At 43.1% G+C, this 72089-nt stretch overlaps 1 long non-coding RNA gene across 1 annotated transcript; it reads right to left on the minus strand.

The window, feature by feature from the left end:
• Positions 1-29169: 29169 nt before the first annotated feature.
• Positions 29170-58593, minus strand: LOC134352375 (uncharacterized). Its single transcript, XR_010019386.1, has 3 exons — positions 58499-58593; positions 36620-36663; positions 29170-29233 (listed from the first exon to the last, which is right to left on the minus strand). It is a non-coding gene; the product is annotated as an uncharacterized LOC134352375 (long non-coding RNA).
• Positions 58594-72089: the final 13496 nt, after the last annotated feature.

A 72089-nucleotide genomic window follows, 5' to 3' on the forward strand; every position in this document is an offset into this window, starting at 1 on the left:
ATCCTCCCTTTATACACCCAACTATTACTGAGTCATCAGAGAATTTCTGCAGACGACATCACTCAGTGTTATATCTAAAGTCTGAGGTATACAGGGTAAACAGGAAGGGAGCCAATACAGTCCTCTGTGTTGACATAGTAATGATGACAATGAATCTTTTAAGAGCATTAATGGTGACTCAACCATCTTATCAACAAGGTTTTCTGATGAAATGTAGAAGGAAAAAAATAGAGTTGGGAAGTTTGGGAGGGACATATTGGTTAAAGAAACTCAGCTGTGAGGAGCGTCAACCGAATGAAACTGAATGTGCTGATAAAGTATAAAAATGATCAGTCATGATACTGGGGACAGGAGTTCCTCATTAACATGAATTCCTTGATCTTTCAAAGATCTAATTACTTTGTTTTTAGATGTTTCCTATGATCTAGATTCCAAAATTCCACAACTCTTCAGTGTAGAGAATTCCAAAGATTCTCCACCTCATCATGAAATCCCAAAGTTTTTAGTGACCAACTCCCAATCCTGCAATTATGGCCCCTCAGTCAAGTTTCTTCAAATAGTGGAAACACCTCAAAGAGTGCAGAAAAGATTGAGAAGGATATTGCCAGGTCTCAAAGGACTGAGTTGTAAAGAGAAGGGGAACAGGCTAGGCCTTTATTCCTTGGTGACTGAGGGGTCAGCTTATGGAGCTGTGTAAAATTATGAGAGACATTGATAGACTGAATGCACTTTGTTGTTTTTCTAGGGTTGGTGGGGATCAGTTACTAGAGGGCATAGGCATAAGGTGAGGGGGAGAGATTTAATAGGAACTAGAGGGGTAACTAGAGTGGTTAAGGCATGTACAATAAAAACAGTAGGATAGGTCGTTGGAATTGGAAAGTTTAGAAGATTATGAACTAATTACTGGCAAATGGGATTATCTTGGGTGGGACACCATGCACCAATTAGGCCATGATTCTGTACCATGTCACCTTTAGTTATGATATATGATCTGTCATGATCCTTCTAAAACTTACATGTTCCATAAGTTCACCCTTCATTCTTCTAAATGTCAAAGAAAATGCATATAATTTACTTTGCACAGAATAGTCTTTTCATCCCAGAAATTTAACCCATTGAATCTCTTTTGTACTATCTATGACTGCTGTATATCTTTTCTTAAATGAGGGGATCAAGACTGTGCACAATTTTGGTTCAGTCATCAGATGGTCTTCAGTTGGTGTGGAAACACCAATGTCCTTGAATAGAAAAGCCTACAAAAAGTAGTGGAGACAGCCCCATCCATCACTGGCAAAGCCCTCCCACCATTGAGCACATCTACAAAGAGCGCTATCGCAGGAAAGCAGCATCCATCATCGGGATCCCTGCCACTCAGACCATGCTCTCTTTTTGCTGCTGTTATCAGGAAGGAGGTACAGGAGCCTCAGGACTCACACCACCATTTCAGGAACAGTTATTATCCCTCAAACATCTTGAATCAGAAGGGATAACTTCACTCACTCCAGCTGCTCTCGCAACCTTTGAACTTTCACAGACATTACATCCCATGCTATCGATATTTATTGCTTATTTGTTTAATATTATTAGTTTGTTTATTTCTTTTTATTTTTGTATTTGTACAGTTTGTTGTCTTTTGAACATTGGTTGTTTATCTTGTGTATGGCCTTTCCTTGATTCTATTGCGTTTCTTTGTATTCACCTGTATGCCGCATTGTCGGGTGAATGATTAGTTTTTGTTGTGCTGCAGAGGTAATTGGGGGTGGGGGAGGGTTGTTGATTTGCTGCTGCTTGTGCGTGAGAGGGGGGAGTAGGGGAGCTTTGGGGTTCTAACATTTTTACTGTCACTCATGCTTTGGGGCACTCTTTTCTTTTTGTGGATGTCTGCGAAGAACAAGAATTTCAGGATGTATTTTGCACACATTTCTCTGATATTAAATGGAATTATTGAAACTATTGAATGTCTGTAAGAAAATAAATCTCAGGGTTGTAGATGGTGATGTATATGTATTTTGATAATAAATTTACTTTGAACTTTGAGATTGGGATGAAGGTTTAATGCTGTTTATCAGGGAGTTATTATGGAATTGAGCTAACATTCTTACCTTTATAAGCACTGCTATTTGGTTCATTGGCTCCCGGTGTGAAGTTTCTGGTTGTTAGCAGGTGGTGATAGGCAAGGTTGAGAGGAACTATTTTTCCTTGTCAAGGACTAGGGGGAGAGATCCCAAAAACTGAAGCCAGGTATTTCAGGAGTGAAGTTAAGAAAAACCTCTGCAAATGGATAGCAGGAATACAGCACTCCCTCACAAAAGCAGTAACTAATGGTGGGCCATTGTTAAATTTAGATCTTATGTTAATGAATTATTTTAACTAAGGTTATAAAGTAATAAAGGAGAAAGTCCAGTCTTGAATCCCACTGAATGTGAAACAGGTTTGCAAGGTTAACCGGTTGATGCCTGTTTCTACATTTAGTATTTTGAAATATATTCTTGGGAATATTATACTGTATTAGTGTCTCATTACATGTGCATGGTTGCACATTATGTACAGTACTGTGAAAAAGTCTTAGGTGCGCGCGCGGGCACACACATACACACACACACACACACACACACACACACACACACACACACACACACACACACACACACACACACACACACACACACACACACACACACACACACACACACACATATATATCTCTACGAGGGGTGTTTGCTAAGTTTGTGGCCTAAGGTAGAAGGAGTCAATTTTAAAATCCTTGCTCATTTATTTTTTCAACATAGTCCCCTCCTACATTTACACACTTAGTCCAGCGGTCGTGGAGCATACGGATATTGGATCTCCAGAAAGAGTCTGCAGCAGGGGTGATTGATAAGTTCGTGGCCTAAGGTAGAAGGAGATGAGTTATACAGCTCTCCTTACACACACATGCAGTTCAACTCTTTGAGTGATTATGTAGAAAGTTTGAAGTTAATAACGCATCTCCTTCTACCTTAGGCCACAAACTTATCAATCAACCATCCGTGGACGCTTTCTGGAGGTCCAAGATCCGTATGCTCCATGAAACGCTGGACTAAGCGTGTAAATGTAGGAGGGGAATATGTTGAAAAATAAATGTGCTAGGTTTTCTAAAATTGATTCCTTCTACCTTAGGCCACGAACATATCAATCACCCCTCGTATATATAGTAGGTAGGGTGCCTAAGTCATTTGAACGGTACTGTACAATATTAGCAACACACTAAACACAGGAGCTCAGTCTGAGAACTGCCCACATTATTTCAGTCTAACTGGGAGATTCCCTTCTCTGCTGCTAGGCTAACCTGTTCCTTTCATTCTGATTTTTGATGAACGGTCGCAGATCTGTTTCTGCGGAATCATTCTCTGCTCAGACTGCCTTCTAAAGTGATTGACTGCAGAGTGCGGTGTAACATGTTGAGAGGGGTTCTACTTACATGGCCCAGCCTCTGTTTAACTCTCAGGTGTCTGATGTGGAAATAGCTCAACTAATTTCTACAGATGTCCTGTGGAGAGCATGCTAACTGGTCGCATCACCAACTGGTATGGAGGGGCCACTGCACGGGACTGGAAAACTGGCAGAGGGTTGCCAGCTCAGCCAGCTCCATCAAGGACACTAGTGAGGACATCTTCAAAAAGGTGTCATCCATGAGTAAAGACCCCATTACCTGGGACATGCTCTTTTCTTATTACTACCATACAACTTCTTCACCTGCCAGCAGATTTTTGAAGGGTATAGCAATTTCTTAATGTAATTTTTTAGTTTTTTTTGTATTGTACTGTAAAGCTGGCACAAAACAACAAATTTCACGACATGTGTGAGCGATATTAAACCTGTTTCTGATTCTCATTCAGATTCAATTGAGACAGAATTGCTTTGCATGATTGCCAAATGGAGTTGTCTGTCAAAAACTTTAAAATAAAAATTGCGCCTATCTGCTTTCCCTCCTTTCCAGTTTTGGTGAAAGCTCTTAGGTGTGAAATGTTGACTCTGTTTCTCTTTCCACATGTCCCGTCTGACCTGCGGAACTTTCCCGGAATTTTCTGTTTTTATTTGGAACAGAATAAGAATCCTGCTGTTGTGTGGTGTGAGGTGGTTATTTTTAAGCATTTTGCTTCTGCATCTGAGACAATATAATACTAACTTAAACCAAGTACAGTAATGGCTGCCTGTCAACAGTACTCTGTTTAGTTTAGAAGTAAATTGTTTTATTGTTTCCAGTTCAGCCATATGTTAGCCCAGATGGCTTGTTACTGGTGTAACCATGGAACATTGTGGACCACACATAAATGACTTGATCAGTCAGTGACTTAATTAGCCCAACTGGTTCTTTCATCAAACAGCTTTGCTGTCTTTTTCTAAAACAGCTGAGGTAATATTATGTGGGGTATCAAGCTACCTCTGTTTTTATTGTCCCGGCAAATGTACTTTCTAAGGTAGGAGATGCTCAGCTATTCGCTTTTGGATTAGATATAATTAAATTAAATGCAAACGAAAGATTTTCAAGTAAAATCAGCACTCCTTGGCTTCCCCAGCTAAGACTGGGGTGTTTGCAACACTTCCCTATCCAGAAATCCTATGGTTTAATGGGGGGATTGCTACTAATTTGAAGAGACTTGAAAGCAGTTGCCTGGCATGGATCAATGCTCAAAAGAAACCGAGAGTTAGGCTGTTTGAAAGTCTCCACCTGGCAGCCATAGATAAATATTTTCCAATTAGTGGGAGTGATCGGGGGATGAATCCTGGTTCACTGAGGGAGGGGAAGATGGATTCTCTGCAGTAGTAGATGCAACTGAGGACTAACTACCCACTGGAACAGCGCAGTGACATGATGCTCTCCTGACCTCTGCTGCTGCCTTTGTGGAGTCTGCATGTTCTTCCTGTGACCTAATGGCTTCTAGCAGATGCTCCAGTTTCCTCCTACATCCCAAAGTAAGTAGATAATTGGACATTATGAATTTCCCCTTGTGAGTATGAGGTTAGTAACATCAAGTTCAAATTCATGTTCAAGTGCATTCAACATGTGTATATATATATATATATAACTCATGCACATAGGACATAAGGTAATATTACCACAAATATGTTTATAGATAATAAAATATTTTCCAGAAAATTGACATTTAGCATAAGATGTATTCATGACATAAGTTGAAAAGTAGAGTGGAACGCCACTGGTACTTCATTTGTGATGAGAGCTGATGGTGGCTGCGATTTCAGTAGCGTCATGGCCTGAGGGAAGAAGCTGTTTCCTATCCTAACGTATGGGGGTGGAGGTGATGAAAATAGCTTCCGCGGAAAATTAGTGTGGGAATGGATTAGCTCTGTCAATCCAGCACATACTCAATGGGGTGAATGGCCTATTGTTATGTCACAAGGCGTTATGTTTTAATTGAACCAGACCTCTTGTCCTGGAGCATGCCACCCAATAATACTGCCCTCAATGTGGCACATTGGTTTAAGTTGGTCAATCTTCAAATTCTAGGGTCTTCTAAATCTATATTCTGGGACCTTGGAGAAAGTGTTTGAGTTGTTTACGTCAGAACTGGAGCATAAGTTAAATATGCCGAAATTAATTTAAGTAACATTTAAAAGAAGTTCGGGCAGGTATGCGGATCAGAGGGGTATGGAGGGCTATGCCCTGGGTGCAGGGAGATGGGACTAGGCAGAAAATCAGGCTGGCACAGACTAGACAGGCCGAATGGCCTGTTTCTGTGCTGTAGAGTTCTATGACTCAGTGACTTGTTGTGGTAAGAGAAGAGTACTGATATTCAGCTTTGCCTCAAGTATGCCTGTTTGGAGCTCATATGTAATTTGACAACTGACATATTGAAGATGAAGCATAATACTTTGCATTTCCTCTGTGTGTCATTTGTGGCTGTGTGATAATGAAAAAGTTCTGTCTCGCACCAGGGACGATAACACAAAAATCTAAGCTGCTCTTTCAGGTCTGTATTGAGGGAATGCTGTACTGCTGGAGGTAGTCTTTCTGGGGGTTTATTAAAACAAGATCTCTCCTGCTCTCTCCAGTGTTTCAGAAGATCATATGCAATTATTTGAAGCAGATAGCTCTCCCTGCCCCAGCAAATGGAGTACTAAAACTTAACCCAGATGTTATTATCAATACATATTTTTTAAAAAAATTCTCCACAGCACCTCTGGTCTGTGGATTTTGAAGAAAGCCAATCAAGTTTAAAGCTTGTACAGGTGGAGTACAACCAAGTCCCATTCATGGCAGCTAAAGCCGTGATTATTTACATGCATTCAGTGGCCACCTTATTAGGTACCTCCCATACCTAATAAAATGGGTGCTGAATGTATGGTGATGGTCTTCTGATGCTGAAGGTTTGACAGGTTGTGCATTCAGAGTTGCTCTTCCATACACCACTGTTGTAACACCTGGTTATTTCAGCTATTGTTGCCTTCCTGTCAGTTCGATCCAGCCTGGTCGTTCTCTTCCAACCTCCCTCACCAACGGGCATTTTCACCCACAAAACTGCCGTTCACTGGATGTTTTTGTTTGTTTTTCTCATCATTCTCTGTAATCCCTAGAAAGTGTTGAGCATGCAAATCCCAGGAGATCAGCAGTTTCTGAGATACTCAAATCACCCCATCTGACACCAACAATCATTCCACTGTCAAAGTCACTTAGATCTCATTTCTCCCCCCATTCTAATATTTGGTCTGAATGACAACTGAACTTCTTGACGACGCCTGCATGCTTTTAATGATTCAGTTGCTGTCACATGATTGGCTGATTAGGTATTTGCATTAACAAGCAGGTATACAGGTGTACCTGATAAACCGCCGCTGAGTGTATTTAAAGAAATATTCTTTACAGTCTGTGGAATTAGAAAACCAAGCAAGATTCATATTTGTAAAGGTGTAATACAATCAAGTCCCACTCGTGATAGGTGAAGCTGTGATTATTTACATTGTGCTGAGATGGGAAACACCTCTGGCAAGAAGCATACGGCAATATTGGAAAAAACAAGAGGAAAAAGCAGAGATGGCTTCAGGTTTGCAGTCTAGGCTGATACACATGAGAGATGAGGGAACGCTGCAACATTTGTGTGAGACATTAAACAGCTTTTCCTGTCAGGAGTGCATAATAGATCCCCGATGATATTGGAAAAGGAACAGGAATGCGCCTTCTTACTTTGGCCATCAAGTATTTCTCAAGACCACCCAACACAGTTTAGACTAGTTTTTTCCAGTGTTTGTCATGGAATCCTTTATACTGTTTATGACCTTATTGGATACAAACTGCTGATTTTTTTTTGTAGAAAGTAAGACGACTTCAGAACATTATTCTGTGGATACAAAGTATTTTGCGACACAGTAAGGAACTGAAGGAAGTATATCAATTAAAGTTCTTGATTATGATGAAATGGTAACTTTTTGCATGCTGTTTGGATGAACTCACGGTGTACAAATTGCGAAGAACATTACAGAAGTTATTACCAATAAGGTAGCGTAGCAGTTAGTGTAATGCTATCACCACACCACCGACGCAGGTTCAATTCCCGTCACTGTCTGTAAGGACCGCGGGATCTCCCAGTGGCCACCCATTTTAATTCCACTTCCCATTCTCATTCCGATATGTCCATTCATGGCCTCCTCCACTGTTGTGATGAGGCCACGCTTAGGGTGGAGAAGACCTTATATTCCATCTGGATAGCCTCCAACCCGATGACATAAACAGATAATGCCCCCCCCCACCCCTTTACCGTTCCCCATCTTCTCCCTCTGTCATCTTATCTCCTTGCCTGCCCATCGCCTCCCTCTGGTGTCCCCACACCCCCAACTTTTCTTTCTTCCATAACCATCTGTCCTCTTCTATCAGACTCCCCCTTCTCCAGCCTTGTATCTCTTTCACCAATCAACTTCCCAGCTCTTTACTTCATCCCCTCCCCATTCAGTTTTCACCTATCACCTTTTATTTGTCTCTCCCCTTTCCCCACATTTTAAATCTACCCCTCAGCACTTTACCTCCAGTGCTGCTGCAGGGGCTCGGCCTGAAATGTCGACTGTACTCTTTTCCATTGATGCTGCCTGGCCTGCTGAGTTCCTCCAGCATTTTGTGTGTGTTGCTCAAATTTCCAGCATCTGCTTGTTTGTCACTGTCTCTAAGGAGTTTGTATGTACAATCACCCAATGACCAATCTCCGGGTGGTTTCCTTCCACCTTTCCAAGATGTACTGGTTAATAGGTTAATTGGTCTCATCTATGTAATGGATGGCGTAGACTCATTGGGCCAGATGGGCCTGTTACTGTGTTGTATCCTTAAATAAATTAAAATATATTAAAACAATGTCTTCATTGACTGTAAAGCAGTTAGCACATCTATCATGCTGATTTTTCAGTAAATATTGTTTCAATGTCAATATTTGGCTATATAAACATAGTTGATTAAGAGCATGATAGGTGACTCCACCCCTCTCCCCATCATACTAACCATAGCTACCCACTGTAACCTTTCATCTACAGGCAAAAATCTGTCCACCTCTGCCATAAAATATTTAAAGACTCTACCTGGGCAGCTCTTTGAGGAAGAGAGTTCTAGACTCACAACAACCTGAGAGAAACCATTTTCCTCACCTCTGTATTGAACCAGTAAGTCTGTATTTTTCCTCAGTGATCACTTCAGATTCTGCCTTCCTGTGGAGGGAAGATACCCATCTGTCAAGACTCCCCGTGATCTCATACATTTCAATCAAGTACTTCCTCACCTTCTAAACTCCACCTGACACAAGCCTGCCCGGTGCTTTTTCTCAATACTGTATATACAAAAGGAAAAACCCGTGCAGAAGACTCAGGGTCATTTGGTTAATGCAGAATAAGAATCAGGTTGAATATCACTGACCATGTTGTAAAATTTGTTGTTTTGCAGCAGCAGTACGTTACAACACATTTAAAAACTATAATTTACAATGTCAACGACACTGGTGCCAAGCTGTATGGGTCCTAATGCCCTTCCCTTAGACAACATTGGTGTCGTGGAGAGGGGAGACGCAGCATGGGCAACTGCTGGTCTTCCATACAACCTTGCCCAGGCCTGCGCCCTGGAGAATGAAGACTTTCCAGGCACAGTTCCATGGTCTCGCAAGACTAATGGATGCCTTTAATAAATGATATAAAGTTAGAGCTCGCCGACGTCAGTCACAAACATCCCACCCTGCAAAAACTCATTTCAGGGAGGTAGCACCCCTGTCCCTCTGCAACCCCATATCACCACCTCCGTCGACTTCCAAGGGTGTATGTAATACTTTGTTTAGTGATTTTGTCTAACCTGTAAACTAAGTTGGATATATGCAGCAAATGTGACATTAAAATATGTACTTACATTATATTATATTATCATGTTTATTTTATTACAACTTTAAGCAAGTCTACAGGGAGTTTGGCCTCATCATGTAGGATATCAATAGCATAACTCCTTGGCAGCTAGCCAGCTAGCCAGCTAGTTTAAATCAGGGGTCCCCAACGTTTTTGGCACTGCTGACTGGTTTAATATTGACAATATTCTTGCGGACCGGCCAACCCGGGGGGTGGGGAGGGGGTGTTAAACGCAACCGGGATATAGGTGATAAGTCAACTATAAGTCACTTGTAAGTGGCTAATACATTCAATCACTCAATTTCATTTCTAAAGGGTTTTATCTAATGAATTTAATATTAAACACACAGCACATATTTTCCTCGCATGAATGTAGTGATAAGTCAATTATAACAGTGGTCCCAAACCTCCAGGCTGCGAAGAATGCAACGGTACAGCGGTAGCCAGAATACACCCAGCACATCTTTAAGAAAAAAGCTGAAATAAACAAGCTAATTGATTAGGTGCCGCTCGGCACATAATTAATTAGCTTGCTTATTTCGGCTTTTTTCTTAAAGATGTGCAGGGTGCGTTCCGGCCACCGCTGTATTCTTCGCAGCCCAGAAGTTGGGGACCACTGAATTATAAGTCACTTATAAGTCAATAGCATCATAACATTTTAAGTAATGTTTGGATATTAAACACACAGCACATATTTTCCTGGTATGAACATATAAAGTCATTGCAACACACCTATATCACTGAATCAGTGGGAGCCCTGGGCTTGTTTTCCTGCAACAAGACGGTCCCATCGAGGGGTGATGGGAGACAGTGATATTCGAAGGGGATTCCTTATGTCCAGTCTATTCCGCAATGTAGTTTTTGTTGCATTCATTGCAGAAAACTCCGCTTCGCAGAAATATGTTGGAAATGGAAGCAACGTTTTCAGTGGTTTCGTGGCTATCTCAGGATATTCAGCCTTGACTTTGATCCAGAATGCTGGCAGAGATGTTATGTCAAACATACTTTTCAGCCCACCGTCATTTGCAAGCTCAAGGAGTTGATCTTTTTCCCGCGCTAACACGGATGATTCACCGGGGACATTCACAAATGGGTCACGGACCCATTCCTTTGCACGTCTTGAGTCACTGATGACCTCGCGTGCATTAAAATTCAACAGTGTGTGACAGGGAATGAGGAAAGGTGCAGCTGACTCATATCGTTTCATGTTGCCAAATCATATTGTTTCCTCGCGGCCCAGTGGCTGGGGACCACTCTTAGCATGAGAGAGACCAATCAGGATGCTCGTTCTCCCTCTCCCTCTCCCTCTCAAAAAAATCTATTTCCGGGATATTGTATATAATTTCCGGGCGTCAGTGAGCTACGATCAATATGCGGGAGACTCCCAGAACTTCAAGGAGAGGTGGGATGATTGCAATCAGAAAACACTGGTGGCAGAGACTCAAATTGAGAAGGTGGAAGATCACATGCAAAACGTGGAACAGATACTAGGTTAGACGATAAAAATATTAAATCATCAGGAAAGTAAATTGCTTGACCAGGAGGGAAGATCGTGACAGAAAAATATCAGGATTTATAATGTTCCTGAAGGAGCAGAGGGATTGTCGATGACGGAATTTGTAGACAAGCTGCTGCGGGAAGCGCTGGAGATTCTTCCGACTATGGAGATTGAAATTGAGAGGACACATCGTGCGCTCGTCCCGCGGCCCTCCGGAGACAGATTAAGTAAGCCGTGCTCAATAGTACTTAGATTCCTTCGATTTAAGAGCAAGGTGGAGATTCTATGAAGGGCCTGGGGTAAGAAGAGGGTGTTTTGGAACCGGAAGTTAATGTACTTCGATCAAGATCAAGAAGGAATATTCCAAAGTGAAATGAATATTAGAGCAAGAAAAGATTTAATTCCAAACCCGGTACCCTGCTAAACTGAGGGTATTTTACCAAGAAGGGGTACAGCTATATCAGATGGTGAAAGAGGCGACTACAGACATGAGGAACAGAGGGCTGCCCGTTAGCGTGGTCAAACCAAGGGAAAGCCTGACTGAGCAGTTATCCCAATCTGCTTGGGAAATAGTAAGAGAATCGAGTAAGCAGGGGACAGGAGCAGGACAAGAGAAAGATATTAGGAAGAGACTATAAGTTCTCCAAGGACAGCCCTCACCTCCTCCAGAAGAGCTATAAGGTTTGGCTAACTTTAAAAGTACTATAAACTAAACGGAAGCAAAAATGGACCGTGATACACCTATCTCGAGAAAAACGTATTGTAATGTGGATTTCATATTACTCAATTTTTAAAAAATTCATTCATTCACTCCTCTTTCCCCACCTAAATGAGAATATATACATGGGTGGAATGCACAGGGAAATCATTTCTGTGTAATGGACATAGATTTTTTCACGTACTTTTACAGGTACTGCAGCGGGGCCCCTCAACTCACAGGTAGGAGGGGCTATCCCCCACGGCTAGACGTTTCTTCTAGCTCAACCCAGGGTCATCTAGAGACCCCAGCCTTGGAATCACACCTTTGTTACCTTTATTTTTATTATTTGTGTTTCTTGGCTCTTATTTGTTCAGGGAGTAAATCAATTAAGTTATATTCTGCAAATTTCAATGATATACTAACAGATAAATACACATGGCTAAGGACAAAGTAAAATTCATTTCTTTTAATGTCAATGGGCTGTTGAATCCAGTCAAGCGCAGTAAGATTCTATCAAAAATGAAAGAAGAACAAACCCATGTAGTATATTTACAGGAAACTCACGTAAGTGATAATGAGCATAGAAAATTAAAGAGAATGGGCTTCACTAATTTGTTTCTCTCCTCATATAAATCAGGACATAGAAGAGGAGTTGTTATTCTCATCTCAAGCAAGCTAAATTTTGAAAAAGTATTCGAAATAGGAGATAAGGAGGGCAGATATATTCTGGTAAAAGGGAATATAGACTGAAATCCAGTTACTTTATTTAATATATATGCACCCCCAGGAAGTGATATTAGTTTCTTCCAGAAACTTACTAATATTATGGTAACCGAAATAGAAGGACTCTTGATATGTAGGGGAGACTTAAATTTACAATTACAACCAAAGTTAGACTCTTCCAATAGAAAAACTTATGAAACAAAGTCCTTACATAAGAAAGTTAACACTCTTTAAGGATGTTGGGCTAATTGATATATGGAGGGACCTTTTCCCCGACAGAAGGGATTACACTCATTATTCTGCCCCCCATTCTGTATATACAAGAATAGACTATTTCATAACATTTGGAAAAGATAGAGACAAAATAACCTCGGGTGGAATTGGGACAATAGATGTAAATGACCATGCACCTATATATTTATCTGTTGATTTTGACCTACAGCCAAAGAATACTATTTGGAAACTAAATTCAAGTCTACTGAATGATCCCTATTTTAAGGAACAAATTAAAAAAGAAATTGGTCTTTACTTAGAATTCAATGCTAATGGAGAGGTTTCACCTCGCATTCTATGGGATACTCTGAAGGCTGTCTTAAGAGGGAAAATTATAGCGATATCTTCATATAAGAAAAAAATAAGGAACAAAACATTGGAGGAATCACAAAATAAGCTGAAGGAACTAGAAACAAACACAAATTGAGCTTGGCACAGGATACACTAGAGGAAATTTTAAAAATTAGGAATTAAATTAATAGTTTGGCTACACAAGAAATAAGAAAAAAATTTATGTTTCTGAAACAGAGACATTATGAAAGTAGATCTAAATCAATGAAAATACTGGCGTGGAAAATGAGAAAAAAGATAGCAGAAAATGCAATTCATAGAATTAGGGATCCAAGAACAAAAGTGATAAAAAAATAAACTACGTGAAATTCAAGAAGCTTTTGAAATGTTTTACAAAACTCTATATTCCAAAGCTCCAGGGCATAACCCAAATTGACTCCTTCCTGAATTCTTTTGAATTACCCACATTAAGCAAAGAACAAAATAGAACAATGACTGCTGACATAACTAAAGCTGAACTAAAAACTGCAATTAGTAGGCTTAAATTAAGCAAGTCACCAGGATCAGATGGATACGGCAGAGTGGTATAAAGAGTTTCGAAGTGAGTTAATTCATGTTTTACTCCCCACACTGAACTGGGCTCTAAGGAAGGCGTAAATACCACCCAGCTGGAAGGAGGCAATAATCTCAGCTATACCGAAAGAAGGCAAGGATAAAATGGAATGTAGGTCATTTAGACAAATATCTGTTCTTAATGTGGATTATAGAATATTTACCTCCATCATGGCCAAACGATTAGAAGAGTTTCTACCCACTCTGATACATAATGATCAGACAGGTTTTATACAACAACGCCAAACACAAGACAATATATGAAGGACACTTCACATTATGGATCATATATAAAAAATGAAATTGAGGCATTAGTGATAAACGTGGACACTGAAAAGGCATTTGATTCGGTTAATTGGAATTTTTCTATACAGAGTTTTGCATAGATTTGTTCTACATGACACAATTATTAAAACTATACAGGCACTATACGACAATCCTACTGCCAGGATTAAAATCAATGGATATTTATCTAATAGTTTTACCCTAGAAAGGGGCACAAGAGAGGGTTGTGCATGGTCACTGCTACTCTTCGCATTATATCTGGAACCATTAGCTCAATACATCAGACAAAATGAAGATGTCAGGGGAATTACTATTAAAGGGACAGAGCATAAATTGGCCAGTTACGCGAATGACATTTTGCTCTATCTAGGGCAACCAACATACTCTTTACCTAAATTGATGCAGTCCTTTGAACAATATGGCCAATTATCAGGATTCATGATCAACATAGATAAAACCCAACTACTTTCATATAACTATAGCCCACCAAGAGAAATTGAAAGTAGATATCCTTGGGCTTGGCAAACAGAGTCTGTCAAATATTATATCAAAAGATTTGGCAAAATTATCAGAATGCAATTATCAGCCTATATATAAATCTCTTTAATTTTCTATGCTCATTATCACTTACGTGAGTTTCCTGTAAATATACTACATGGGTTTGTTCTTCTTTCATTTTTGATAGAATCTTACTGCGCTTGACTGGATTCAACAGCCCATTGACATTAAAAGAAATGAATTTTACTTTGTCCTTAGCCATGTGTATTTATCTGTTAGTATATCATTGAAATTTGCAGAATATAACTTAATTGATTTACTCCCTGAACAAATAAGAGCCAAGAAACACAAATAATAAAAATAAAGGTAACAAAGGTGTGATTCCAAGGCTGGGGTCTCTAGATGACCCTGGGTTGAGCTAGAAGAAACGTCTAGCCGTGGGGGATAGCCCCTCCTACCTGTGAGTTGAGGGGCCCCGCTGCAGTACCTGTAAAAGTACGTGAAAAAATCTATGTCCATAACAAGATGGAGCCTCACACATAAAAGTTGCTGGTGAACGCAGCAGGCCAGGCAGCATCTCTAGGAAGAGGTGCAGAGGTGCAGGAGCCTAATTCCTTTTCTTGTTCTTAGCTCAAGGATTGAATCTGTTAAAATGAATATACTGCCCAGACTACTATATCTCTTTGAGACCCTACCAATAGAGATTAACCAAAATCAATTCAATGAATGGAACAAGATGCTATCAAGATATATATGGCAAGGTAAAAGGCCTAGGGTTCATCTCAAAACTTTGCAATTAGGCAAGAAAAATGGGGGATGGGGGATGGGGCCTACCTTCTCTTAGAGATTACTATTTTGCAGCACAGTTGAGAGCTGTGATATGCTAGTGCAACCCATCATATGATGCTCAATGGAAAAACATTGAGGAGAGGATACTTTCCATCCCCATACAGGCAATTTTGGCTGATAACAACCAACAAAGTTACATAAATACTATTGATAACCCGTGGGTGAAATGGACTCTTAAAATATGGAAAACTATTATAAAAGAATATAAACTAGAGAGAGAGATTGCAATTCTTAAATGGTGTGCATATGACTCGGATTTTATGCCGAATAAACAGGATGCTAGATTTAAGGACTGGACAGCTAAAGGAAAAACAGTTAATTGCAATATAATGAAAGAAGGAACACTGTTCGGTATTGAAATGCTCAAAGAGAAACACTTATTAGAAAAACAAGACTTTTACCGGTATTTACAGATGTGACAGTATGTTAATGGGACGGTTAAAAATGTAACCAAGGCAAGTACATGTCTGATAGAGCTATTTAGAAAAGCACATAATTCAGACAACGGTAGTAGAATCATTTCAAGCATGTATAAGGGTTTGTCAAATCTTAAAACACATTCGACTTCATACATTAAAACAAAATGGGAGAAGGAAGGAGGGATAATAACATCTGAGGAAGACTGGACAATAATATGGAGGTATCAATGGAAATGGAGGGAGTTCGGGTGGAAAAACTTGAAAAGATATTTTATTACACCCTCTCAGAAATCCCATTATGATAGTAACCCCCCCGTTTGCTGGAGAAATTGTGGAAATCAAAATGCAAACCATTATCATATTTTCTGGGAATGCCCCGTTATCAAAGACTATTGGAGTGGGACACATAATGCCCTACAAGACATCTTTAAATGTGAACTACCCTCAGAGAGTAAGACCATATATTTTGGGTATACACCTCAAGAATGGTTGAAAAGAGATAAATATTTAATGAATGTACTGCTGATGGCTGGTAAAAAGACCCTTACCAGGAAATGGTTATCACAGGAGAGCCCAACTTTAAATGTATGGATGGAAATTACAATGGACATTTACAAAATGGAGAAGATAACAGCATCTGTTAATCATAAGATGGAACAATTTTATTCATACTGGAAAAAGTGGTTTAACTACATAACACCTCATAGGCCTTATTTTATTCTCACAAGTCAAAGAATATATTGTAATAAAAAAATCACTCCGTACTCTGTACGTAGTTTTCTTCTTTCGATTGTTCTTTCTTTCCTCTCCTTTCTATAAATGTATACCTCAGATAAATATTATGTGGAGATTTGTGTCAAATATGATTATAATATATTTATGTACAGTATCTGAAATACATCTTATGGAAATGTTTGTTGATGATGAAATCCAATAAAAGATAAATTACAAAAAAACCCCAGAAATATTGTATATTAAAAAAGGTGAGGTAGTGTCCAAAGTTTCAATGTCCATTCAGGAATCGGATGGCAGAGGGGAAGAAGCTGTTCCTGAATCGATGAGTGTGTGCCTTCAGGCTTCTGTATCTCCTACCTGATGGTAACAGTGAGAAAAGGGCATGCCCTGGGTGCTGGAGGTCCTTAATAATGGACACTACCTTTCTGAGTCACCGCTCCCTAAAGATGCCCTGGGTACTTTGTAGGCTAGTGCCCAGGATGGAGCTGGCTAGATTTACAACCTTCTGCAACTTCTTTCGGTCCTGTGCAGTCACTCCTCCATACCAGACAGTGATGCAGCCTGTCAGAATGCTCTCCATGGTGCAACTATAGAAGTTTCTGAGTGTATTTGTTGACATGCCAAATCTCTTCAAACTCCTAATAAAGTATTGCTGCTGTCTTGCCTTCTTTATGACTACATCAATATGTTGGGACCAGGTTGGATCCTCAGGGATCTTGACACCCAGGAACTTGAAACTGCTCACTCTCTCCACTTCTGATCCCTCTATGAGGATTGGTATGTGTTCCTTCGTCTTACCCTTCCTGAAGTACACAATCAGCTCTTTCATCTTACTGACGTTGAGTGCCAGGTTGTTGCTGTGGCATCATCCCACTAGTTGGCATATCTCACTCCTGTACGCCCTCTTGTCACCACCTGAGATTCTACCAACAATGGTTGTATCATCATCAAATTTGTAGATGGTATTTGAGCTATGCCAAGCCACACAGTCATGTGTATACAGAGAGTAGAGCAGTGGGCTAGGCACACACCAATGAGTTGCGCCAGTGTTGATCGTCAGCGAGGAGGATATGTTATCACCAATCCACACAGACTGTGGTCTTCCAGTTAGGAAGTCGAGGATCCAATTGCAGAGGGATGCACAATTGCCCAGTTTCTGTAACTCCTCAATTAGGATTGTGGGAATGATGGTATTAAATGCTGAGCTATAGTTGATGAATAGCATCCTGACGTAGGTGTTTGTGTTGTCTAGGTGGTCTAAAGCCCGATGGAGAGCCATTGAGATTGTGTCTGCTGTTGACCTATTGTGGCAATAGGCAAATTGCAATGGGACCAGGTCCTTGCTGAGGCTGGAGTTTGGTCTAGTCATGACCAACCTCTCAAAGCATTTCATCACTGTCGATGTGAGTGCTACCGGACGATAGTCATTAAGGCAGCCCACATTATTCTTCTATGGCACTGGTATGATTGTTGCCTTTTTGAAGCAAGTGGGAACTTCTGCCCATACAGTGAGAGGTTGCATTCAATTGTGTTAACAGCTTTTTTTTAACTGCTGCATTATTGCCCCTCAGTGATCCCCCCCCCCCAAGTGCGACACACTCTTTCAATGTTTAAGGTCCTTCCCCAACTGATTCATTCCCTCCATGTGCAGTAGCAGTAGGAGCCCATACTGTGGTCCTTCCCTACGGAGCCTTTGCATTGTCTATACCGAGCTTCAATGTATCCCTCAGCACGTACTCCTGCAGATCAGAAAGTGCCTGTCAGCAGCATTGCAAAAGGAAAGGCGATCGATCCGAATGCGGAAACTACCATGGAATTTCCCTGTTAGCAACAGCAGGAAAGATCCTCACCCTCATCATGAACAACCAGCTCAAGCCTTTAGCTGAAAAGATCCTTCTGGAGACAGAAGCCGGTCTTAAACCATCATGTGGAGTAATCGAAATGATCTTCACAATGCAACAACTTACAAGAAAAGTGCCGTGAGCAACTTTAACCTTTGTACATGGCATTCATCGACCTCACCAAAGCCTTTGACTCGGTATCAAGGGAAATCCTATGGGATGTCCTATCCACCTATGGATGCCCTGAAAAGTACATTCGAATCCTGAGATTCCTCCATGGTGGCATGCTTGCCACAGTCATGGTCAGCAACAGTAACTGTGAGCCTTTTCATGTTAGATCAGGAGTAAAACAGGGATGTGTGATTGCCCCAACTTGGTTCACCATCTTCATTGTGACAATCATCCACATTATCAAGGACGACCTATCCCCCGGAATCGAAATTGTCTACAGAACAGATGGCAGACTTTTCAATCTTGCCTGTCTCAAGTCCAAAACGAAGACATCCACGAGTTCCCTCATTGAGTTCCAATACGCAGATGACAACAGTGTTGCAGCTCTTTCAGAAAACCACCTACAACAGATTCTGACTGCCTTCAACCATGCATACATGAATCTTGGACTTACCATCAATTCCAAGAAGACTCAGATCATCTATCAACCGTCACTAATTGAGACAAATCGGATAGAACCATCAATTCAACTTGACTAAACAACCCTGGAAAATGTGGACCACTTTCCGTACCTTGGAAGTCACCTCTCCTCCAGTGTCGACCTTAATGACGAGATCCAACATCATCTTAAATGCGCTGGAACAGCTTTTGGACATCTCCGAACAAGAGTCTTTCATGATTGTGACATCCGAACAGACACCAAAATGTTAGTGTACAAAGCAGTGGTAATCCCAATGCTCCTGTATGCTTCAGAAACCCGGACAACATACCGATGACATCTGAAGGCACTTGAAAATTTCCATCAACGCTGCCTTCGAAACATCTTAAATATTAGCTGGGAAGATAGGAGAACCAACATAAGTGTGCTAATTGAAGCAAAAACAACAAGCATTGAAGCCTACATCATCAAGAACCAACTAAGATGGAGCGGTCATGTTGTCCGGATGAAAGACGAACATCTGCCAAAACAAATCTTCTACTCCCAGCTTAAAGAAGGCAAATGTAAAAGAGGCAGACAACAGAAGAGTTCAAAGACATTTTAAAAGCCAACATGAAGAAATGTTACATCGACATCAATAATTGGGAAACCAATACCAAGGACAGGAAACTCTGGTAAGCCATCATCCGAGAAGGAACAGCAACTTTCAAAGCCAACAGATGTGCAGAATTAGAAGAAAAGAGAAGAAAGTGGAAAGAGAGGCAGCAACAACCAAAGCCCGATCTGCCATCTGGAACTACCTGTCCTGAATGCAGAAGAAGTTTCAAAGTCAAGATTGGACTCATAAGCCACTTGAGAACCCATAAGTAGATCAACAGAACGGAGACCATCATCCTCGACCTCGAGAGATAGCCACGACTTACAAAAACTGAAAGATCAGCCCAACTTTTCCTCATAAGCTGACCTATTCATTCCAGGAGCTAGTCTGGTAAATCTTTACTGACCTACTGCCGTCACATTAGCATCCTCGGAATTAGAACCAAGTTTGTTATCACTGACGTACTGTACACCATGAAATTTGTTGATTTGTGGCAGTAGTTCATTGCAAGATATAAAAATTACTATAAGCTACACTGGTAACTAAATAAAGAGTGCTAAAGAGGAATAGTTCATAGACCATTTAGAATCATGATTACGTAGTGGTTAGCATAAAGCTTTATAGCACCAGCAACCTGGGTTCCATCCTGCCGCTGTCTGTATGTTCTCCCTGTGACCACATGGATTTCCCCCTGGTGCTCCGCGTCTCAAAAGACATAGGGGTTGGGATTATTAAACTGTGGGCATGTTATGTTAGCACTGGAAGCAGGGTAAGACTTGTGGGCTGTCCTCAGCAAAATTCTTGGACTGCGTTGGTCGTTGTTTCAATGAACAGTATGTTTCAATGTACATGTGACAAGCTAATCTTTTAACTCAATCCTTGCCAAACCATCTGCCAAACCTTAGGACTGTATGCCTGTATTTATAAGGCCCAGGATCCCCAATGTGGGATCCAGCACAGTCTGGTTGCTGACACAAACAATGCATTTCACTGTGTGTTTGCATCTTTCGATGGACGTGTGACAAATAAAGCTAATCTGAGTTTAGAGAGCAGGCTGTAGTGGATTGGACAATGTGTTTCTGGCTGGAAACTCTCTTGCCTGTGATTCCTCCTCCTCTCTTCTTTACCTTATAAACTCTCTTCAGAGCTGGTGGACAAATATGTTTCCAGGGCCTTCATCAGGCTTCGGTTCTGAGGACTGGGTGGAGAAGTTGCTCTTCTTGGAATATTGGGAGTTGATGAAGAGCAGAATCTAACAGAGGCACTTACATCATGAAGATTTCAAAGTAGAAATGTTCTCAGTAGCAGAAAGGTAATGGTCTGGAATGTGTTGCTGGTGGAGAAGTGGAGGCAGACTCAACCATAGCAGGGCTACTTAAAAGGAAGGGATCTACAAAGCTGTGATGAGAGGGGCAAGATGTGTCTCATATAAAAAGGTACAGTCTCAGCCATACTGAAACTTTTCTGAGATGCTGCGAGGTCCCAGTCTTTGACTTATCTGCATTCTCCCAACACAACACTGCACCCCTCCCCCATCCCCAAGCCAACATTACCCAGCTTTGTTCCCCCTGTCTAGTTCTATCAGCGTATTGCCCAGACACTTTACCCACTGGGTCTCCTATTCCCTTACCCTATGTTTCATCTGCCCACCATCCCTCTCCTCATCTGGTTCCACTCATCACCTTCCTTAATTATTAGATTCTGTCACGTGTGACCTCTTTTACAACATAGAACCATACAGAATGGGAACAGGTCCCGTGACCCGTGATGTCTGACTATAGATGTTGGAACCCCATCATCCAGGCCACACTCTTTTCTCACTACCTCCATAGAGCAGGAGGTACAAGAGCCTTAGGTGCCTCACCACCAGGTTCAGGAACAGTTATTACCCTACCCAGTTATCAGGCTCCTGAACTGGCTTGGATAACTTCACTCACCTCAACACTGAACTGATTCCACAACCTAACGACTCACTTTCAAGGAGTTTACAGCTCACGTTTTCTGTATTATTTATTTACTTCCTTTTTATTATTTGCACAATTTGTCTTCTTTTCCACTGTAACACTCTGCGAGGTTTCACTGCTAATCTAATGGTTTCTCTGTAGCAGCAATGTTTGGGTTATGACTGGAGATAACGGGGCTTAGGAATGTGGGGGCTATCCAATGAGAGGAATGTTGTTCTTTCTTGTGGGTCTGGAAGAGGGATTTTTGCGGTCTTTGATCGGCGAGAGGAGAAGAAGGAAGATGCGTGTGGAGAGAGCTGGTAGACCACCGGATGAAGTGGACCGGGAGCGAGGGTCCGAAGGCCAGCGACACTCGGAGGAGGTTGATGGTTGATGAATGGCCGTATCAGTGAGCTCCAACATGCACTTTGACTTTTCCTTAAAATGGGCCCTTTTTCTTTTTATTTTCTTTACTAACCCTCTATCCAGATTAAGATTTATAAAGCTCAATCATTTAATTGCACATGGTGTGCTGTCTGATATTTTGCGGTGCGGATTTGTAACTGGGCAACACATCATGCAGCATCCACACAAACAAGATTTCTCAGTTTGGTGGGGCCAGAGGCTGTCCTCCCCTAGACGAACACATGCTGGCCAAGCCCGAGGGTTACACCACATTGGTCGTTTGCCAGATTTTGTTTATATATGGTGTTCCATAAATTCTATTGTATTTTGTCATATTCCTGTAAATGCCTGCAACAAAACGAATCTCAAGGTAGAATATGTTGACATATATGCACTTTGAGAATAAACTTTCTTTGAACTAAAATCAGTCTAATCCAATCTTTGCCTGCGCAAAGACCCTGTCCCCCTACACTCAGTGTGTTCATGCATTAATCTAAGTGTTAAATGTTAATATTATATCTGTGTCCATTGCTTCTCTTTTAAGCCCTTGCCCTCAGGAGAGAAAACTGACTATACGAGGGGTGATTGATAAGTTCGTGACCTAGGGTAGAAGGAGTCAATTTTTTTTGGTAGTTTTTTAATTGAATTTCATCATCAAACAAACATTTCCATAAGGTGTATTTCAGATACTGTACATATATGTCATATAATCATATTTGTCACAAATCTCCACATAATATTTATCTGAGGTATACACTTATAGAAAGGAGAAGAATGAAAGAATAATCGAAAGAAGAAAACTATGTACAGAGTAGGAAGTGATTTTTTTTTACAACATATTCATTGACTTGTGAGAATAAAATCAGGCCTATGAGGTGTTATGTAGTTAAACCATTTTTTTCCAGTATGAATAAAATTGTTCCATCTTATGATTAACAGATGCTGTTATCTTCTCCATTTTGTAAATGTCCATTGTAATTTCCATCCATACATTTAAAGTTGGGCTCTCCTGTGATAACCATTTCCTGGTAAGGGTCTTTTTACCAGCCACCAGCAGTACATTCATTAAATATTTATCTCTTTTCAACCATTCTTGAGGTATATACCCAAACTATATGGTCCTACTCTCTGAGGGTATTTCACATTTAAAGACGTCTTGTAGGGCATTATGTATCCCACTCCAACAGTCTTTGATAACGGGGCATTCCCACAAAATAAGAAGGAGTCCATTCAAGAAAACTTCAAACTTTCCGCATAATCACTCAAAGAGTTGAACTGCATGTGCATATAACGAGATTTGTATAACTCAGCTCCTTCTACCTTAGGCCACTAACTTATCAATCACCCCTGCTGTGGACATTTTCTGGAGGTCCAAGATCAGTATGCTCTTTGACCGCTGGACTAAGTGTGTAAATGTAGGGGGGGACTATGTTGAAAAATAAATGTGCTAGGTTTTTAAAAATTGACTCCAGGGGGAGGGGGAGAGGGGGAGGGGGAGGGGAGGGGAAGGGGAGGGGAAAAAGCAGGGGAGGGGATGTGGGGGGAAAGGGGAGTGGGGAGAGGGGAGCAGGGAGAGGGGGGATGAGTGGGTGGAAGGGGGAGTGGAGAGGGGGAGGGGGCAGGGGGAAGGTGTGTAGGGGAAGGGGGAGTGGGGGAGGGGAAGGGGAGTAAGGGCAAGGGGAATGGTGGGAAGGAGAAGGGGAATGGTGGGAAGGACAAGAAGAATGGTGGGATGGGGAATGGGAATGGTGGGAAGGGGAAGGGGAATGGTAGAAAGTGGGAGGGGGTGAAGGGAGAGGGGGAGAAGGGGGACGGTGACAGGGAAGGGGGGGAAGAGGAGGGCAAAGTTAAAGAAGTGAGTGGGAGGGGGAAGGGGGTTGAAAGGGTTTGGAGTAAATGGGGAGGGGTGAAGGGAGAAGAGGTGAGGGGAGTGGGTAGAGAGGAGGGGTTAGGGGGAATGGGGAGGGGAAGGGTGGCGGAGGGGTTATGGTGGGAGGGGAATTGGGGTAGGGGAGGTGGATGGTGGAGGGGGTGGGGAGACGGGGAGGAAGGGGAGTCAGGGGTACTGAGGAGGGTGAGGACGAATAGGGAAAGGGAGTGGGAGGTGGGTTGAGGGGTTGGGGAGACAAGTGGAGTCATGTATGGGTGTAGTGGGGGAGGGGGAAAGGGAGAGAGCATGGAAGGGGGAATGGGGAAGGGGAGTGTAGGGAGGAGGAATGAGAGATTCCAGCAGTCAAAGCCCCTAGTTTATGAATCTGAAGTCCACTGTGGAAGCGGCAAGTCTGTTGTCCACAAGTCCACTGGAGGCCCAGAGACCTGTCCTGGGGTTGGAGGACTGTAGAGAGCAAGAGAGGGAATTGGTGAGAGGGGTGTGGTGGCTGGTATAGGGGAATTGGGGGTGGGAGAGAAGAATTGGGGGAATGAAGTTGGAGGAAGGGAATGTAGTTGAGGGATAGGAGAGGGGAGTTGGGACAAGAGTAGAGGGAGGAGGAGAAGGAGTTGGGGAGAGGGAGAAAGGGGAAAAGGTGAGAGGGATGTGGATGGAGGGGAATGGGAGTATGGTGAGTGGAGAGGGGGAAATAGGAGGGGGTTTAGGAGAGTGGGGGAACGGTTAGAATCGGGGAGGAGAACAGTGGGAGTGGGAACAGAGTAGGAGAAGGACACATTGGACTGGGTGTTGAGCTGGCAAGTGCTGTGGACAAGGACCAGAAAGGACAATGGCCCGTAGCCCATTGGTCAGAAAGTCCACCTAGGATGGAGGATCCTAGGATCAGATATCCGTGTGAACAGGAGGCTGGTAACCCTCTGTGTACATAAGCTGGACAGTCTGGAGTGCAAGGCCTGGTGTTTGGGGTCCCATCAATGGCAAATCCAGAGTTTGAGGCCTGAATTTTGGGGTCCCATCATTGGCTAGTCATGGGGTTGATATCAAAGATTGAAGCCCAAATTGTGGAATTCAAAACCCAATGGCTATAGCCCTGTGCCTACAAGTTTGAAGTCCACTGGGGATGTTGGAGGCCCAGAGGTCTGTCATGGGATTAGAGGATTGTTGTGTAAGTGGCGGGGGGGGGGGGGGGGAAGGTGTGATGTTGGCTTATCTTGGCTTTCTAAACACAGGATCTGCCACTTGTAAGATCACAAACAGATGTAAATAAACTTCCAACTAACAAGTTGTTTAGTTTCTGGTCATAAAAGGAAGTCAGTTCTTAAAATGTAAATGAAAAGAGTAATCAGCTTGTAGTTAAAACACAGCTTTGCAAAGAAGCTCTGTTTATTGTGCAGAAGCTGTCTCTGAAAAGCAGATGCTCCCATACTGCTCAACACGAGAGTATGTATTGTTTATGTGTGTTGTTTAATTTGGCCTGTTTCAAGCAGACAAGCTGCTTCTAAGTTGATTAGTTCAAGGAAACTAGCAGAACAGATGGATAATTTCATTTAGTAAATCAATAACTAATGTGTTTATAATTGGAATTTTTTGTGTACTCAAAGAAGTTAGCTTCACAACATTTACAGCCTTAATTGTGGGACTATGTCTCCAATATGTTTTTAGACCACTGTTCCCGCTAAGCTGAGTTGGTGCACAGCCATGCAATAACCAAAATGCTCCTGCGCACAGAGCCCTTGTTGCTGCAAGCTGGAATTTTCTTTTATATAATGTTAATATGATTTTGAAATCATGCGAATATAATTTTGAAATCTATGTTAATGTGATTGTGAAATACCCTGTAATTAATTATATGTTAATTAATATAATTTATAAATTTTCTAAATAATAGAAGTACCACAACCTTTACTTTGAAACATTTCAGAGCTTCAAGGCATTTACGTTGTCAGTGTTTCAAGTTACAACACTATTACAGATTGTAACAATAAACACAGAATGGAAGTCAGCAGCTCATCATTAATAAACTGCCAGCTGGCTGAATGCCATGCTGTCTTGTCAAAACATTTTAATTTTGCCATTGTGCCTGCCAGTTGTTTTACTTGTCTTGTGGTTTGTGTTTGTTTGATGTGAAAAATTCTATATTCTGACTCTTTGAAGTAATCATACTCAAATAACAATGTTTAAATTAAAAACTGATAGAAGGTAAAAATGAATTTCTATAAAATTGCATGACCAGTCATTTTATTAAAATTATAAATTTTCAACTTACCTTGTTAATTTTTTGAAAAATTATTATTTTTAGTATTCTCAAATTATAATAATTATAACTTAAAAAAAAGAAAACCAGAAGAAGGATTAAGTGCTTTGAAGAACAGAGCTTGTGCAAAAGTTTAGGCAGAATGGTTTTTGCAACTCATAGATACTGAACAACTGTCTTCACATCAAAAATGAAAAATATTGGAAAAAAATGGGAATAATGGAAGTTAGATTACTTAAATGACATCTTAACCAGAGAATTCATAAAGATGCAGTTACTAAATTTTGCAATCAGAAGAAATGTGGAGTTTTGTGCATGTTAACTGGAACTCCGAAAGAGCGTGAAGCAACCGGGAAACATGATGCACTAAATAAAGTCTAACTCTGATATGGTCAAAGCGGTAATTGATAACATTATCCTCACAAGTAAAATTAATGCTTCTATGCAGTCTGTGCAAGAAATTCCTGCATGTGGGCAAGTATGTAAAAATACCAGAGTTGGCGCAGCATGTATGATGTGTTTGAATTTGTTGAGTGCATCATCTTGTGCTTTAGAAACAGATAATAGAAGAATTGCAGTTACTGTATCTGTTTTCCTTACGTTAATTGCTGACGAAAGTACAGACTTGTCTGTAGAGAAAATGCTAATTTTGTATAAGTTTCGATGGGAAAAAGAAAATTCCTGTAAGACTGTGATTGTGGGTAGTTTGGAACTAACTGCAAGTGACCGTATCACTATTGCTGAAGCACTAAAACGAAGTTATCTCAACAACAATCTTGGTATTCAAAAGCTGATGTTTAAGATAAACGGGGCATATGTTATGTTGGAAAGAACAATGGTGTGGCAGCAATTCTTCCACGAGAAATAAAGCATCAGCCTGACCAACATTGCATTGCGCACAGAGAAGGTCTGGGATTAGACAATGCATGGGAAACAGTATAAATAATGCAGGATATGGAAACACTGCTTCGAACAGTGTACACAATGTTCAGCAGGAAGTTGGTTAATAAAGGAGAGCTAGAATAATTAACTAATGTCACAGAATGTGATGTTGTGTCAATTGGCCACTAAACGAAGTAGGATGGCTGTCATGATGTTTTTCCATTACTACTTTAATAAGGAATTATGAAGTTTTGATCCAATGTTACAAAGAGCAAGTAACGTTCCAATAAACAGCTATTGCCTGAAGATTTTGACCAACCCACAATATTGAGTTGCATTGACTGTCCTTAACGATGTTTTAGAAGATCTGGCATCTCTTTGTAAATTCCTTCAGGAAAGCTGTTTGATTACAATCAAAGCACTGTAGTACGCAAAAGCAAAAAATAAAAAGCTATGCTCACAGTAGCTGTTCACTGGAGTGACGAAGTGAAGGATCTGCTTGCATCTATAAATTCTGTCATCAATACTGCACCCATTATTCAATTCATTCAATGTGTGTGTAATCACTTGGATAATAGATTTCCTGACGATGTTGACAACAGCTTTTGACCCTGTTGCTATTGAATTTGAAAAAGAGTGTTGTGCAATTGACAAAATAATACTTGGCTAATATTACAAACTGTGACAAAATCATTCCTCAAATATATCACAGCAAATCTGTGGTTTTAAATTTGTCGTTTCTGAGAGAGTTAAGACTGGTTCAATTAAGATGTTTCACTGATATGTTGAACTGTGAAGAATTTGACGAGCTGTCAATTCTTGTTGACATTGTTGGAACATTTCAAACTTCTAGTGCTGACTGCGAACATGGATTCAGTCGTATAGATTCAATCAAATATAAATCCAGCAACAAAGTAGAAGTGGATCATTTGGATAATCTAATGAGGATTAAGATCTATCTTTCATCTGGATGTAAAATTAATCTGGATAGTGTTTATAGATAACTGATTTGTAATAAAGGCAGATGAGAAAAAGTTTACAAAATGTGTAAGATTTTCTTTGTTGTACTGAATTTATTATATACCCTTCAATTAATAAAATCAGAAGTATGTGATTTTTCAATTTTCATTTGAAATATTCATAGTATGCATATTACAAAAAAACACTTAAAGTACCAAGCGGTTTTCAAGTCATGTAAAAATCTCCCGCTCAGAGTAATGGCTGGTCCATACAGCTGTAAAATAAAGTTAACAGGAATGTTGTTTCAGACCATTTGTGTTAAAAGAAATCTGAGGAAATATCATGTGCATGTGAAGTCACCCAAGTGGTAGAGAAACAGTATAAATGTAGAGAGCAGTTTAAGCTTGTTAGGAATGCGGTAATGGATATTGATAAGAAACGTGGAAGAATCATGTGGTGAACTAGAATCCATCCCTCCAGCTTCGGTTTCTGTGACAGATGACTTGTTCGTCTGCTTCATGGTATGTCTTTTTAGTTTGTAGGAATTGTACTCGTGTTTTAGAAATCATTTGTGTTTGAAAAATAGTTCGTGTTTCAGAAATGGTGTGTAATTTGGGAATGTTTAAGATAGAGATCCTCTGTGAGTTTTAAATGTGTATTAAGAGTGTTGTTTGAAGTTGAACATGTATCACTGAAAATAAATGAACTGTTTTAAACTGTTTCGTTTGCTGGAAATAACTCCTCCTTGGCAGAGGGGATGCACCACTTGAATACTGGGCATTGGCAGCTAAACTTGTCGTGGAGTATAAACAGTGAAGAGATCTAGTCTTTGAAGATTGGGTAGTTACAGTATAATCTCTCTTTAGTGAGAGGACTCATAGCTATTTATAACCGATAAGGCTTATAGTCCTTGTTCAGTTTAGAACTTAGTGGTTAGTAAACCCAATACCATCACAAGGGAGAAATGGAACTTGCTGTGCTGTTGTTATTTTGTTGCTTGCTATGTTCTGTTCTGCTTTGTTGTGTTCTGAGTTGCACTGGAATGTGTGGCAACACTTACGTGCTGCTCCATAATACATCCTTAGGTTGTGCTGTTTGTTAATGCAATGTTCGTTAATGTGCTGGCGCATGGCCAAGTGGTTAAGGCGTCGGTCTAGTGATCTGAAGGTTGCTTGTTCGAGCCTCAGCTCAGGCAGCGTGTTGTGTCCTTGAGCAAGGCACTTAACCACACATTGCTCTGCGACGACACCGGTGCCAAGCTGTATCGGCCCTAGTGCCCTTCCCTTGGACAACATCGGTGGCATGGAGAGGAGAGACATGCAGCATGGGCAATTGCTGGTCTTCCATACAACCTTGCCCAGGCCGGTGCCCTGGAAACCTTCCAAGGCGCAAATCTATGGTCTCACGAGACTAACGGATGCCTATATATAATGCAAGCAACACATTTTACTGTATGTTTTGACGTATTAATGACAATTAAATGAATCTGAATTCTACTTACCATTTCCATTTCAACATGTCAGTCTACAGCATCCTCTGCTGCTGCGATCAAGCCACATCAGGTTGGAGGAGGAACACCTTATATTCTATCTGGGTAACTTCCAACCTGATGGCATGAACATCACATACTTGAACTTCCAGTAATTGCCTTCCTTCCACCATTCCCATTCCTATTTCCCTCTCTCACCTCATCTCCTTACCTGCCCATCACCTCCCCCTACTGCTCCTCCTTCCCTTTCATCCATTTTCTTCTAACCTCTCCTTTCTGCTTACCCCTCCTCCAGCCCTTTATCTCTTTCACCAACCTGCTTCCCAGTTCCTTACTTCACTCCGTCCCTTGGATTCACCTATCAACTACCACCTTGTGCTTCTTCCTCACCTCCCCCCACCCCACCTTCTTGCTCTGACTTCATCTTTTCTTCCAGTTTTGATGAAGAGTCTCCGATCGTAACATCGACTGTTCACTCTTTTCCACAAATGATGCCTTGAGTTCCTCCAACATTTTCTGTGTGTAAAATGAATCTGAATCTGAGGAAAGGGGAGGGGAAGTGAAGGAGAGTGAGAATGGGAGGGGACAGGAGGGGGAAGAGAAGGGGAGGTGGATGGCAATTGGGGGAAGGAGAGTACAAGGTGTTCAGGGGACAGGTGGAAAGTGGGGCAGAGGGAGTGGAGGGGATGGGAGGTAAGGATGGTACTTTTAACTTTTGTGCTGGAAATCTTTTAACATTTACCCTCATCAGTCCTTGGTTGCAGAGTTGTGCAGCCTTTTGCCTGAGATGGAAATGGACGTTTTGGCCAACAATGTTCATACTGACCTCACTTGTCCAGCTGCACGAATCCAATTTGCATGAATTTCGATCGTATTTTTCCTTATGTTGCCCATACAAATATCGCTGTAAATGCCTCTTTCAAAAAAGTGTACTTGATTTCACTACCTCTTGCAGTGAATTCCAGGGATCAACCATTTTGCAAGTGTGAAAAAAAAACACTGCATAAACTTGCCACTCAGGTCCTGTTTAAAATTCCTTCCTTTCACCTCAAATCTAGACCCTTTAGTTTTGGTTACTCTTACTAGGGGAGTGGGGGAGATTTTGGCCATCTGTCTTATTTATGCCTCTTGTCGTTTTCCATATCATATCAGGTCATTTGTTGACAGCCTTTGCTTCAGTCTTCCCATCTCTCTCCATTGCTAACACAAAATAATCTGCAGATGCTGGGGTCAAAGCAACACTCATAACACGCTGGAGGAACTCAGCAGGTTGGGCAGCATCCGTGCAAACGATCAGTCAACGTTTCAGGCCGGAACACTTCATCTGGACTGAAGAGGGAAGGGGCAGAGGCCCGATAAAGAAGGTGGGGGGAGGGTGGGAAGGAGAAGGCTGGTAGGTTCCAGGTGAAAAACCAGTAAGGGGAAAGATAAAGGGGTGGGGGAGGGGAAGCAGGGAGGTGATAGGCAGGAAAGGTGAAGAAGGAATAGAGGAAAACACAATGTGTAGTAGAAGGAGGTGGAACCATGAGGGAGGTGATAGGCAGCTGGGGGAGGGGGCAGAGTGACATAAGGATAGAGGAAGGGAGGGGGAGGGAATTACTGGAAGTTGGAGAATTCTATGTTCATACCAAGGGGCTGGAGACTACCTAGACAGTATATGAGGTGTTCCTCCAACCTGAGTTAGCCTCATCATGGCAGTAGAGGAGGCCATGTATGGACATATCCGAATGGGAATGGGAAGCAGTGTTGGTGGGTGGCAACCGGGAGATCCTGTCTGTTGTGGCGGACGGAGTGGAGGTGCTCGACGAAGTGGTCCCCCAATCTACGTCGGGTTTCACCGATTTAGAGGAGGCTGCACCGGGAGCACCAGATGCAATTGATGACCCCAACAGACTCACAAGTGAAGTGTTGCCTCACCTCGAAGGACTGTTTGGGGCCCTGAAGGAGCAACACCTCCTATACCGTCTAGGTAGTCGCCAGCCCCTTGGTATGAACATAGAATTCTCCAACTTCCGGTAATTCCCTCCCCCTCCCTTCCTCTATCCCTATGTCACTCTACCCCCTCCCCCAGCTGCCTATCACCTCCCTCATGGTTCCGCCTCCTTCTACTACCCATTGTGTTTTCCTCTATTCCTTCTTCACCTTTCCTGCCTATCACCTCCCTGCTTCCCCTCCCCCACCCCTTTATCTTTCCCCTTACTGGTTTTTCACCTGGAACCTACCAGCCTTTTCCTTCCCACCCTCCCCCCACCTTCTTTATAGGGCCTCTGCCCCTTCCCCCTACAGTCCTGACGAAGGGTTCCAGCCCGAAACGTCAACCGATCTTTTCCACGGATGCTGCCTGACCTGCTGAGTTCCTCCAGCGTGTTGTGAGTGTTGCTCTGTCCATTGCTAAAGTCCTCCAGTCCAGGCACCATTCTTCAGAATCTCTGCACTCTGCCCGGTTCAAACATACTTTTCCTATCATGTGGTTGCATGCAATATTCCTAGTGTGGCCTAAGCAGTGCCTGCCCTATGAAGACAAGCATTCCAGGTACCTTTTTCACCACCTATTGTCGAGCTGTTACCTTCAGAGAATAATGGACTGCCCGCCCCCCAGATCTCTATGTTCATTAACATTCCTTAGTGCTCTTCCATTTCCTGTTTATGTCTACCCCTTCGATTTCTTAAAATGCATTGGTCAGGACAAAACTGAAAAATAAATACGTGGCCAAATCGGCAAGAAGTGTGCCTGCCAAAAATGAAACAATAGCAAGCTATTGCCAGATCCAAAGTCCGATCTAAATATTTGGTATGGGTTTCAAAATTTAGGATGCCCTGGACTCTAGGATGTGCTTCAGATCAGGTGACGAAGAGGGCATGTGTTCGGTTGGTCCACATTGGATTCGTGGATTCGTCAGACTGTTTTGTGAGTGGCTGTGGCTGGAATCTGATCTTGAGTCAGATGCGGCCAAGTGGTTGTCTTCACTGCTAAACAGTCGCTGGGGGAAATAAAGCTGTAAGTTGGGAAACGGGAGATTGCAGTGCAGATAGTGGCTTCAGTTTCTGATGAAATTTCTGTTCAGGAAAGGTGAGCAATGTGGGTTTAATGTAGATCTGTGTAACCATACATGTATTTAGGGTAATGATTTGATAGCCACTTGAATATAGTTCCATAAGGCATAATAATATTGGAGTGCATGGAGGAATACGCAGTTAGTATTGTTTGAGAAGGAACAGTTTAATTTGCTCACTGCCCCTCCAGTACTGTGCCTGATCATGGCCTGTCCACTGGAAAATAGACCCACCAGAGCTGGCAGTACTTTGATATATCAATTGGATGGTATAGCCCTCGAAACCCTCACATTAGCTCTGAAGCCCTGAAGTTGCACGATACCGTGACATACATGTGGAGGGTCAGAATCGGGTTTATTACGTACGATGTTGATTTGCTGCAGCAGAACATAAGAAGTACAATGTCACGAAAGCAGATAGATAATGTGAAAGGGAATGACTTGGTGGTGTTCATGGATTTATCAGAAAGCTGCTGGCAGAGTGGAAGAAGCTGTTCGCGAAAGGATGAGTGCGGGTCTTCCCAGTGGTTGTTACGTGAACGGTGCATGTTACATATGGTGAAGGTCTATCATGATGTATGATGACCTCTTGAAGCACTGCTTTTTGAAGGTATCTTTGTTGGGGAGGCTTGTGCCTATGATGGAACTGGCCAGATCTGCAGTCCCTTGTGGCCTCTTGCAATTATCTTAGCTCCATACCGGGCTATGGTGCAACCGCTCAGAAGGCTCCACACAGTACATTTGCAGTAATATCTTTGGTTGCACACTAATTCTCCTCAAATTCACAATGAAGCTGAGCAACTGCATTCCTTCTTTGTGATTGCATCAATGTGTTGGGCCCAGGATCCATGCTCTAAGATGTTATGGCCAGAAACTTGAGGGAGCTTTTCCTTTCCTCCGCTGACCTCTCAGTGAGAACTGGTGTGAGGACGCTTGACTTCCCCTTCCTGAGGTCCACAATTAATTTCATAGCCTTGCTGACACTGAGTGCGAGAATTTTGCAGCATCGCTCAGTTTAGCCTGCATGATGGTTTGTCCGTCATCTGAGATTCTGCCAACATCAGTGATGCCATTGGAAAATTTATAGGTGGCATATGAGCTGTGCCTAGCCACACAGATGATTTTTAATGATGAGAGGTTATTATTACTGTGGTCTCTCAATGAGGATGTTGTGGACCCAGTTGCAGGGTGAGGTACAGAGGCTCAAGTTTTGAAGCTTGTTGATTCGTGCTGAGGAGATGATGCTGTTGATTGCTGAGCTGTAATTGATAAACAGCAGCCTGACATATATTTTGCTGTTGTCTAGGTGCTTCAAAGCCAAACGGAGAGTCAGTGAAATTGTGTCTGCTGTGGCAGCAGCTCCTGGACCTTGCTCAGGCCTGAGTTACTCTAGCCCTATCTACCCTCTCAAAGCACTTTGTCACAGCAAACGTGGGTGCTGCTGGGTGGTTTAAGTGGCCAAGGCATAGAAGGTTATGGACCTAATGAGGGCAAATACAATTAATTGGGCAAAAACTGTTAGGGCGGATATGGTAGCTAAAGGGCCATTTTGAGTGCTGGTACTACCAACTCTTAAATGGATACAGGTGACCTTGCCAGTCTATCTGTTGCAGTTGTTAATGTCCATTGCTGCCTTGGTGCCTTCTTACCATCGCACAAAGTTTGCCCTTAGTGTGTGTCACTGCACCCTGCTCTCTGGGGTGGACTCACAGCACAAAAGCGGATTCAATTAACAACAGTTGATCAATAGCACTGGTAGAATTGTATTCTGTCAGAATCTGTAGTAGCATGCTTCTGCCTATGCCTCACATCATTACTATAATACAGGAGGGCATTTATTTCTGATTGAGCATGGAAATCATGCTCCCTTCGGGGGCTCTGTCTTTACTTCTAGCTGCCTCAGTAAAACAGCCAGCATAATCAAAGACCCCACCCAGACTGAACATTCTCTCTTCTCCCCTCTCTCATCAGGCAAAAGATACAAAAGCGTATAACACCAGACTCAAGGACAGCTTCTATGACACTGTGGTCAGCTCTTGAATGGACCTCTTGTATGATAAGATGGACTTCAACCTCACAACCTACCTTGTTATGACCTTGCACTTGATTGTTTACCTGTGCTGCCCTTTCTCTGTTGTGTTTTCACTTTACTTTGCATTATTACTGTTTTATCTTGTTCTATATCAATTGACTGTGTAATAATTTTGATCCGTATGAACAGTATGCAAGGGAAGCTTTTCACTGTATACTTGTGACACTAATAAACCAGTACTAATACTGATTGTATTGGAGCAGGACACTTGAAAAGATTTGAAAATGAGATGAAGAATTTTAAAGCCAAGGTAGCATTTGACCTGTAATTTAGCTAGAAAGCGAAGGGGTGATGGGTGAATAGGAGAGGGCACCTGGGTCATTAATAGCCTTACATTTACAAATGCATGCTCAGCTTGTCTCATTCAACTCATCATAAATAAGGAAAAGAGACAATCATACATCATGAAATGGACAAGAAGATGGCAGGTGGAATAGTATGGGAGTTAATGCAAGGTTGTGCACTCGGTAGGAGGTACTGAGTAGAATTTTATTTGTTGAGAAATGAGTAAAAGTTTGTGAAGAGATCAAGAGAATTAATTATATTAAGCAGATACAGCAATATTTTCTGTCTCTTTTGCAAGTCATTTGGACTATAAAGTTGGGAAACTTTGCTGAATTTGCACTGAGCTTTGAATGCATATTTGGAGTCTGGTGCACAAATTGTTTCTCTTAGATTTGCTGCCTTGGGATCACATAACCTAGATCTGCAAAAATGGTTCCTGGGATTAAGAGGTTGAGCTTTGAGGAGTGACTGGAAGAAACCTGGGTCGTATCCATAGAGATTTAGGGGAATGAGTGATCTTAGATTCTGACAGTAATTAACAGGCTGTTTCCTCTTTGACACCAACTCTCAGACCGCTAGCTCTGCATGTGGGTGGCATCTCGCGTTACAGAAGAGGTGCCACTGATAACGGTTCCCTTTAAGGAAGGAGAACTAGACTCTTGGAGGAACCTTGTCCAGCTTCTCAGGTTTTAGCATTCTGTTTTGGGGAAAGCCAGGAGGGAGTATCCATTCCGGTCAAACTTGTCCTATCGTATGGGAATGCTCTTGAAGAACTTGAGTCTCGGAAAACCCCAGTGGAGTAAGTGTTTTAATGGCTGGCACTTCCCTGCTTGTGATTTATGATTTGGAGAGTAAATTTGGACTTTGAGATTAGACACTGAGTCAGTGTGGTAGTGTGTGTAAGAGGATGACGTATCCAGGGATGACTGTGTCAACACCGAACAGTGCCATGAAGGTGAGCAATCCCCGAATGCTAAGCAGTATGTACTGATACACGACACTCAGGCCTCAGGCCTACCCATGGGTCGCCACGGGATGGTACAGCTGCTACTATACTGTATGTGGTACCGTACATACTCTGCCTTAACGACCTGCCCATGAGATTTGATGCTGTAAGAGGCATAGCACAGAGGCAGATTGGTGCGGCCTTTCCCCTGCATGGCACGGCCAGGCAGTCCCGGGAACATGTATGCATGGCCTCTGTGATGGAGACCTTGGTCAAAGTGATGGCCACAGTGCCCAAGCATACAGAGGGTGCACTGGCCAGGGTGTCAGCTGAGACGATAGTTATTCAGGTGGAGACCTTGCCAAATCGGATGGTCTTGGACTACCTGCTCGTGGAGAGTGGTGGCACCAGTGCTGTGATTGGTCAGGAATGCTACACCTACAACCCTGATGAGGCTAGGAACATTACTCCTCTGGCTGATCATATCCAGCAGTCAGATCAGGAAAGTAAGAGGCCAGCTCTAAAACTACTAAACCCTGGGGGAAAGTTGGTAGTCTTTTGGGGCATCAGGGGGCTGGTGGACTACTGCAATGCACTGGGTAGTAACTAGTGGACTGATGATTCTGGGTAGGATAGTATTACGTTTTGCGTGTATTATCATGGGCGTCTACAGGGGGTACACTAGCCTGTTGGCCGAGTGTCACAGGGCTGTATGCCTTTCGAGGGGTGGAAAGTTGCAGTAAATGTCTAACTTACCAGCTCATCAAAAGCCACTCCCCGTGGGAGTCAGGGATCGGCCCTTGTAAGGAGCAGTACAGCACCCCCCTTCCCCCACTACTCGCTGTTTAGCCGATGACGTCACGGCAGTAGCCACGCGGTATATTTTTTCGCTCTCTGGGTCACCGTGGACCAAATAGTTGATGGCGCCACAGAAACGGTAAACAGTGGAGGTGTGCTATATTAAAGAGGGTGCACACTTTAGAAAAGTATTTGCCATTGTGTGTAAGCTTAGCATTGTCACTTTGGGTTCTCAGTTTAGGTAAGTATTTGTAGCCGAGTGTAGCTTGAAAGGTTTACTGAATGCTTGGTGTCTTCTTGTTCTATAAATAAATAGTCAACCTACTTACTGGTAGCGAGTCTCTTCCGTTCCGCAGTCTCCAAACCCACGAACCTAATGTCACACAACAGACAGGTACACTGAATGGATGGCATATTAAGCAAACTAGCAAACAGGTGTTGTGAGAAACATATTCAGATGGGGGGAATGTAATGTTCCTCTGGGATTAGTGCGGGGAACAATGTTATTAATTTACATTTATTTGAATTTAGGAACAAGTCAAGTTGCCATCTGAATTTTCAGATGATACAGCCTGTCATTTATGCTGACAATCATTTGTACTGAGTGAGAATATGCCAATGCAACACAGTTCTGGCAATGTCAAATGATATTTTTCATATAGAAACATAGAAAACCTACAGCACAATACAGACCCTTCAGCCCACAATTCTGTGCCAAACATGTACTTACTTTAGAAATTACCTAGGGTTACCCATAGCCTACTATTTTTCTAAGCTCCATGTACCTGTCCAGGAGTCTCTTAAAAGACCCTATCGTATCCGCCTCCACCACTGTCACTGGCAGCCCATTCCACACACTCACCACTCTGCGTAAAAAAACTTACCCCTGACATCTCCTCTGTACCTACTTCCAAGCACCTTAAAATGGTGCCCTCTTGTGTTAGTTATTTCAGCCCTGGGAAAAAGCTTCTGACTATCCACAAGATCAATGTCTCTCATCGTCTTATACACCTCTATCAGGTCACCTCTCATTCTCCATTGCTCCAAGCAGAAAAGGCCAAGTTCACTTAACCTATTCTCATAAGGCATGCTCCCCAATCCAGGCAACATCCTTGTAAATCTCCTCTGCACCCTTTCTATGGTTTCCACATCCTTCCTGTATTGAGATGACCAGAACTGTGCACAGTACTCCAAGTGGGGTCTGACCAGGATGCTATATGCTGCAACATTACCTCTCAGCTCCTAAACTCAATCCCATGATTGATGAAGGCCAATGCACCGTATGCCTTCTTAACCAAAGAGTCAACCTGCGCAGCGGCTTTGAGTGCCCTAAGGACTCGGACCCCAAGATCCCTCTGATCCTCCACACTGCCAAGAGTCTTGCCATTAATACTATATTCTGCCATCATATTTGACCTACCAAAATGAACCACCTCACACCTACTTGGGTTGAACTCCATCTGCCACTTCTCATCCCAGTTTTGCATCCAATCGATGTCCCGCTGTAACCTCTGACAGTCTTCCACACTATCCACAATATCCCCAACCTGTAATGTGTATGAAAATAAGACATCAGCTATAAATAGAAAATAGGAAATTGAGATAGAAGAGACTGAGTCGGTACAGGAATGTAAAGAGTGCAGCCATCTGAAAGCTCAAATAGACTGTTACTGTCACTTTGGATTAGAGAAATTTAGAGTGAAGTCTTAAATTATGGAGAAATTGGACAGGTTACATCTGAAGCAAAAAATTTCATGTTGAAATATCTAAAACTAGAGGGCATATATACAAAATGTTTATCAATAAATCTCAGAGAAGTCGGAGGAAATTTATTTAGTGGCTAGAATATGGAGCTTCATACCACAGGAAGTAGTTGAAGCAAATTTCTGACATACTTTTCAAAAGCAAATGGAAAGAGAATAGAGCACTGAAGGGTAGGTGAGAGATGATGTGGAGTATCAGCAGATACACAGATGAGATTGGGTTAAGTAACCTCTATCTGTTGTATATTTTATGACCATACTCTCATAAAAGCTCACTTGGAAAAAAGTAAGAAATGCTTAGTGGTATTAGACCATAAGATATCGGAGCAGATTAAGCTGTTCAACCCATTGAGTCTGCTCTGTCATTCGATCTTGGCTGATTTGTTTTCCCTCTCAAGCCCTTTCTCCTGCCTTCTCCCTGTAACCTTAGATGCCCAAGAACCTATACACAGTCACTTTAAGTACATTCAATGACTTAGTCTCCACAGCCATCTGTAGCAATGAATTCCACAAATTCACCACCCTCTGGCTAAAGACATTCCTCCTAATTTCTGTTCCGAAGGGACGTCCTTCTATTCTGAGGCTGTGCCCTTCGATCCTAGACTCGTCCTCCTACTAAAAACATCCTCTCCACGTCCACTCTCGCTTTTTCAATATTTGGTAGGTTTCAATGAGGTCTGCCCTAATTTTTCTGAACTCCAGTGAGTACAGACACAGAGCCATCAAATGCTCCTCATAAGTTAACCCTTTCATTCCTGGGATAATCCTCATAAATCTCCTGTGGAACTTCTCCAATGCCAGCACAAATTTTTTTTAGATATGGGGCCAAGAATGGCTCATGGTGCTCCAAATGTGGTCTGACTAATGCCTTATGTCTTATGTAATCGACTGAACTGTGAAGTGAAATAGGAGTTTGGGATATTATTGTTCAGTCATATAACACTAGGTCATGCTAATCTCCATAAAGCTATCAAAAGACCATAACAAAAATTTGTACTCATATTTTTCCTGGGATTTGTGGATTTGTAGGCAAAGGGAAACAGATAAAATGCTCACCCCACCTTCTTATTCTGGGTTCTGCTCTCTTCCTTTCCAGTCTGACGAAGGGTCTCAGCCCAAAAGATTAACTGTTTATTCCTCTCCAGAGACGTTTCCTGACTTGTTGAGTTCCTCCAGCATTCTGAGTGTGTTGCTCGAGATTTCTAGCATTTGCAGTATCTCTTGTTATAGATTTTTTTAAAAAAGGGCGCATTTGCGTTGTGCCTGTCTTTCCTTGTCACATTCTAAAAATATCTCTAACTCCTGCCTCACAGATATATGTGTAAGGCAATTTGAATTGAGCACTGTCCCACAAATGTCAAAGACTTTGTGAAGGCGTTATCTATTTATTGAGTTGAATTTGTATTAAAATGCTGGGGAGAGCATAGGTTTCCTTAGAAAATTGTAAGGGATATTTTACATCCTCCTGAATAGCATTAAAATAGATATTTGGTTTATTTTAGTTTGAGGGGCAATATCTCTGGCAGTGCATCACACTCCTCAGTACTGCTCAGAAACATCAACCTAAATTATATGCTTGGGAATTGAACTTAGACCATAAGACACAGGAGCAGAATTAGTCTATTTGGCCAATCTAGTCTGCCCTGCCATTTCACTGATTTATTATTTTTCTCTACCCCTCTCTCCTGCCTTCTCCCTGAAACCTTTGACACCCTTACTAATCAAAAGCCTATTGATCTCTGCTGTAAATATATTCATTGACTTGGCCTCCACAGATTCGCCATGAACAAGAAATTCCTTCTTATCTCTGTTCTAATGGGGGTGTCCTTGCATTCTGATGCTGTGCCCTAAACATAAACTTGATCTGAGTCTTATTGCTGAGTAAAACTTTAATTTAGCAAGTATTTCATTTAAGCTTTTCTTGATTATTCCAAATAAAAAGTAATCAAGTGGCTCAGAATTTTCTTATAGAATTGTAAAGAATTTAACGGTGCTTTTTGTTATCATTGTGTAAATTGTCCAGTACCTTGTATTCAGTAAGAAACTTTGAACTGTTCACAAATGAGAGTATGAAATCTGAGACAAATTAAGGCATGTGTAGCCAAGCTCAGTCCGAGTTCATAGAGAGTGATTGCTCAAAAGAGCAGGGCAGATCAGAAATTTGTACCTAGGATTACTTAAATTCAGTCGCTAGGTATACATGGAGAGGTGGTAAATTGGATTGGACATTGGCTCGATGGAAGAAGCCAGAGAGTGGTGGTAGAGAATTGCTTCTCCGCATGGAGGCCCGTGACTAGTGGTGTGCCACAAGGATCAGTGCTGGGTCCATTGTTATTTGTCATCTATATCAATGATCTGGATGATAATATGGTAAATTGGATCAGCAAGTTTGCTGATGATACAAAGATTGGAGGTGTAGTAGACAGTGAGAAAGGTTTTCAGAGCCTGCAGAGGGACTTGGACCATCTGGAAAAATGGGCTGAAAAATGACAGATGGAGTTTAATACTGACAAGTGTGAGGTATTGCACGTTGGAAGGACAAACCAATGTAGAACATACAGTGTTAATGGTAAGGCACTGAGGAGTGCAGTGGAACAGAGGGATCTGGGAATACAGATACAAAATTCCCTAAAGGTGTCGTCACAGGTAGATAGGGTCGTAAAGAGAGCTTTTGGTACATTGGCCTTTATTAATCGAAGTATTGAGTATAAGAGCTGGAATGTTATGATGAGGTTGTATAAGGCATTGGTGAGGCCGAATCTGGAGTATTGTGTTCAGTTTTGGTCACCAAATTACAGGAAGGATATAAATAAGGTTGAAAGAGTGCAGAGAAGGTTTACAAGGATGTTGCCAGGACTTGAGAAACTCAGTTACAGAGAAAGGTTGAATAGGTTAGGACTTTATTCCCTGGAGCGTAGAAGAATGAGGGGAGATTTGATAGAGGTATATAAAATTATGATGGGTATAGACAGAGTGAATGCAAGCAGGCTTTTTCCACTGAGGCAAGGGGAGAAAAAAACCAGAGGACATGGGTTAAGGGTGAGGGGGGAAAAGATTAAAGGGAACATTAGAGGGGGCTTCTTCACACAGAGAGTGGTGGGAGTATGGAATGAGCTGCCAGACGAGGTGGTAAATGCGGGTTCTTTTTTAACATTTAAGAATAAATTGGACAGATACATGGATGGGAGGTGTATGGAAGGATATGGTCCATGTGCAGGTCAGTGGGACTAGGCAGAAAATGGTTCGGCACAGCCAAGAAGGGCCAAAGGGCCTGTTTCTGTGCTGTAGTTTCTATGGTTCTATGGATTCAAGGGAACCTATTCTATCAAAATTTTGACCGATTTATCATATGTAGTTATTAGAAAAAACACTAGAGTAATGTAAGGAGGCATTTTTGCACCACCTTGATCAATCTTGATAATTTACTCTTCATTCACGGCAATAACCTACCCGACAGCGATGGGGTGTCGGTCTGCGACCATGAATTCCCCATCCAATGAAACTATCTTAAGTGTTTTTACTGGGAGTTTGAATGTTCACTATACATTACACTATACAGAAATCAATGGTTCCATTACAGTTGTTCAAATATTTTTAAGGTTCAAGCAGCAACATAGAAGTTGGACTTAATTTTCAGGATAGCTATTGATAAGGGTAGGTATGATCCTTGCGGGACTGTCATAAATTCTGAGGGCATTAGGCAGCAACTAAGAACAATTAATTAGGAATGCCTTTTCTCTGGCAAGTCCACATCACATGTGGAGGATGCTTAAAGATTGATTGCACAGAGTACAGAAAAGGTATGTTCTTGTTAGAAGGAAGGAAAAGGATAGAAAGATAAGAGAACATTGGGTGTTTAGAGAGGTGATGAATTTAGTCAAGAAGAAAAAGGAAAAATGTGTAAAGCTTCAGAAGTTAGGATCAATCAGAGCACATGAGAATTATAAAGAAGTCAGAAAAAATTGGTGGAGTTGTGGATAGAGTAGAAGACTGGCAAAGATAAAGCGCTATATATATCAGTTGCAGATATGGGCAGCGAAATGGCAGATGGAGTTTAACCCAGATAAATATGAGGTGTTGCACCTTGGTAGGGCAAATGCAAGGAGACTGTACACTGTTAAGGGCAAGATCCTTAACAGTTTTGCTGAACAGAGAGATCTTGGGGTCCAAGTTCATAGCTCTTTGAACGTGCCTACACAGGTCGATCGAGTGGTTAAGAAGGCTTACAGAATACTTGCTTTTTTTTTAGCTGAAGCATTGAATTTAAAAGACAAGAGGTTATGTTGTAATTTTATAAAACTCTGTTTAAGCTATATCTAGAGTATTGCATACAGTTCTGGTCACCCCACTATAAAAAAAATGTTAAGGCTCTGGAGAGGGTGCTAGAGGTCTCCCAGGGTGTTGTTTTCTTTGGAGTGGTGGAGGCTGAGGGGAGATCTGATAGAGGTTTATAAGATTATTGGAGGCATGGATAGAGTGGACATGGAGTATCTTTTTCCTGGAGTAGAAATATCTAACACCAGAGGGCATTCATTGAAGGTGGGAGAGGGCAGGTTCAAAGGGGATGTGAGGGGGAAGTTTTTTTTCTCAGAGAATCATGGATGCCTGGAACGGGCTTCCTGGCATGGCAGTAGAGGCAAATACATTGGAGGCTTTTAAGAGGTGTTTAGATAAGCACATGAATATGAAGAAGATGGAGGGATATGTGTCATGTTTGTTCTTTAACAAAGACAAACTTGCTTGGGCAAAAACACAAGGACATATTTTATTGACAGATTTACAGAGTGACTGCAGCTTGACTGCATTTTACTCGGGACCTTCAGCCCACCAAGAGCGTATATGTGTGTGTTCTGTTCGCCAGCGTCATTTACGGTTTTAGCTGAACCACCGCACTGCACACTTGGAACTGAATTTCTTTATTATGTACACACATAATAACACATCTTCCCCCTTTAAAGGAAAACAAACACAATACTATGTCCCCATAAACCTGCAAGAAATTATAATGCTTTCTTACAAAGGTGTTTACATTAGCTTCAATTGTAATGAGCAAATACAGTCCCCGAGCTGAAGCCATTCTGTAAATCTGTAAATAAAATAGTTGTAGCGTTCATACCCACACAAGTTTGTCTTTGTTGAAAATCAAACATAACATGGTTTCAGAAGATGGCATGAGGTCTGAATAGAAGTGTAACTGAATACTGTGAGTGACTAAGAAAGAAACACTGGTTCTAACTGACAGAAGTTGCTGCCCAGAAGCTACGTTGTGTCTTGAAGCTGCCGAAGTTCACCGGCTTCAACAAGGGAATACCAGGTGCGAGACGCCGAAATTCTGTAATAGATACCCAAGTCCTCCTGTACCTGTGCAGCTTATTGGCAACCTAACTGATAAATGGAAACATTTCAAACAGCGATTCAATATATTATATTTTGTGGTGAGCAGAGCTGGAGGGGCGGAGTGAAAATTGAAAGCGTCTATCTATCTTTCTGCATGTAATTGGCAAAGATGCACTCGGCATTTACAACAGCTTTCAAGTTGACGAGACTGACTTTAAATTGGACACGCTGATGACAAAATTTGAGGAGCATTTTGTCACAGGTAAAAACATCACGTTTGAAAGGAATAAGTTCTTATCCTGTGACCAGAAACAAAATGTCAGCTTTGACCAATACTTAGCTGAGCTTCGCACTCTGAGTAAGTCCTGTGAGTTTGGAGATTTGAGAGACTCATTAGTCAGAGACAAAATAGTTTGTGGAATCCCCAATAATGTTCTCAGAGAAAGACTGCACTGAGAAAAAGTTTTAATGTTAGAAAAGGCTGTGAATGTGTGTAGGGCAGTGGAGACCACACAAAAACAAACTGAAGAGCTGCACAAGGCAGAAACAACTGCATGCTGTGAAAATAGAGGGGGCAGAGCACAAGGCATTTTGCAAAGCAACAACATAGCAAAGAGGAAGGATCAAACCGCAAATGCAGCAAATATGGAGGTCAGCATATTCCAAAGATGAGTCCTGTTTATGGAAATTCCTGCAATAATTAGATTAGATTCAATTTTATTGTCATTGTGCTGAGTACAGATGCAAAGTCAATGAAATGCAATTAGCATCTAACCAGAAGTGCAAAAGAATAGTGTTATTTACAAAATAACTGCGAATAAAAAGTAAGTGCTACAGCACACAAATATAAAAGTACTGAGACAGTACAATATGGGTGCAATACTGCTTAGCGCTTGTGGTAAACCATATATATATGTTGTAACTGGGTTACCTGTCTGGACACGCCCCACTGCTGACTGCTCCTGTGGCTCCTCCCACAGACCCCTGAATAAAGGCGATTGCGCCATTGCTCCTCCTCTCAGTCCAGAGGCAGATACTCAGCATGGTGGAGGTCACACTTTACTGCTAATAAAAGCCTTTCAGTATTTACTCTACTTCCAGACTTTTGGAGTTATTGATGGTGCATCAATTTTACTAGCAGTAATTTTAAAGCATGGAACACATCCTGAGACCCGATAAGTTAGACCTTGACCCGCAAACACCTGAAGTTGGAAACGCTTTCGAACTCTGGCTGGCCTGCTTTGAATCATACCTAGAGGCGATTGAAGTGAGTGACTCCACAGCGAAGTGCTGTGTTCTCCTTTCCAGGGTGAGTCCACGGGTCTACTTGATGATCAGAGACCAGCTGAGCTACGATGGTGCGATGAGCACCTTCAAAAGACAATACCTGCGGCCGGTAAACACCATCTACGCATAGCATCGCTTAACGACGCAACAGCAGCGGCCCGGGGAGTCGAGTGCTGAGTTTGTCCCGGCCCTACAGACACTCGTGCGGACCTGTGATTGCCAGGGGCTGACGTCTGAACAGCATGCGGAGCTCCTAGTGAGAGACGCCTTCGTCACGGGGACCAGGTCAGTGTATGTGCGCCAGCGGCTGCTGGAACAAGCTGATCTTATCTCATGTTGGGTGATTGAGCTGGCCGACACGCTGGAGGCTGCTCTGCACAACTCTGAGGCTCTCCAGGAACGCGATCCCCCGATGGCCTCGTGGACACCGCAGACCCCGCAACCCGCCGGCGAATCGACCTCGGCTGCCGCCAGTCGTGAGTCCGCAAAGTGCTACTTCTGCGGACTGGAGAAGCACCCCCGGAAACACTGCTGAGCCCGAGAAGCTACCTCTTCCAGCTGCGGAAAGAAGGGCCACTTCCCCAAAACCGTAAGTCCAAACCGCGAGCGGGATTGAGCAGCGACGCATGCGAGGCATTGGGGTCGCCATCTTGCCTGCACGCCGCCACCACGTGCGAGAAATGGGGGTGGCCATCCTACGACCCATGGGTGCTCACGTGGCACCCCACCGCGCCGGACCAAGACAGCGACTCAACCCTGGTCTCCGTGACCCTCGACCAAAGTGCTTCCCACCAGCTCGCAAGGTCAATGATGGACATCCTGGTGGAGGGGTGCAGGATAAGCTGCCTGTTTGACACGGGCAGCACAGAGAGTTTTATCCACCCGGACACGGTGCAGCATTGTGGACTCATGATACGGCCGGTAAGTCAGAGGGTCACCATGGCTTCCGGGTCACATACAACAGACAATGGGGGGATTGTGTAGCAACGCTAGTGGTGCAGGGCACAGAATATCGAGATTTTACATTACTGGTCATGCCTCAACTGTGTCCCCCTATGCTGTTGGGGTTGGACTTCCAGAGCCACTTGAAAAGCGTGACAATAGAGTATGACGGGCCCCTCCCACCAATCACTGTTGTAAATCCTCAGTTTTGTAGGAATATGTCACATAACCCGCTACTGACCACACACACACTGACCCGCACATCCCACCCAACACCATGCCAACTGCCGCACTACCGACACCACTTGCGGCCTCTCCACCCTCAGGATCCCTCCCCCACCGCTGTTCGCCAGCCTGACCCCCGACTGTAAACCCGTGGTAACTAAAAGCAGGAGGTACAGCGCGGGAGACAGAGCTTTCATTAAGTCGGAGGTGCAGCGGCTGCTCAGGGAGGGGGTCATTGAGGCAAGCACAAGTCCTTGGAGGGCGCAGGTGGTCATTGTTCGGAACGGGGAGAAGAATAGGATGGTCATGGACTATAGCCAGACCATCAATAGGTTCACGCAGCTCGACGCGTACCCTCTACCCCACATCGCGGATATGGTCAATCAGATAGCACAGTACAAGGCGTACTCGACCACAGACCTAAAATCCATTTACCATCAGCTCCCCATCTGCTGAGGGGACTGCCCTTAAACCACCTTGGAGGTGGACGGCAGGCTTTATCACTTCCTGCGTGTCCCCTTCGGTGTCACGAATGGTGTATCTGTCCTCCAGAGGGAAATGGACTGGATGATGGACTAGTGCCAACTGAAGGCCACGTTGCCATATCTGGATAATATCACCATCTGCAGTCACGACCAGCAGGATCACGACAACAGCCTCCGTAAATTTTTCCAAGCGGCCAAAGCTTTCAAGCTCACCTATAACAAGGACGAGTGTGTGTTCGGAACCACCCGACTTGCAATCCTTGGGTGTGTCGTGGAGAATGGAGTCATTGGCCCTGACCCCAACCGTATGCGCCCCCTGTTGGAACTCCCTCTTCCCAACACCCTCACAGCCCTCAAGAGGTGCCTGGGCTTTCTTTCATATTACGCCCAATGGGTCTCTAACTACGCAGACAAGGCCCGCCCCCGGTCAAGTCCACCACATTTCCCCTTAGCCGAGGCCCGCGCGGCCTTCAGCTGCATTAAAGGGGACATTGCCAAAGCAGCAATGCATGTGGTGGACGAGGCCATCCCCTTCCATGTAGAGAGTGACGCCTCCGATTTCACGCTGGCTGTTACCCTCAACCAGGCAGGTAGACTGGTGGCGTTCTTCTCCAGTACCCTTCAAGGCCCTGAAATTTGGCACTCCGCGGTGGAGAAAGAGGCCCAGGCCACAGTGGAAGCTGTTAGGCACTGGAGGCACTACCTTGCCGGAAAAAGGTTCACCCTGCTAACTGACCAGCGCTCAGTCGCATTCATGTTTAATAACCAACAGCGAGGCAAAATCAAAAATGATAAAATTCTGAGGTGGAGAATCAAACTCTCCACCTTCGACTATGACATCATGTACAGGCCTTGGAAGCTCAACGGGCCCTCCGATGCCCTATCCCGGGGAACGTGCGCCAGTGCGCAGATCGACCGGCTATATGCCCTACATGTAGATCTTTGCCACCCGGGGGTCACCCAGCTTTTCCACTTCGTGAAAGCCCGGAACCTGCCCTACTGCCTTGAGGAGATCAGGGCGATGACCAGGGACTGCCAAGTCTGTGCAGAGCGCTTCTTACCCACCCCTTTGAGCGACTGAGTGTTGACCTTAAGGACCCCCTTCCCTCCACTGACCACAATGTGTACTTTCTTAATGTTATCGACGAGTACTCGTGGTTCCCCTTCGCCATCCCCTACCCTGACATCACTACCACGTCAGTTATAAAAGCCCTGCGCAAGCCCTTCACTCTGTTTGGATACCCATGCTATATCCACAGTGACAGAGGGTCCTTGTTTATGAGTGACGAGCTGCGCCAATACCTGTTGGCTAGGGGTATTGCAACTAGTAGGACCACGAGCTATGATCCCCGGGGGAATGGACAGGTGGAGAAGGAGAATGCTACGGTGTCGAAAGCCACACTCTTAGCCGTCAGGTCAAAAGGACTGCCGGTCTCCCGCTGGCAGGAGGTCCTTCCCAAGGCACTCCACTCCATCCGCTCCCTGTTATACATAGCTACCAATGCCACCCCTCATGAGCGGCTCTTTTCTTTTTCCAGAAAGTCGACCACTGGAACCACCCTACCAACTTGGCTGACGTCCCCGGGGCCAGTGCTGCTCTGGAAACATGCGAGGAGCAATAAATACTCCCCGATGGTCGAGAGGGTTCACTTACTTCATGTGAAACCCCAGTACGCCTACGTGATTTTACCTGATGGGCGGGAGGACACGGTCTCAATCCATGACCTGGCGCCCACAGGAGCTCCGGGCCCCTACCCTGAACACTCCATGGTGACTATTAACCCCGTACCCACCGATATATATACCCACGAGACACCACGCACTCCAAGCTCTACACAGACACCACACGACACTCCCATACCGGCTGCAATGCACACGCACGAGGGATTACCGACGCCTAACGTGCTGGCACCTGAAGTCAGGCCGGAGCCAGCACAACCGCCATCGCCGGTGCAATCACCGCCGGTGCTACGTAGATCACAGCGACGGACTCGACCGCCTGATAGACTTAACCTGTAAATATACTTGTTTTAAATATTGTCAGTCACTTCACCCCACGGGACTCTTTTTCAAAAAAAAGGAGGGGTGAATGTGGTAAACCATATATATGTTGTAACTGGGTTACCTGTCTGGACACAGCCCTCTGCTGACTGCCCCTGTGGCTCCTCCCACAGACCCCTGAATAAAGGCGATTGCGCCATTGCTCCTCCTCTCAGTCCAGGGGCAGTTACTCAGCATGATGGAAGTCACATTTTACTGCTAACAAAAGCCTTTCAGTATTTACTCTACTTCCAGTCTTTTGGAGTTATTGATGGTGCATTAGCGCTGTGATGTGAGGTTCAGCAGGGTCACAGCCTCAGGGAAGAAGTTCTTCCTGAGCCTGCTGGTGCGGGAGCGGAGGCTCCTGTAGTGCCTACCGGACGACAGGAGAGTAAAAAGTCCAATGTAGGGTGAGATGCATCCTTGATAATGCTTTTCACCCTGTCCAGGCAGCGTTTATGGTAGATATTCTCAATGGTGGGCAACGGAGTGCCGATAATCCGCTGGGCAGTTTTCACCACTCGCTGGAGTGCTTTGCGGTCTGATATGGGACAATTGCCATACCACACTGAGATGCTGTTGGTGAGTATGCTCTCAATAGTACAGCGGTAAAAGTCCATCAGTATCCTGGGACAGAGGTGAGCTTTCTTGGTGCTCCACAGGAAATAAAGGCGCTATTGTGCTTTTTTGATCAGGATGGAGGAGTTCAGGGACAAAGTGAGATCATCGGAAATGTGGACACCAAGGAAGTTGAAGCTTGGTACATGCTCCACTACAGCTCCGTTGATGTAAATGGGGACATGAGTGTGGCTCCTAGCATGCCTGAAGTCCACAATGATCTCCTTGGTCTTCTGGGTGTTAAGGACTAGGTTGATATCGGCACACCACATGGCCAGGTGCTGGACCTCATCCCTGTAGGCCGTCTCGTCATTCCCTCTGATCAGGCCAACCACCGTGGTGTTGTCTGCGAACGTGATTATGGAGTTAGAACCGTGTACAGGAACCTCCAAGCACAAGAGGCAGCACCTAAAGGCATGGCTACTGATTTTTGAAAAGTGAGTACAGCCAATATTAGGTCCGAGTGCATGTGAAGGGCTCAGCTGGTGGAAATAGTTTTTGCTGTGGCTTCACAGACCAAAGATGACCACACCTCACTCAATAAAGAGCATGCAGGTGTCTTTGAGGGGCTCGCATGCTTACCCGAGAAGCATCTTCCATAGACGTCTGTACCAGCTACACCAGCATGCCAGTCAGGATGCCAGTGCTGAAAAGAGTGATTGTGGGAAGAGGAATCATTTTGCAAAGTGCTGCAAAGCTACCAAGAGAAAGCTGCACACAGTTGCTGAGGAAGTGAAGGAAAAATATGTAGATTCTCTCAGACTGCTGGTAAGACAGAATGGATTGTTCCAGTGACTGTGAATGAGGCAGTAATTCCATTCAAGCTTGAAACTGGAGCCCAGATAAAGCTGTTATCGAAGATGATTGCAAGACTCTCAAAATAAAAATCAAGATTTACCCAGTGAAGTTAAAAGTGACAGGCTATACTGGAGTGAATGGTCCAGTATAAGAAGGCTGTATAGTGACTTCCAAGCACAAGGGGCAGCACCTAAAGGCATGGCTACTAATTGTTGAAAAGCGAGTACAGCCAATATTAGGTCCGAGTGTATGTGAAGGGCTCAGCTGGTGGAAATAGTTTTTGCTGTAGCTTCACAGACCAAAGATGACCACACCTCACTCAATAAAGAGTATGCAGATGTCTTTGAGGGGGCTTGCATGCTTACCTGAGAAGCACAAGAACACCATCTTCCATAGACGTCTGTACCAGCTACACCAACATGTTAGAATGCCAGTACTGAAAAGAGTGATCATGATGAAGAAGTCGCCAGCCTTGCTTCCACATCATTTAGTTTTGGTTCAAAATCTGCCTCTCATCAATTTCCAGTTAAAGACTGGAAATCAAACGTAACTCCATAATCCTCTCTGGTGTTGAAATGGAAAAATAAAAGGGAAGATGGGGAGACTACACGGTAGCCAAGTCAGAACAATAGCACCAGTTCAAAATAAACCAACAGGAGGAGTTGCTCTCTATGATACACAGCCAACAGAAGGAGCTCTGTGAATTGAGACAAACTCAGTTGGAATGTGCAGGGCTCACTGATCACGTGGATATAGTTTAGGGCTCCATTATGAAGCATCTGGAGTGAATTATGGTCACACAGCGTGAAAAAGAATGGAGACAAACAGATAGGATCTGAGCAGAAGGATGTGAAGGAAAGAGACATGTAGATCAGAGTTATCAAAAGGACACTTGTATTAATGCAGCAAATACAAGTAATACACCTGTGTGAAAATATTGCAAACTAAGAAGGATCATTAAACCACCTCGGAGACTGATTGAGAGTTGTTGAGAAAATAAGGGACTTCGTTTTCTCATTACAGTTGAAGTTAATGTAAATATCTGTGTTGGAAATCATAATTGCTTCTTACAGGTTTATGCGGACATAATATTGTATTTGTTTTTCTTTAAAAGGGGAAGGTGTGTTATTATGTGTGTACATCATAAAGAACTTCAGTTCCCTGTGTGCAGTGCAGCGGTTCAGCTGGAACTGGAAGCGACGTTGGTGAGCACACATAATGCTCCTGGTGGGCTGAAGGTCCCAAGCTGAAACCATTCTATAAATCTGTAAATAAAATAGTTCTAGCATTCCTACCCATGCAAGTTTGTTTGCTATAGAACAAACATGACATTATGGACATTATGTAGGTAGGAGGAATTACTTACTTGTTCGATGGTTTGGCACAACATTGTGGTCCAAAAGTCCTGTTCCTGTGCTGTGCTGTTCTATCCTCTTTGTTCTAAATGCTCCTTCTTCCTAATGCACATGATACAGCTTTGAATCTCTGCTGTATGAGCATCTCCAGGTTGGTCAGGCTGTTAATGGAAACCCTGACACACATGAAGTAATGAGTTTAATAAGCACTGTGTGTAGAGGAGGTGGGTTGTGAGTATCCACCAGGGTCCCATTAGAAGTATCAATGTATTGAATTTTTAATGTGAATGAATCTGAATATCTTGAACGTGAAAAAATGGAATGTAATGTAAATCCACAGACACCAAAGAAAAATTGTTTATTATGCAATGGAATGCACTGTTTGAAATCCTAGGGGAGGCAACTTAAAAACTAACTTTCAAAAGAGAAATTCCTGTATTCTCAAGAGAAAACATTTATAATCTTGGGGAAAAGGGCAGGGGAAGAGAACACATTGAATTGCTCTTTCAAAATGTCACTGCGGGCACAGTGGGGCAAATAGTCTATTCCTGTCTTTAACAATGTGATTAATTAACAGGATAACTAAGAAATACTTGAATTACAGAATTAAGTGCAGAGCCAGTATACTATAGATGGTGCATTGTAAAATGAGATCCAAAAATTAATTGGCAAAAGTGCCCTTTCACAATCTTGCCTGATGGTACATAGTGCCAATGTTTCTAAAATGTTGTGATTATTGGTCAATGCTGACTTCTTAGATGGAGAAAGAAATCTGAAAAAAATGCCAAGATTCTTTTGTATGGCATTGGAGTGAACTCAAACATTCAAAGTGCTTTTATTATCAAAGAATGTTTAAATTATACTACCTTGAGATTTGTCCTGTTTACAGGTAGCCACAAAGCCAGAAACTTGAAAGAACTCAATTAAAGAAAAAAAAGACCAACACCTGATGCTCAAGAGAAAGGGGGAAAAAAAAATCACAATTTATGAAAACAATTTTAAATGAGCAACGAGATTCTGAACCAAACTGAGTTCTCCGATCTGAACCCCAGAACAGTCCAGAGTAGGCCCAAAGCCTTGATTATCAGCTCATCATATCAGCAGCCATGAAGCACAGCAGCCGGGGCAGTCTTCATCGCAGAGGATGAGTGAAATCAGCTCTCGCCTTGCCTGTCTTTTCAGTCTATCTGGGTCAGCGTTTAAGTTGACCAAACAACAGACCAGCAAAAAGCTCTGGCACCCTGGAGAGAGGAGTGAACGTGTGGAGAGCGAATGAAATTGGTTCTTGCCTCCGATCTGGGCTGGTGTTTACGTTGTCTTAACAGAGGATCGTTCTGTGCACTGGAATCCGGCTGCTGTGAAGGGCTCGGGGTCTAGACCACATCGCTCAGAGACTCACTCCAGGCCCAGATTTCACCGGTCAGCCCAAAGCCGCTATCAATCTCTTCAAATTTACTCCATGCCCCAGAGTGATCCACCTCATACTCGGGCCAGTTGTGTGGGCATCAGAACTTCACTGCCCTGACCTTTCCTCCAGGTGCCCAGAGTGATCCACCTCACTCCTGGGCCAGTTGTGTGGACATCGGATCTCCACTGCACCAACCTCTCCTCTCCACATGGCTCAGCTTGTCTGCATCGATTCTGCAGCTCACCATCTCGGCTCATCCTCCGAACTCGCCCTGCCTTCGCTTGCCCCCTCACTGTTTGCAGTGATAATATAACACAATTTACCCCAGAAAACACATTTTTAGTGATGTTTTTAGTCAAATTTCTTTCTTTTTGAACCACCAGTGAACTGCCACAGGTGTTCGATAGTGCCATCTTAACCAGAAGTGTCTCTGATCAGAATTACTAGTGCAAGGCGTGGGTACTCTTTTTAAGCATAACAACTATTTATTGTAAAAGTGTCTTGCATTATTCCATTAGTTCTTGTAATCCATTCTTTCAGTTGAGTTTCACTTTGTCTGGCCAATTGAGATATTACAGGACAGATGATAAATAAATGCAAACTGTCTGAAATAAAGTGAATGTGTACATTTAATTGTTGTCTACTTTTTAATTTTATTCAGATTGGGGATATACATTTTCCCTACCAGCCTGGACCCCCTAAATCACATTTCCTTTGGACTATAAAAGTTTACAATGAGATTCTAGAAAATGAGGACCATTTCCCATATCTCAGGAGCTACCTCTTGGTACAGGTAGATATCAAGTAATGACATTCATCACTGCCTTCAATACATCAAAATAGCCTTTGATCAAGTAGAGAAAGAGTTATTTGCAGTTCAAGACCTCAGATCTGAAACAGACCTTATGTCTACAGGGTAGCAGTGATTCCTACCTTGACATGAAAATTGGTGGTATTGAAGATTGGTGTAGGTTGCAATGGGATACAGACAGAACTCAGAGCTGGGCTGAGTTGTGGTAGATGGAGTTCAGTCTGGAAAAGAGTGAATTGATTCACTTTGGAAGGTCAAACTTCTAGGCCGAGTGAGGATTAACGGCAGGTTTCTTAGCAGTGAGGAGGAACAGAGGAATCCTTGGAATACAGTGAGCAGGGATCTTAGAGAAAAACACCAGACAAAACCCTTCAAACTCACCTGAGGGGTAAGTAAACCAATGTCAACAACCTCTCCCAAGACAACATCCTCTGCACTTGAGGCCAAAATTACATTCAACTGGCCACATTGGACAGGCCATGTTGTTTGCATGTCCACTCATTAGATTTCTGAAACAGACACCATTTCTCCTCTGCCAGAGTGCAGAGGAGGAAATTCAAGGATATGCTGAATACCTCCTTGAAGAAATGCAATGTACCTGACACTTGGATATCCCTGACCTTTGGCCACTTCAAGTGCAGTATGGTTTTTTGGAGTGGTATTGACAACAAAGCCAGGCATTGGCACAAAAATGGCAGAACCGTTAGACCTCACTGACTATCACTGGCCCAACCTGTAACTCAGCTGAGTTAAGTTAGAATTCAAAGTCAAAACCATGAGTAACAGTGACCATAATGTGGTCAGAATTTTGTAAAGATACATTGTTTCATTGTTGTTTGGGGAACAAAATCTTGTGTATAGTACACTCCTGACATAATTGGACTTCTTAAAAAAAAAGCCCGGTTAAAACTCTGGCAAATGATAATCCTGTTGAAGGAGGTTCTTAATGAACACTTCATTGTTCACCATTGAGAGAGACCTTGATGAATATACGGTCAGCTTAAAGCAGGCTAATGTGCTGGGACATTTTGAGGTTACAAAAGAAGTAGCTTTGGAATTTTTGAAGAACATTAGGATAGATAGGTCCCTGGGACCAGATGGGACATACCCCAGGTCACTATAAGAAACAAGGGGAGAGATTACTGGGACTTTGACAAAGATCCTTATGTCCTTACTAGCTGCAGGAGTAGAACCAGAGGAATGGAGAATGGAAAATGGTCTTTGCTTGTTCAAGAAAGGAAATAGGGATAATACTGGGAATTATAGTTTGGAGAATCTTACATTAGTGGTGGGTAAACTAAAAGGGAAGATTCTTCGAAACAGAATTAACGAGCATTTGGAGAGGCATAGTCTGAATAGAGATAGTCAGCACGGCTTTTGTAGGGGCAGTTTGTGCCTCATGAAGCTAGACAGATTTTTGAGGACGCATAGAATAAATTGAAGGTGGATGTGGTATATACACGTATGTATTTTAGTGAAGGGTTCGACAAGGTTCTCCACGGACCGCTCATCCAGAATGCCATGAGACATGGGATCCATGGAAACATGGCAGGGGTGGATTCGGAATTAGCCAGCTCATAGAAGGCCAAGGGTGCTTGCAGATGTAGTTGGTGGCTAGTGGTGTTCCATAGGATTTGTACTGGTATACCTGCTCTGTGATTTTGATAAATTGACTTGGATGAGGGAGTGGAAGGCTGTGTTAATGAGTTGGCAGATGACACGAAAATTGGTGGTATTGAAGGTTGCTTTAGGTTGCAATAGGATACAGACAGAACTCAGAGCTGGGCTGAGTTGTGGCACATGGAGTTCAGTCTGGAAAAGAGTGAAGTGATTCACTTTGGCAGGTCGAACTTCTAGGCTGAGTGAGGATTAATGGCAGGTTTCTTAGCAGAGGAACAGAGGAACCCTGGCTTTCACATCCATAAATCCCTCAAAGTTGCCACCAAAGGCTTAACAGGATGTGGTTTGGATTAGAGAACATATGAGATGAGGAAAGGTTAAGGTGAGGGAGCTTGAGAGGTGACTTGATAGAGATGTATAAGATTATAAAAGTTAACAGTCAGTACCTTCTTTCCCAGGGATTGCAATGGCTAATACCAAAGAGCATCCTCTAAGGTGAGTGGAGGAATGTTTAGGGGAAATGCCAGAGATAGTTTTTCACAGTAAGGGCCTGGAATGCACTGCTGAGTGTGGTAGTAGAGGCTGATGCATTAGGGACTTTTAAGAGACTCCTTGGCGTGGATGAAAATAATGGAGGGTTACGGGCTTTGTAGAAGAGAAGGATTAGATTGATCGTAGGGTAGGTTAAACGGTCGGTGCAGTAATGTGGGCAAAATGGCCCGCGCTATGCTGTACTGTTCTATGGTCGATGAATTTACATTGAGCTTTCAAAATCTGCAAATAGATCTCAAAATGCCCACAATCTTCTGACTAATTGGTTGTGGTAGTCACTGATCAGATGCATGAGGGCGGTGAAGTGACAATGTAAAGGTATACACTGTTATGTAAAAGAAAGTGATTTTAAAAAATTGTTCAGTCTAAAAACTTTTACAAAACAGCAGTTTATGTAGCAATGAGCTTATGTTCAAGCTTACTGTGTAGCATTCACAATTGGTTAAGGAAGACTCAACAAGCATCATGCTGATTTATCTTTGATGTTTAAATCTACTTCCTAGTGAAGTCGGTTCACTTCAATCTCTCCCTACTATTGAAATAAACATCAGTGTGGATGAAACCTCCCAGAAAGAAGTGGAGTTAAATCCATCCTTTATCGCAGTGTCCTGTTGTTCCTTCCATTTTAGACTCAAAGTGCAACCAAGTTCAGTATAGCTATGTCAGCCATGACAAAGCACAATCACTGTCCAGCACATCATCTGCCACTAACACTTGACTTCCTCGCCATGGTTACAGAGATACATTACAGTTTCCCCTGCCTTAAGTTTCTCTGTCAAGTCCCAAATCCAAATTCTCTCTTAAAGGTAATGCCCAGTGACAACAAAAGACTGTTGTACATTTAAATTCAGAATCACAATCAGAATTGGGTTTATTATAAGTGGCATGAGTCATGAAATTTGTTATTTCAGTAATACTTAAGTAATATTGTGAATATATTGTTTGATTAAGCATCCTTTGTGGTTTACATAATTTATTCCAGGTTATATGTGTGAAGTACGTGAATGGCGTATGTCATTACACCACCACATGATAGGTGTGTGCCTCACTAAAGAAGAGCTAAACATATCTGTTCTGGGCTCCCGTGTTTTTCTTTTGATTAGTTTTTGGAGTTACAAAACATAATAGTTCTAAAATGAACCTGAGATGACTACCTGCCTGTTGAAGCACAGCATGTTCTTTCTTTGCAATGGGAAGAGAGAGACAGACATTCAAATTTAAAAAAGTGCAGCATTTGTTTTAAAAAAGGAGACTGAGACGGTTAATTAAAAAAAAGGCAGAAGATGAATGAAATTCACAGGTTCATTACCAGAAAGCACGAGGAGATAATAATAAATAACAAAAAAGAGCAGAAATGGATGGCTACATCAGAAAGATAGACATGTTTGATGCATACTGAACGAACTGAGCAGTATTTTGAAGCAAGTGAAATAGCTAATGAAAAGTGAGTGCCAGTTTTGCTGAGAATAGTAGGTGAAAAGGCATACAGTTTGCTTAGAAATTTAACTGCTCAAACCAAACCAGCTGAAATTAGCTTTGTTGATATAATGAAATTAATACAGGAACATTTAGAACCAAAACCATGGTTGATTGTAGAATGCTTTAGGTTTCATGAGCAGAATTAAAAGGAAGGGGAATTAATTTCAGCACATTTGGCTGAATTGAAGTAATTGTCTGAGCATTCCCAGATGGGCTTAATGATACAGTGGGAGATAATTTAATTTGTGGAATCTTACAAGAAAGCATTCAAAAATAGCTCCTAACTGAAGCACAACTCATATTTAAAAGAGCAGTTGAAATCACTGTATCAATGGAAACTGCGGCCAGAGATGCAATTGAGTTGCAGTCAAGAATGAAAGCGAGCACGAACAAAATTGCAAAACCTAAACAGAAAACTGCCTTGCTGAACAAATTGTGTTACCATTGTGGCAGGGGCTCATGTATACCAGACCAATGCGGATGTAAATGTGAAAGTTATAGAAAATGCAACAAAGTAGGGCACTACAAAAGGCTTGTCAGGCAGATAAAAATAAATAGACTGCACAGAGAAGAGAAAAAAATAAAAACTCAAGTTGCATTTTCACAAAGAGCACTAATCTGTACACTGTTGATAAAAAATCTAATGATGATAAGAGTGACACAGGACTGAGTTGCATTTAAATTTAAAATGTGAAAAGTGACTAGAGACAAGCAACATGGTTTACACCAGAAGTGAACGGCAAACTAATTAAAATGGAACTGGACACTGACTCAGCTGTTTCCACCATTCCACAAAATGAGTTTGAATGGCACTTCAATGACACTGAACTGAAGCCTACAGATATCCCACTAAGAACTTACACTGGAGAAAAGATAACTCCTGTAGAAGTAACATCTGTAACAATGAAATACAACAACAAACAACAACATACATTGGGCTTGTATGTGGTAAAACAAGAGGGCCAACATTGTGGGGATGTGATTGGCTGAGACAACTATAACTTGATTGCAGATCCATCCACCATTTCTTTGCCACATCCCCTGCAATTAATACAACTGAAAGCAAGTTAAGAAAGATGATCAGTCAATGTTTCGGGCCGAGACTCTTCATCAGGACTAACTGAAAGAAGAGCTAGTAAGAGATTTGAGAGGGGGAGGGGGAGATCCAAAATGATAGGAGAAGACAGGAGGGGGAGGGATGGAGCCAAGAGCTGGACAGGTGATTGGAAAAAGGGATACGAGAGGATCATGGGACAGGAGGCCTAGGGAGAAAGAAGGGGGAGGTGGAAGCCCAGAGGATAGGCAAGGGGTATAGTGAGAGGGTCAGAGGGAGAAAAAGAAGAGAGAGAAAAAGAATGTGTGTATATAAATAAATAACGGATGGGGTACGAGGGGGAGGTAGAACATTAGCGAAAGTTTGAGAAGTCAATGTTCATGCCACCAGGTTGGAGGCTACCCAGACAGAATATAAGGTGTTGTTCCTCCTACCTGAGTGTGGCTTCATCTTGATAGTAGAGGAGGCCGTGGATAGATATATCAGAATGGGAATGGGATGTGGAATTAAAATGTGTGGCCACTGGGAGATACTACTTCCTCTGTCAGACAGAGCGTAGGTGTTCATTGAAATGATCTCCCAGTCTGCGCCGGGTCTCGCCAATATATAGAAGGCCACATCGGGAGCACCGGACGCAGTATCAAACAAGGAGGTTTGATGTTTCACCACTGTATGAGCAGTCCTAGTGAGGGACAACAGAGCTGATCAAAAGTGGATACTTGGAAAGATAGACGACTTTCCTGTGGAGACACGGTGGAGGTTGCATCTGATGTCATCTGTAGATGACACATCGATCAGTTGAGGAGAGCAGAGGCAATTGTTTGAGAAGAAAGATGCCTAGAGCTGTCAGAATCAGTTCCTACAGTCTCAGAGTCAATCCTACAACCACCACAGAGGAGGACCTGCAACCTGAGACTTCTTCAAACCTCTCCTGCTAAACAGTGTGACCTCCACCCCCTACACCTCCCTTCCCCCTGCACCCCCAGGCCAGGAAACACATTATCCCACAAGAGTAAAACATTCTCCACGGCAATAAAATCCTGCAGCCTGAATGGAACAATTTAAAATTTACTATGCTGTGTATGCCTGTATAATAGTTATATTGTACTATTGTTATGTTATTGTATTACTGCGTGTATATATAGATGACTAGAGCACAATATATTACCTATTTGTGTTGAGATGCATTCTGTATTGATTTGGAGTTTATAGCTAAGCAGGGAGGAGTGTTGTATATTTAATATTTCAGGAAGAGTAGAGTGATATGGTAAATATGTTGTTTGAGTGTGTCATATTGGGGTGCTGGAGGCTGATCCAAGTGCAAGACACAGACACCGAAGTACAAGGAATAGGACATGACTAGAGTTAGGGACGTAACTGGATGCAGACAAAGAGCTGGGACAAGAACACAGACTTGGGCTAGGACATTGGCTAGGCAAGCAGGACCAGATCTAGGAACTGGGAACCAGGAGCCTGGGCTTGGACTCTGAGCCAGAGACTAGACAAGGACCCAGAACCTGGGTCTTGACTCAGGTTCGGACCCCGGAACCAGGCAAGGACATGACGTGGCGACAGGACTGGACATGGCTTGGGTTCTTTGTGGCTTGGGTTCCTCGGGGCGAGGACATGACGAGGCTTTGGGTTCAGACTCCAAGCCAGAGATTGGATAAGGACCAAGAACCTGCGTCTTGACTTGGGCTCGGACTCCGGAACTAGGCGAGGACAAGACATGGCTACAGAACAGGATGTGGAACTCCTGCACAGGATGAGGCACATGGACAGAATGGGAGCACAAAGCCTTGACTTGGTCGAGGAAGACAGGAACGCAGAGCCTTGGTCTTGGGAGACGGCAACGCAGAACACAGAGCCTTGGACAGCAACGCAGAACACAGAGCCTTGGTCTTGGGAGACAGCAACACAGAACACAGAGCCTTGGTCCTGGGAGACGGCAACACAGAACACAGAGCCTTGGTCTTGGGAGACGGCAACGCAGAACGCAAAAGGCTTCCCAGACTATGAACGACACAGGCGGGTGGGGGGGGGGGGTAATTCAACAGGAGAGAACCCAGGATAGCGAGAGTTAAACAACAGTGTCTGTGTTGCTGGTTCCATGTCTGGCTGGATTGTTCTTTCATATGGGGGGTGCTGGAGGCGGACCCAAATGCAAGACATAGACACTGAAGTAGAAGGAATAGGACTTGTCCAGAGAGCTGGGACGTGACTGGATGCGGACAAGGAGCTGGGACAGGAACACAGACTTGCACTAGGACATTGGCTAGGCAAGCGGGACCAGGACTAGGAACTGGGAACTAGGAGCCTGGGCTTGGACTCCGAGCCAGAGACTGGACAAGGACCCAGAACCTGAGTCTTGACTCGGGCTTGGACCCCAGAACCAGACAAGGACATGATGTTGCTACAGGACTGGTTATGTCTTGGGTTCCTCAAGGCTTGGGGCTCCTCCAGGCGGGGGCATGACGGGGCTTGGGTTTGGACTCCGAGCCAGAGACTGGAGAAGGATCCAAAACCTGGGTCTTGACTTGGGCTCAGACTCCAGAACTAGGCGAGGACAAGACATGGCTACAGAACAGGAAGTGGAACTACTGCACAGGACAAGGCACATGGACAGGACGACAGCACAAAGCCTTGACTTGGTTGAGGGAGACAGGTACACCGGGTCTTGGGAGACAGGAACACAGATATGGAACACAGAGCCAGGACCCCTCCTTGGGAACAGGACTTGGGGCCAGGGCTCTACACAGAGTCAGTACCCCTCCTAGGGAGCAGGACATAGGGCCACAACTTGTACACAGAACACAGAGAGAAAGTTCCCAACACAAGGTAGCGGCAAACAGCCAAACCTACCAGTGAAAGCATGGATACAGAGACAATTCCCAACACAAGGTAGCAGCAAATGGCCAGACGTACAAAGCAAAGGCATGGACATAGAGACAGATCCCAACACTAGGTAGCAGCAAACAGCCAGACCTACCTAGCAAAGGCATGGACACAGAGACAGTTCAAAACAATAATAGACAGTTCCTTATCTTGCTCCAGCAGTTGAACTTGACAGCAGTGCAGGCAAGGGTTCAAGGGTTCAAGGGTTCAAGGGTTCAAGGGTTCAAGGGTTCAAGGGTTCAAGGGTTCAAGGGTTCAAGGGTTCAAGGGTTCAAGGGTTCAGGAGGAAGGTGCAGAGAAGGGATTCAGACAGGGGGTTTGGACAGGAACAATCCAGCAACCAAAGCTGAACGAAGAATCTATTTATGTAGCCAGCCCAAAATGTGGATCAGCTGCCTCAATTAGAGCACCCAACAGAAAAAGGGAAAACCAGAAATCCTGGAATAAGGAACGATGGACCGGACCGTGATCCAGAATCTGGACTTTACAGACCGGACCATGACAGAGTGAGCATTCTTTGTTGTCTACATAATTCCTTACAGGTATATGTAACAAAGTATGTGAATGGCGTATGCCATTAGCCCACCATGTCATATATGTGTGCCTCACTAAAATAAAGCTAAGCATATTTGTTCTCCTGGGCTCCCGTGATTTTCTTTCGATTTGTTTATGGAGTTACAAAACTTTACAAAGACCCTAAGACATGAGTGCAGAATTAGTTTCATCTGAGACCCATCATTCATCGGGGAACGCCTGGGAGGAGGTTGATCGAGCAGTCGTGTGGTCTGTGATTTGGCAAGGTGCCTGCTTCCCTTTTACTGAAGGTGATGGCTAAGTTGTGGTCTTCCTGCGGGAGTTTGGTGCAGTCGAGAGCTTCCTCCGTTTCCATGGATTTATGGGGCGAAGTCAGCTGAGGTTGGAGGCAGGTGGGTCCTCGACCCAGCAGTGAACCGGATGACTGGGCCAAGAGAGGCTGATGCGTGGAGAGTCGGATGTAACCCAAGATGAGAGGATTGTTGGGTGAGTCAGTCGGGAGGAATCGGATGGACACGCGGTACTCTCCGATATTCATCTGCACACTCTGACCATCCCAGACCTCAAGGGACATCGGTCAATGGAAGCAGAAGAGGTGAGAGACAGGCTCAGTAGCCCAAGCTGCACACACAGTCCAGAAAGTTGCCTGCTGCATCGGAATCCACCAGAGCCTCTTGTGCAACTAGAACCATCGAGGTGTGGAGGAGGACAGAGACTGAGTCAGCCTATGGTGCTGGAACAAATGTCAGAGGAGAGCTTACCAGATAGAATGCCCCGTCTCTCTACCTAGTAGTGCTATTTTCCCTGCATACAGTGGATATTTAATGCGTGGGTGATTGAAGGCTCCACCGTAAGCTCAGAAGTTGTTTCTTCACTGATCCTCACACTCTTGGGAGAGGTTAAAGGGAGCTCTCCCTACCTCCATGAGTTCTGGAGGTATTAATCTGCTGCCTGAAATGATTCAGGGAATGAAACTGGGATTCTGGCTAATGACCGGGAGGGTTGTTCCATAGACACTTGTGAATTCTGACGGCCAGAGTGATGAGGCTTTTGAGGTCAGCAAGCATCTCTCGGGTAGACAGCTTATCTTTCAAGTTCTCCGAGAGGCCGTGATGGTAATGGGTTAGCAGTGCTTCTGCATTGCAGCCGCATTCTGCCACAACGGTGCAGAATTTCATGTTGTACACCAGCACTGAGCGTGAGCCTTGGCACAGGTGAATGATCCAATCCACTGCCCCCCTTCCTCTTCCCAGATGGTCAAAAACCCAGCTCATCTCAGCACCAAATTCCTCATATTCATCGCAAGTGGTGGTTTTATTGTCCCAGCCAGTGGCAGCCCAGGTCAGAGCTCGCCCAGTCAATAGAGAGATGACAAAGACTATCTTGGCTCGGTCCATAGGTGACAGAGATAGCCGGAGCTGAAAGTAAAAAATGCACTGAGACAAGAAGGTGTGGAATCGGGTTGGGGATCGATCGAAGGATTTGGTCACTGGAATCCGGTGCAGTGAAGGAGGAGGTTGACTGGCGCAGGGTTGGTGTATTGAACCAGAGAGTTGGCTGAGAGTGGCGAGCAGATGGTCAATGGTTTCCTGCTGCTTCAGGGTCATCTGCCTCTGTCAATGGATGTCTTCCTTTAGGTGAGCATACTCTGCTGAGCCAATCATTGGGTCACTCATCCTGTCAGGAAATGTAGAAGAGCCCTGCACAAAAGTGGAATAGTGGAAACAATTCAATGACAAACAATAACATTAAAAAAAACTTCAAAATAATGCCACCAGGGATTATGAAACAAGAGAGAACAGGCTGTAATCACCATGGGCAACAAGGTAACAAGGTGAGGAGCAACTTGAGGCTGGCTGATTCGATGAGTGAACAAGGACTGTGGATGAGAGCTGGGTTTAAATAGGCTGCAGGAGACGAGTTGGAAAAGAGTGGCAGGTGACTCTTGTCGGCTGGGTGCGGATTGGGAAGTGCCTACTTATGCAGGCCTGACACTTATTTTCCTACCTATCTGACTACTATCAGCACAGTTATCAACCTTAATTCATCTGTCATTTACATTCAGTTAAAGCACAGACAGTGATTTATTTGGCATAGTTTGAACTAATTTTTCAATCAGAAAAGAACCCAGTAGCCCTCTGTTTCCTGCTAGACAGCCAATCTTCTTATTGTACAGTTATATCTACACCATGAGATTTTACTTTTCACAATAACTTTTGTGAACCTTAACAAATGTCTTCTGGAAATCTAAGCGCAATGCATTTAGTAGATCCTTAACTACAAATTACATTTTTAAAGAACTCTGGTAAGTTGGTTAACTATGATTTGCCTCCCAAAAATCCATATTAGCTTTGCCTAATTAGTTTGAATGCTTCGAAGCACTCTGTCTAAACATTTTTTTATGACAGACATTAAATTAGCTATCTGACAGCTTCCTATTTTATTTCACTTCTTGAATAAATAAGTTTCATTTGCCATTTTCCAATCTAATGAAACATGGCTTTAAACTTGGGAATTTTGTAAAATTGAAACAAGTGCTTCAACAATATTAGCCCTATCTTTTGTGGCCTTAGAAAGAAGTCATTCAAAGTCCAGGGTCAGGTCAGTCCTGGGATTAGATTGGAAGCAATAGTAACAAACGTATGAACACAAGAGATTCTGTAGATGCTGGAAATCCAGAGTAACACACACAAAACGCTGGAGGAACTCAGCAGGTCAGATAGCATCAATGGAGGGGAATAAACAGTCAGCATATCAGGCTGAGATCCTTACTCAGCCCTCTAAAGAATCACTAAAGAATGTACTCCAGGCAGCGGGCTTCGATGTCCATCCAAAAGAGTAGCTTTATAGTATCGTGATGTCTGGGCTTGCTGTCCTATATGCCAGATTTACAACAGGTGGTGTCCAAACCATCATGATGGAAAAAAGTAATGGTGGAAGAACTCAGGTCAATCTGCATCTGTGGAAGCAAAGGGTGCTGGTCGACGTTTCTGCTCTCAACTGAAAATGTCAACTTGGAACTTCTTCCTCCACAGATGCTGCTTGAGCTTCTTTGTTCTTCCAGCGTTCTCTCCTTTGTTCCAGGCTCCAGCATTTGCAGTCTCCTTCATCACATGATGAACATCCTGCTTAGCTTTTCCCTCACATGTTTCTATTATGGGGAATGACCAGCTTCTACTACTTGTTGGAACGCAGTATAATCCCATTCTGTTCTGTGGCACTATTGGCTGTGTTGGGCGGGGTAGTTACAGAATGGATCTGCTGTCCTGAGCATGTAGGTTTGAAGGTGAAAGTACATAAGGTAGTGAGGGCCAGCACAGCGCAGAGTTACATTCCACCATACGCACTAGGGTTGGCATTGCCTTTATTTGACCATTTCTGGTCAGGACTATCTCTGAAGACCTGCCACACCCAGCTTTGAATATTCTTGAGCAATTAATTGACAGGAGGAGTTTGACTGTATTTCCTCATCTGCATTCACAATGTTGGAGCCTAAAGTATAAGTGATAGAAGTAAGGATGAAGTGTTCATAGTTAATTCCAGCTGGAGGTTCTGAGTGAATTGTCTGCTTATTGTCTTCTGGCAGTTCCCACTATCACAGAGCAACGCACACAGAATGTTGGAAGAACTCAGCAGGTCAGGCGGCATGTATGGAGTGGAATAAACAGTTGGCGTTTTTTCAGGCTGAGACCCTTCATCAGGACTGGAGGTTAGCATTGTGAGGTGAGGAATCCTTGCCAAAGAAGTAGGCTCTGAGGCAGTGGTGACAGAAGAAGAGTTTGGCATCATGATGGGTGCGAAACTCACTGAGGTGTGAGTGTATGGAGAGGAATAAACAGGGGAAGGTCGGAAGGGATCGTGAAGACATGGCAGGGATTAGAGCTGGGTCAGGGAGGGTAGAGAGTTGGAGGAGCCAGAGGAGAGGCGAGCATTAGGGTGCTCAGGGAAAGTATGGTGGGGAGAAGATGAGGGCTGCGATGAATGAAGGATCTTCTTTCACAAAGGTTGTGCAAAAATAATCAAATTGACTAATATGTAAAATCAAACCAGCATCCACAAGAAACAGCAAGGAGTATGGACCTGACAAAATATGTTCCATTGTACACACATTCATTATTTAACTCCGATCCCCTAGAAGTTGGTAGAAGTTGAAAAGGTTTGCACAATAAAAAGGATTTTCTAGGCTACATCAGAGGGCATCAAGAATCAAGCATTCAGGATTAGATTCACATTGAAGCCTACACATGGCAAGGTATATATGCTTCCAGCCCACAAAAACAGGTCAATTATTTTCTGTTTCTCTCAGTTATCATTTCATTTTTCAGTGCACAGGATGTCTAATCATTATTGCTTGGAGATGTTGGAATTGTTATTTATCTGTTCTTTTTATTACAGCAGAGGGCACTCCACCCCCAAACTATCAATGAGGCTACAATACTTCTCCATTAGAGATTTCAGGTTCAAGCACTGTACTACAATGTTGCTCTCGGGCTTTACTGAGTGACTCTGCTGGAGGTGATGTATCTTCAATGTGGAATAAGTTAGTTCTGGTTAACGGTACACTGAACTGCTCAAAAAAGAAACTGCTGGTCCAGGTCACTATTCTTCCAATTAATATCCACCACAATGAGAAACAGATCTGATTATTCATCACCGCACTTTCCGGGACACAACTGACACAGAATTTCTGCCTCATTTGCTTACTGCGGTTCATTGTGTGATGCATTCTGAAATAATTCAATCTGGCCAAATGCTGGGTAGCTGCGAGCACATTATTTATCACAAATTGCTGTGTCCGTGGAGCGCTCACAGTGTGCTGCAGATGTGATGTGAGGACGGAATATGGTCTCATCAGAAATAGCTGCATGAATATAATGCAGATTCCAAACAAAGCCGTACATGATCTAACCAAATCCATTTATTACAAGGAAAATAGAGACCTTTCACACCAGATTGTTAATTCCTCAGACTCTACTCTTTGTTTTTACCTCAAATGCCAAGCTGAAATATTCAGAGATAAGCAATCATTATTTTTTATTTTCTCTCCAGTTCATTCCCTCACTTCCTTCCTCTTACTCTTATGTCCTCTGATATTAGAGTTCATTTCTGCAAGTGACAACAGTACATGGCCTTCCATAATTCTTACCTGATTATAAATGGGCGTCATGGAGGAGTATCACTCTGTTCATTACTGACACCCTTTTTCAAGTACTTAAGTGGGAGACCGGTTGAATCCTGGTGGATATTCCTTCCACTCCCAGGGCATGCACAGATGCAAAAGTCCAAACTATCACTTCAGTTAATTAAGCTCATGACTGATACCTACAATCCAATGGAAATCTTCTGATGTATATTTAAAAAATTAATCAGGGTAGGAAATCTGGAAAAATAAAACCTACAGACTACACTCAATGGCGTCTTTATTAGAAACTTCCTGCACCTAATAAAGTGGCCCTTGAATGGATGTTTGTGGTCCTCTGCGGCTCTAGACCATCCACTCAAAGTTTGACGTGTTGTCTGTTCAGAGATGCTCTTCTGCACACCACTGTTGTAACACGTGGTTATTTGAGTTTACTGTTGCCTTCCTGTCAGCTTGAACCAATCAGGCCAATCTCATTTGACCTCCTTGTTAACGAAACATTTTCACCCACAGAACTGCTGCTCATATGGTGTTTTTGTTCTTTTTCACATCATTTTCTATAAAACATAGAGATTGTTGTGCGTACAAATGTCTAGGGACCAGCAGTTTCTGAGATAATCAAACTACCCTGACTGGCACCAGCAATCATTCCATGGTCAAAGTCACTTTCATCACACTATTCTGGTGTTTGGTCTGAACGACAGCCGAACCTCTTGATCATGTCTGCATGCTTTTATGCATTGAGTTGCTGCCACGTGATTGGCTGATTTAATATTTGCATTAATGAGCAGACATACAGGTGTACCTGAAAAAGTGGCAAATCAGTGTATGTACCGTATATTCAGAATTGGCCCTACTCCACTATACAGTGATCTTTTACCTCTTTGGTTTTGGCACTTCCTGTACTACCTCCTGATTCGAACAATATTCAAAAGCCTATCTGTATCAGTCTCTGCTTTGAAAATACTTTTACTGATCTCCATATCCCTCTTAGGCTGAACACTCTGATTGAGGAGATTTCTCCTCATCTCAGTGTTGAATAGTCAAGCCTTTACTCTGAGGCTGTGATCCTGCACTCTGGACAAAATCAGGGGAACTGTTAACCTGACATCTACTCTTTAAAACCTTGCAGGCACTTTCTTTTTTATGGACCAAGCATCTTCAGATAGTTCATTAATGACAGGTCATCAGCAAGGTCAGATGTTTGCATGTTGGATACCATTCACAACTCATACTGAGGCAGTCCACATCAAAATGCACCAATACTTGCACTCTAGCCTGGTCCAGCTGATATGTGGCAAATAACAAAAGACAACAAAGGTTTTGCTTCCTGGATATCTTTGGGTCTACCTTATTAATTTTGGGTTGCTGATCATGAAAGTCACCATGAAATTTCCCTATCACACACCATTTTTTGCAAACACCTATATTTGTTATTTCAGCTCATAACTCAAGCCAAAATTGCTGATGCCAAGATAAAGGAAGGCATTTCTGTAGGTCTACAAATCAAATGGGTCATCATGACAGGGAATTCAAAGAATTTCTAGTGGGACCAGAGAAACTTAAATGGAAGGCATTCAAGGATGTTGTTGAAAATTTTCTTGGCAACTGCAGAGCAGCAAACTACGTGCAGCTGGTTGTCAGCATGTTTCAAGTGTACAAAACCATGAAGTTCAACATGTCACCAAAGATTCATTTTCTGCATTCCCATCTAGATTTCTTCCTCCCAATCTTAGCATTGTCAGTGACAAGTATGGTGAAGGGTTTCACCAGAACATTGTGGTCATGGAGAAATGGTATCGGGGCAACTGGAATTCATCAATGCTGGCTGATTATTGTTGGACACTTTAGCAAGAAGCCTTGAACTCTGAGTACAAATGAAAATCATCAACAAAACATTCTTAGCTTAGTTGAACTATTGCAAAGAGTCAGCACCATTATACAATTAAACACATAATATTCAATAAAAGTTAATTTCTTGTTTCTCCAAATTCCTACGTGATACAAATAATCTGAAATTATATTTGTGTTCAGCTTCAAATGGTCTATCATAAGCAAACAAAAATTCTGAGGAAGCAAAACTTTCATAAAAATTTGCTGTCTAGTGTATCATTTGCTACACTAATGGCGGGCAATTATAAAATTCAACAAGTGAAAATCCAGCATCTCTCTCTCCATTGGCGCTGTCTACAATTCCTGCAACTTGGGAAAGTAGCAAAGATGATCAAGGTCTACCTCACCCCACACATTCTCTCGTTTCCTCTCAGGGTGCAAAAGTCAGAGAGCATGACCACCGGATTTGAGAACAGATTCTATACTACTGTGATCAGACTCTTGGATAGACCTCCCATACTCTTCTTTTAAAAAACTGAATTCTTAGCTTCTTGATCTACAGTGCTTTGTCCTGACCCTTGCACTTTATTTGTTATCTGCACTGTACTTTCTCTGTAATGACAACATTATGTTCTATATTCTGTTTTGCTTTACTATCTGGATGTATACAACTCAATCAATCTGATAGCATTCATACTAAAAGAGCTTTTCACTGCATCTCAGTATGTATGAAATAATCAATCAATAAATAAACCTCTGACATGCAGTGATATTACCATCATTGCATGCCTCGTTAGAAATCCCTCGTGGGGATTACTGTTGGTGAACAACTAGAATGGAGTAGCCACATAGACATGTGGTTACAAGAGCAGATACGAGTCCGGGAATCCTGTGATGATTAACTTGCCTCTGAACTCCTCAAATTCTGTTTACTATTTACAAGTCAGGAGTTTGATGGAACACTGTCCACTGACCTGGGTGAGTGCAGCCTTGACAACGCTCAAAGATCTCGAAACCGTGCAGCTCGTACAGTACTGTGTAAAGGTCTTCAGCATGTATACACCTTGGGTGCCTAAGACTTTTGCACATTTGTCAATGGGGTACAGAGAGCGAGTTGTAAAACAGGCAGGAGCAAAGATTGCTGGGAATGGTGAGGATGGAGAGCATGGCGTAAGGTTGTTGGACAGGTGCCAGAGGCTGGGGGTGGTGCGGTTGCAGACATACCCAGCCCTGAGACACCAGGTAAGGTAATTTGATTCCAAATAATTGTTTTATCGATCATTACAGAATGCCTCCTCTGGTGCTTCCTGCTCCCTCCCCTCGCCCTTCCTCTTTTCCCAACCATGATTCTCCTCCCCTGCCCCCTTCTCGCCCTCAGTCCACACTAGAGAACCATAACAGAATCAGGTTTATCATCACTCACACATGTCATAATTTAGTTATTTTTGGCAGTACAGTGCAATACATAAAATTACTACAGTGCTACGCAAAAGTCTGAGGCACCCTAGCTATATATATCTGCCTAAACCTTTTGCACAGTACCCCACCCACCAACTACCAATGCATGGTAGCAACAATCTGTAGTATCTACAGGATGCACTGTGGCAACTCAACAAAAACCCTTAAATATTACCTGCCAAGCTAGCACCTCTGCCAGCTGGAAGGACAAGGGTAGTGAAGCCATGGGAACACCACTAACTGGAAGATGCTCTCAAAGCCACGCTCCATCCTGACTTGGAGGTAAATCATCAATCTTTCACCATCACTGGATAAATGTCCTGAAACTCGCAGTCTAATAGCATTGTTGGCACATGCACACCTCAGGGACTGCAGAGGTTCAAGAAGGCAGCTCAGCAGCTCAGTGGGCAGCTAAGGATGTATTGCTGGCCATCAACCCTTGAATGTATAATTGAAAACATTGTTTCACCTCTCAGTCTTCCAAACTTTAATAGATTCAGTCTGCTTAATTCTCTGCAGAGGACACTGACATCTTCTCCCACCTCCCCACCCCCTCCACTGCCTCCACTATCTCAATGCTAGGGATCAAATGATGAATTGATTTTGTTAGAAGTCTACCTTCCCTTGAGTAGGGATTTAGCCCAGGTGAGATCTCAGCAGGATCCCATGGTTCAATGTTTTTACTTTTGTACTGAAATCCTAGTGCAGAAATAGACAATGTGCATTTTTCCAAATTGATTATGACACTTGTATCTTAGCTTTCAGTGGTTTGTGTGCAAAAGTATGAAGATCCCTCTGAAAGTCAACACTACAATTTCTCACCAAAAATTCCACTTTTCTACCTGCTCTGCTAAAGTGGTTGGCATCTTTCCATATTCTTCCTGTCAGATCTTCTCTTAGGCTATATAAAACACTCCTTGCAATTCACGCAGCCAATGAGGTTTGATCATCAACAAAATGGAAAATCATCCTTTGACCTTCATTGGCATCTGAAGATATTGCATATGAGTAATTTCAATCTGAGGAGATTAAAAGAAATAGGGAAAAATGTGAACTGTCGAGAGATCAGATTAATTCAGGAAATGATTAACTGACAAATGGCAGTGTGAAATTAAAGGAAACACACTGAGAGAAATAAAAGACATGTATAAGGATCAGATTGAATATGTTAACGCATAATGGATTCATTAGTTTAACATTTCAAAATTCCTTAGATTTTGGATCAGTGCCAGAGAACTGGAAAATTGCCAGTGTGACACACCCATCAAAGACAGAAGGGAGACAAAAAGCAGGTAACTGCCAGTCAATCAGCCTGTAGCTGTTGTTAGAAAAGTGTTAGAATTGACTCATAAGAAAGTACATAATAAGTAAGAAAGTAATAACATTATATTTGGAAAAGCATAATCTAATCAAATAGAAACAACATGGCTTTATTATATTTTAAGGGAATGTGAAACAAAGTGGGTAGAGGAGCTAATAGCTGAATTTGGACTTCCAAAAGGCCTTCAACAAGTGTTTCAGCAAAGGTTAAGCCGTAAGAACGTAAGAAAGAAACCCACACTGTTGGAGGTAATGCATGGGCATGGGCAGCAGGTGGCTAATGGGCAGGATGCAATGAAATATATGGGTGTGTGTGTGTGTGTGTGTGTGTGTATATGTGTGTATACACACACATATATATATATATGCTCTTTCTGAACTACACACACATATATATATATGTAGTTCAGAAAGAGCAAAGATAGTGAGGTACTGCTCATGGATTTATTGTGCATTCAGAAACTATTACTGAAATATTGAGTGTGTGTCTTCAGGCTCCTGTATCTCTGCTCTGATGGTAATAATGAGAAGAGGGCATACCCAGTGCGGTGGGAGTCCTTCATGATGGATGCCACATTTTTGAGTCCTGATGAAGGAACTTGACCCAAGTCGTCGACTGTACTCTTTTCCATCGATGCTGCCTGGCCTGCTGAGTTCCTCCAGCACTTTGTGTGTGTTGCTTGGATTTCCAGCATCTGCAGATTTTCTGTTGCCTCTGACATTTCTGAGGCATCGTTTTTTGAAGATGTCCTCGATGCTGGGGTGGCTAGTGCCCATGGTGGAGCTGGCTGAGTTTACAAGCCCCTGTAGTTTTTTCTGATCCAGTGCTGTGGCCCCTCCATGCC

The sequence above is a fragment of the Mobula hypostoma genome, chromosome 9, assembly GCF_963921235.1.
Source record: "Mobula hypostoma chromosome 9, sMobHyp1.1, whole genome shotgun sequence".
NCBI classification, from domain to species: domain Eukaryota; kingdom Metazoa; phylum Chordata; class Chondrichthyes; order Myliobatiformes; family Myliobatidae; genus Mobula; species Mobula hypostoma.